The sequence below is a fragment of the Phoca vitulina genome, unplaced genomic scaffold (genome assembly GCF_004348235.1).
Source record: "Phoca vitulina isolate PV1807 unplaced genomic scaffold, GSC_HSeal_1.0 scaffold63, whole genome shotgun sequence".
NCBI classification, from domain to species: Eukaryota; Metazoa; Chordata; class Mammalia; order Carnivora; family Phocidae; genus Phoca; species Phoca vitulina.
In genome coordinates this window covers 5,132,588-5,193,578 of record NW_022589766.1, presented here as the reverse complement: position 1 = coordinate 5,193,578, position 60,991 = coordinate 5,132,588, and the positions used below count along the sequence as shown (strand labels likewise).

Genomic DNA, 60,991 nt, shown 5'->3' with positions numbered 1-60,991 from the left:
AGCCCAGTGAGAAGGTTCTCCCATCCCCACCTGCTGACCCTGTGGCTTAGAGGGAATGAGCAACTTGCCTGGGTCAGAGTCGGGGTTCAAACCTGGGACTGTCCCGTGCCAGGCTTAGGTTCCTTTCTACTGGTTACAGACTACCTCGTATGGAAGATGGAGAACCTGACCGTCACCTCTCAGACCTGTCAGGAGGAACAGGTGCAGATCCCCTCACGTGAAAGCCCTTGGGACATAGAAGGTTCTTTTTGTATGATCTTTCTTGTTACAATCATTTTCTTTTCTTTTTTTTAAATTTCTTTTTAAAAAAGTTTTATTTATTTGAGAGAGAGAGAGAGAGGGAGAGCTCGAGCACAAGCAGGGGGAGGGGCAGAGGCAGAGGGAGAGAGAACCCTAAGCAGATTCCCTGCGAGTGTGGAGCCTGATGCGGGGCTTGATCCCACAACCTCGGGCTCACGGCCTGAGCTGAAACCAAGAGTCACATGCCCAACCGACTGAGCCATCCAGGCGCCCTTTTACAATCATTTTCTTTTTTTTTTTTTTTTAAGATTTTATTTATTTATTTGACAGAGAGAGGCACAGCGAGAGAGGGAACACAAGCAGGGGGAGTGGGAGAGGGAGAAGCAGGCTTCCCGCTGAGCAGGGAGCCCAATGCGGGGCTTGATCCCAGGACCCTGGGATCATGACCTGAGCCGAAGGCAGACGCTTAACAACTGAGCCACCCAGGTGCCCCTAATCTTTTTTAGTTTTAAAAAATACAAAAATGTATTTTTCATAATAAAAGTAATGCATATATAGGAGAAATTTAGAAAACATGGGTAAACCAAAAGAAACCATGGGAATCACCTAAGAGTCCACTTCTTTGAGATACCTCTGTTTACACTTGAATGTCTTTCCTGTCTTTATACATGCATGTTTATTTCTAAATCCTGTGATCATACTACATATACTTCTTCAACATTATTTTTCACTTCACTATAGACTGTATTATGTTTTGCTTAAAAATAACATTTCAGCTCAGGCAATTTTCATTATCTTAGAAGTTCACCTCCAAATTTGTGAAAAAATACTCTTCTTTCTTATCAGTGGTGAGTGTCATGCCATTATTAACAGCAGAGTTGGGTTTTCAGTTCTATGGGTGTCTAAGCGTGATCTGATAAAATGTAGTGTGCACCGTCTGTGTGTACTTGTACACTGGGGAAACTGAGGCAGCTTGAAAGGCTGAAGAGACTTGGAGAGACCCTTCTTACTGGCAGGGATGGTTTTGTATGATGGGGGGCCTGAATTGCGTTCTCTCTCCACAGCCTTGGCGGGCATCTCAGTACATGGCTCATTGCCTTCCACTCTGCTGAGCCCTGCCTCCATGCAGGCTGACGGCAAGACTAGAGAGGGTGTCCACACGGACACCTGGGGCTGGGGTGGCGTGGGGACTGTCCAGAATGTAGTGGATATACAGTGACAGCCACCTTGTGAGTTCTCTTCAGCTCAGCTGGAGACTCTGAAATGAAAGTCTCTTGTTTCTCTGCTGCGTTGAGCTGCATTTGCTTCTCTCTGGATGCCTCTGCAGGCTGGGGATTTGGAATCAGTTGTATATTCTCATCAGTGAGAACAATAGCTATTATCCGCAGGGATTCAAACATATAAATATTGAGGCCTGAGTCTGTTTTTTTTTTTTTTCATGGGAAAGATGTAAAACTACAGAATTTGAAAAACTATTTCATTGAATGTTTATTAAGACAAAACTAACATTCTCTTTGCAAAATATTCAACGATATAGAGGTGCACGAAGGAAATGATCTCTCCTTCCTTTCCCAATCCCACCCGCATATGGACAGCTCGGGTTGGATCTTCCTACACTTCTCTCTATACCCTTGTAAACATGCACAAACACATATTTAAGGTTATTTTAAAAAATAACAGCTTTTTTGAGATATAATTCACATGCCGTGCAATTCACCCTGTTAAAGTGCAGAGAGTTCAGTGGATTTTAGTATATTCACAGAGTTGTGTACCCACATGTGATTGTTTTATTCCTTCTTAAAAAAAATACCATGCTTCACACATCTATCTATGTTACTTCCCAATTTTCCTTTTTAATTAAATTTTTTTAATTTAGAGGGAGAGAGTGCAGAGGAGGGGGAGAGGGAGAGGGAGAGAGAAACCCAAGCAGACTCTGCACTGAGCACGGAGCCTGAGGCAGGGCTCGATCTGATGACCCTAAGATCAGACCTGAGCCAAAACCAAGAGTCAGATGCTCAACTGACTGCATCACTGAGGCGCCCCACAATTTTCCTTTTTCCTTATTATATCATGAAAATCCCTCCAGACCAATAGATATAGATTTTATTTTATTTATTATTATTTTTTTAGATGGGGAGGGGCAGAGGGAGAGGGAGAGAATCTTAAGCAAGCTCCGTACCTAGTGTGAAGCTTGAGGGAGGGGCTCGATCTCAGGACCCTGAGATCACAACTGGAGTCAGATGCTTCACTGAATGAGCCACCCAGGTGCCCAGATATAGGTTTTATTTATTACTTTTAATAGCTATGTAATGTAATATGGATATACTATATTTCATTGTATGGATATACCATAGTCTATTTAACCATTCAGGTAATTTCCCATTTTTTGTTATAACTAACAGAAGAATAGGGAGTGAGCAGAAATAGATACAAGTGTCAATGGGAACTTCATATATAGTAAAGCAGGTCTTTTCATCCTATAGAGGAAAATTCAATAGGCACTTTACTTAATAAATGATGCAGGCATATTTTGCTGGCCATCTGTAAGAAAATAAAATTAGACGCCTCTTACCATATATATGAATACACTCCACCCAGAAGTCAAAAAATATTTGCAATTGGGGCGCCTGGGTGGCTCAGTCGGTTAAGTGGCTGCCTTCGGCTCAGGTCATGATCCTGGGGTCCTGGGATCGAGCCCCGCATCAGGCTCCCCGCTCTGCGGGAAGCCTGCTTCTCCCTCTCCCTCTGCCTGCCACTCTGCCTGCTTGTGCTCTCTCTGTGTCAAATAAATAAATAAAATCTTAAAAAAAAAAAATTTGCAATATATTTGATTTAATAAGGGTTAATATCCCTAATATATAAAAGTTTCTAGGGGCGCCTGGGTGGCTCAGTCAGTTAAATGTCTGACTCCTGGGGCGCCTGGGTGGCTCAGTTGGTTGAGCGACTGCCTTCGGCTCAGGTCATGATCCTGGAGTCCCTGGATCGAGTCCCGCCTTGGGCTCCCTGCTCGGCAGGGAGTCTGCTTCTCCCTCTGACCCTCCCCCCTCTCATGTGCTTGCTCTCTCTCATTCTCTCTCTCAAATAAATAAATAAAAAATCTTTAAAAAAAAAAAAAATGTCTGACTCCTGATTTCAGCTCAGGTCAAGATCTCAGGGTTGTGTGATTGAGCCCCACGTTGAGCTCCTTGTCAGGCTCCGTGCTCAGTGGGGTGTCTGCTTCATTCTGTCCCTCTCCCTCTGCCCCTCCCCCCACTCACGCACTGTCTCTTTCTCTAAAATAAATAAAGAAATCTTTTTAAAAAGTTTCTACAAATTGATAAAGAAAAGTAGGTAAAGAATATGTAGGGCTTAAAAGGAGGGAAGGTAAATGGCTAATAAACACACATTCAGCCTCTCTGCTGGTTAAGGAAAATATGAATAAAAACAACAAGATACCATTTTTTTCATACCCATATCTATGGCTCAGGTGTCTTCCCTTTCCAGTTGGGAGCCTGAGGGTCTACCACCCAGGGCCACAAGCCACAGTCTACAGGGGACTCTCTATGAGCTGGTGTATGGCCCAGCCAGACAGTTACAGCGGCTAACAGTGGAGGCAGGTCTTGAGTGAGGTGGTACATGAGTGAGGGGAGGGTACTAGTCTGATGAAGATGATGAGAGATATCTCTCAAACTGCTCAAAGAACAGTATCAAAGTAGATCTACAAGTATGGGCAAACTCACGGAACTGCACAGGGATGTACCTGGCGGTGGTGTGGAGATGGGTGGGGACAGAGAAACTTCATGGAGGCCGTTAGTGGGAAGTGAGTGGGGAGAGGAAGAACTGGCTGTGGGCTTCCTTTCGGATATCCAGCCTACTTTCACTGTTGATTGTTGCTATTCCCCACAAGGAACACTCAACAGTATTTCTTCCAAGCTATGATCTAGCTCCCTCTGCTTATGGTTTTCTGTAACGGATGACTTACTCGACCATAGAAGCAAGAAGTAAGTATGGTTGTCTACACCCATCTCTTCAGTGCCCTCTTGATTACTTTGGGTTCTAGATACAATTATCATAATTAATTAATTAGCTAATTAATTAATTAATTTAGAGAGGTAAGAGGGGGAGAGGGGCAGAGGGAGAGGGAAAGAGAACATTTTAAGCAGGCTCCATGCCCATCGGGGAGCCCAACGTGGGGCTCAGTCCCACTACCTTGAGATCATGACCTGAGCCAAAATCAAGAGATGGACGCTTAACTGACTGAGCCACCCAGGTACCTCTGTAATTATCATAATTTAGAAACAAAGCTGCCTAGTTTGTTTTTAATTTTTTAAAGATTTTATGTTTTAATGTAATTTCTACGCCCAACATGGGGCTCAAACTCAGAATCCTGAGGTCAAGAGTTGCATGCTCCCCGAACTGAGCCAGCCAGGCACCCAAAAATCTACCTATTATAAACCTCTTGGACTTTGAAGAAGTTTCCAGAGGCTGACAGATGATGCCCACATGTAGTACCTCAAAATCTCTAACATGTGTAGTTTTCTATGGGTTCCAGCCACAACTCATTCCTTCACCCACTCATTCATTTGTTCACTTGAAGAGTAGTTATTCTAAGCTGAGAACTGGGCTCAGAAGTGGAGACATGGAGACAAGGATGACACAGCCTCTGCTCCCCAGGAGCTCAGAGTCTAGCAGGCTGCTCACCAGCCAGCTCTGTGAGTGAAGAAAAGCCCTTTCTTCTTTCTGTGGCTCAGTTTCTGAATTTTAAGAGAGAGGCTGTGCAGGATGGCTTCTCAGGTCCAATTATGAAGATTCTAAAATTTTGCATTTACTGAATTTAGAGTTTCCGGGGCACAGTTGTTACCTAGCTCTTTGGGTGAAGAGAGTGGCAAATGTAGTCTCTGCCCTGTAACTGTGACTGTCTCCAGCTTAGGACCATGAAAATGGGGTGGCGTTCTGCTGACATCCCTGAGCCATGACTCCCATCACTGCAGACAGCTGACAACTGGCATTTGCCCAGTGGAGCCCCAGACACACCCCAATCTGTCAGCAGAAGGTCTCCTCAGGTGCTTGGCACCGTCTGCTGGATGGAGGCTGCAGATTTATGTTTACAATATAAACTGGCTTATGGATATTAAACAAACTTTTTTTTCATTGTGGCAAAATACACAAAACATAAAATTTCCTATTTTAATCATTTTTAAGTGTACAGATCAGTGCTATTAAGTACATTCAGACTATTGTGCAACCCCCGCCATCCATCTCCAGAACTCTTTTCATCTTACAAAACGTAAACTCTGTACCCATTAAATATTAATTCCCTTATCCTTCTCCCTGCCAGCCCTAGCCCCTGCCAAACACCATTGTCCCTGTGATTCTGAGTGTTCTAGGTACCTCATATAAGTGGAATCATATAGCATGTCTCATTGTGACTGGCTTATTTTGTTTAACATGGTATCCTCAAGTTCTATCCATGTTGGAATTTCCTTCCCTTTTAAGGCATATTACACTGTATGTATATGCCACATTTTACTCATCCATTCATCTGTTGATGGACACAAGTTGCTTCACGTTTTAGCTACTGTGAATACCGTCACAATGAGCATGGGTGTACAAATCTCTTTGAGATCTTGCTTTCAAATCTTTTGGGTACTGCTGGATCATATGGTAGATCTATTTTTAATTTTTTTAGGAGCCACTATACTGTTTTCCATGGCAGCTGCACCATTTTGCCTTCCTACCAGCAGTGCACAAGTGTTCCAATTTCTCCACATCCAACCAACGCTTGCTATTTTCTGTTTTTGTTTTGTTTTGTTTTACTAGTAGGCCTCCTAACAGACATGAGGTGGTATCTCATTGTGGTTTTTGTTGGCATTTCCCTAACGATTAGTGATGTAGAACATCTTTTCATGGGCTTATTGGCCATTTGTAATATCCCCTTTGGAGAAATGTTTACCCAAGTCTTTTGCCCATTTTTGAATTAAGTTATTTTTTTGTTTTATTTTTGAGTTTTAGTTCCCTATATGTTCTGATACAAATCCATTATCAAATATGATCTGCAAATATTTTCTCTTTCTGGGGGCTGCCTTCTTACTCTGTTGATAGTGCCCTTTGATGCACAAAAGTTCTGAATTTCCATGAAGTCCAATTTGTCTATATTTTTCTTTTGTTGCCTGTGCCTCTGATGTCATATTCAAGAAATCACTGCCAAATCCAATGTTGTGAAGGTTTTATCCGATGTTTTCTTCTAAGAATTTTATAATTGTTGCTCTTACATTTAGATCTTTGGTCCATTTTGAGTTGATTTTTCTATATGGTGTGAGGTAAGGGTTCAACTTCATTCCTTTGCACAGGGACATCCAGTTTTCCCAGCAACACTTCTTGAAGAGACTGTCTTCCTCCCACTGTCAAAAATCATCTGGCCATAAATGCAAGGGTTTATTTCTGGGCTCCCTATTTTATCCTGTTCCATTGGTCTGCCTGTCTTTATGCCAGTGGTTATTTGGACCACTCTCCTACTGAAGACAACTGAAAAAGCTGGACAAATATATGTTTTTTTCTTAAAAGTATTAAAATGCTAACAACATCATGATTAATTATTAGTAATTACCAATCCAAGATCAAAGAGAGGATGGAAATCCAGAGACGAACGTAACAGCAGATCTGACCTAACACTTCCTCGTGGGAATGTTTGCCAGTCCTAAAAAAGTAGCCAAGAAATGGGCCATATTTTTGGCAGCCTTGTGGGGTTAGGGAGAAAAAGGTTGAAGTACAAGCCCTCCAAGGTAAGCAGGATAAGCAGATTAGCTGTACTTTAGGAATAAGGCGAATGAGAATAAATTCAGACCTGAGACGGGCCTTGGCTTAGAATCATCTGGATGCCTCAGAAAATCTCAAGCTCTGAAATTGCATTAAGGTGTTTCTAAATGTTTAGTGCCTCCAGGACCTGATAGGAAAAAAACAAACAAACAATGCTCTCTAGAGAAAGATATCATTCTAGGTTTCAAATTATTTCCACATATAGATGTGTCAGGCATGATATCAAATGTAATCAAGCACCAAAGAGAAAAGAAATCGAGGAGTGAGAATCAACAGAAAACATGAATAGAAACAGATCCATAGGGACTCTAAATATAAGACTTATCAGAAACAGCCTGCAAAACACTGTGCTTACTATGCTAAACGATATAAAAACCAAGCTCAACATTTTCAGCAGGAAACTGGGAACTATAAAAAGTGACATGACAGGGGTGCCTGGCTGGCTCAGTCAGTAGAGCGTGGGACTCTTGATCTTGGGGTTGTGGGTTCAAGCCCCACATTGGGTGTAGAGAATACTTAAAAAGAAAAAAAGTGACATGACAATTTTGAAAACAGCCAAATAGAAATTCTAGAACAAAAAAATACAATAACTGAAATTAAGATATCATTCAGGTTTTTTTTTTTTAAAGATTTATTTATTTGAGAGGGAGAGCCTTTGCACACATGTGGGGGAGGGGCAGAGAGAGAGGGAGAGAGAGAATCTCAAGCAGACTCTGTGCTGAGCGCCAAGCCTGACTAGGAGCTCGTTTTCATGATCCTGAGATCATGACCAGATTGGAAATCCAGAGTCGGATGCTTAACTGACTGAACCAGCCAGGTGCCCCTCAGTCAGGTTTAAAAGTGGATTAGATGTTGCTGAAAGAAAATCAATGAATTCCAAGGCAAGGCAGAAGAAACAGTTAGGTGGGCAGCAAGGGAGAGACAAAAGGATGGAACACAGAAGAAGGAAAGAAACATCATCGAGGATTCAGTGGTAAGAAAACTGGCGACCCAGAAAGAGGAGGGAGATGGGGAGAGGCATTATTTGAAGAGATAATGATTGAGAATTTTCCAAAATGGATGAAAAGACATCACCCCCTATCCAGGAAGCCCAGTGAATGCTGTTAAGGTAAATAAAAATAAATCCACACACATGACAGGTCATAATGACATTGCAGAATACCAAAAATGAAGAAAAATCTTTTAAGGAGAGATCGCCAGAAAAATGACACTAGCTTCAAAGGGGCAACTGTTGGACTGACGGCTGACTTCTCAGCAGCAAACACAGAACCCAGAAAGTAGTGGAATCACCTTTCTCTTGTGAAGAAAGCTAACAGCTGCCAATCTGCAATTCTCTACAGTCAGAGGCTCAGCATGAATCCGCAGGGATGGGGAGATGGGGAGAGGAGCCAACAGTACCGAAGTCCTAAAAGCTGGCAGGCAGATGGATGATAGGAACTGCCCCCACAGACCCACAAGAGCGGGATCCTCAGCTAGCAGGCGGAAAGGGAGGACCACCACAACCCACACGGCAAAATCTTTACAAGGCTCAGGTACTGGGAGCACTGAGTCCCTCTGCAACTAGGTGTGCACGAGGCGGGCTAATGGAGGGAGGACCGGTTGCACTGTTGAGGAGGCAGCTCCCCCGGTGCTCCTCTCCCAGCCCTCGCTCACCGGGTGACTCTCTTCCCCATCCCAGCACAAGTCTGGACGCTTGGGGTTCGGGGCTCTGGTGTGGGATGGGGGGAAGCCAGGGAGAGTAAGGATGCAGTGGATTTTAAATATGGATTGCCTCAGCTCTCTTTCAGCCAGCAACTAGACCCAGCTAGGCCTCTCTCCTCCCTGCAGGCTGATGACTCTCCCCAGGGCAGCCGGCTAGTGGAGAGAATGGGGCTCCCCAGCAAAGGGCCCAGGAGGCACTCCCCAGCTAGGCTCCCAGGCAAGTCCCGTCATGATGTCTGTACAGGAAAAGTATCAACTTGGAAAACACAGAGACCGTGTGGCAAAAACAAAAACCAGTAACAAAAAAATCCTAATAAATATCCCTGAAATGGCATTACACCCATGAGACTGGGGACGTGTGCAGATGATGTTTCTGTAGGCTCCAAGCTCCTTTCTCACCCTACAAGTTCTCTGTAACACAAGGGGGTTAGAAGGCGGCCAATCGTTTTCCCAGACTCTCCTGCAGCTGCTTCTGGTTAAGTTCTGCCAGTGGAAAATACTGGTGGGGCCTGGAAGGTGGGAAGAAAAAAGGGACATTTTCCTTTTGCGGTCCGGCAGGGCCTGTGGCCGCAGAAGCTGCAGAGGAGGGCCAGGGCATCCTTGGGGGTCAGTGGTGGCGTCAGCAGGACTGGTTGGAGCAGGGCTCCCTGAGTTCCCGCTCAGTAGCAAGTGCGGCTCTAACAGGGTCCTGGCGGGGGTGGGGTGGGGGGGTGGTGTGCTTCCAGCAGAGCGGCCCTGGTGTGGGCTGCAGGCGCCGGAGGCTTCCTGATCTCTGGGTAGCATCCTCTCCTCCCGTTTGCTCTTCCAGCCCTCCTGATATTAATTAAACAATCCCTTCCATTAAATTCTTTGTTTGAAATACCTAGGCTGGTTTCCGGTTTTTTTGAGTAAACACTGACGGACTGGGATACTGTAATAAAGAAACATTCCAAAGCTAAGAGTTCTTAGATATTAAAAAGGTGAAAGCAGAAATAAAAGATCAAATGGAAAGATAATGTGGATGGAATCATCCAGAAAAACAAGTGAGTTACTTATTCTCATGCTACCCTGTAAATTCCACCTGGTGGATCCTGCCTGGCATGTGGTATGTGTTGCATGTGTCCTGGGTAGTACAATTTAATTTACTAAAAAAAATTTTTTAAAAAAAGTAGTCTCCCTGCCTGACCTGGGCCTTGAAGTCACAGCCCCGAGGTCAAGAGCTGCATACTGTAGTGACTGAGCCAGCCAGGAGCCCGTGGTTAGTACAATTTTAAGAGAGCAGAGGTGTCAATTTAAAGAAAACTAAAGGCAGACTATAATTTTTTTTTAAGATTTTATTTATTTGAGAGAGAGAGAGAGAGCACAAGCAGGGGCATGGGGGTGGGGAAAGGGAGAAGCAGGCTCCCTGCTAAGCAGGGAGCCCGATGTGGGGCTCGATCCCAGGAACCTGAGATCATGACCTGAGCTGAAGGCAGACACTTAACCAACTGAAACACCAAGGCACCCCAAGGCAGACTATAATCTTCTAATTAATAATACTCTGACAAGAACTTTAAATATATTCATCAATAGATACACTTTATTTGAATGTCTGTATAAATAGGACTTGATGTTGAACAAGAAGAGGTTTTTCCAAAGGGTTAAAATTTATTCAACAACAGAACTTGGTCCTTCCCTTCATTTGTCTTGGAACTTGGTCACCTGACACATCATTGTCAGAGGTCTACCCTCACTAATCATTTCCATCACACGCAAAGTCTTCCAGTGGCCCTTTCCATTTCTCTGGAAATCTCTTCAACTGCTTTCGGTTGCAACAGAAGGGCAAGGTTTTTATCCGCTCACACTCTCCTCCACTGGAGCCCAAAACATCCCTCCATTCTCTTGTTTAAATGGTGGCTGCTCGCAACACGGCGTACAAATGGAGAACTGAACATGAACACACCAAAAATGTAGCATCTCTACGTGCAGTAACTAACTTTGCTTTACAGTTTTTTCATCAAAGAAATATTCTTTTTTTTTTTTTAAAGATTTTATTTATTTATTTGAGAGAGAGAGAATGAGAGAGAGCGAGTACATGAGAAGGGGGAGGGTCAGAGGGAGAAGCAGACTCCCTGCTGAGCAGGGAGCCCGATGCAGGACTCGATCCAGGGACTCCAGGATCATGACCTGAGCCGAAGGCAGTCGCTTAACCAACTGAGCCACCCAGGCGCCCATCAAAGAAATATTCTTATTTTTATTATCTCTCCACAAAGAAGTTATAAAAACACCTGTAAAAACTTTGAAAAGGCACTTTAAAATCCTGGGATGAAAAATTCTAAAGTATAAATCATGACGTCGTCTATGATTTACAAATTTCTGAATGAGTTTGACAGGAATTTACTCAAAGGAACCAGAACATCAGGACTTAAAGATTTTCTATTTTAACCCCAATTGAGTTTTTCAAAAAGCTACACAGCTGCTGGCAGGCACGGTCCATGCCTCACTTGCTGCTGCCGCTCAGGTGAGCTTAACCGAAGGACAGATTTGTGTGCAGATGTTCCAGGCTCTTCTGTGCAACTGAATGAAGTGGTCGCCTTCTATTTTTTTCCCTTATGTTTCAAAGAAAAGTAAATATACGTATGGCAAAAAATGTAAGTGGTACAGGAAGATCTAAAATAATAAGCAAATATCCATTTTTTCCATAGCCCAGAAAGTCTGATGTCTTCAAAATCATTCAGCAGTCATGTGAATCATTTGCAAACTGAAGCGAACCTTGGAGTCTCATTATCTAAAAAGAATTCTCAGTCCTTTGGAATGCTGTTGATTTTCTCATATATTACCTCTGTTACAGAGGAAAGCCACGCAGTCTTCTCCTTCTTGAAAGAACCAATTACAAAAGCTGCATGCACCCTGCTCAGGGACAGTGAGTCCAGACGCCTCCTTACCCTCCGCGGATCTGTTCCTGGCTCCAGACAGAGGCTCTGGTGTCATCCCTGAAAGTCAGGTATCACATTTACTACCAAGGCATTTTCAAAAGCAAAACTTCTCTTAATCACAATGAGTCATCTGGTCCTTGTAAAACAGAGGCTGAACTCTGACAGACTCATGTCGTCTGGACAGTAGTAGATAGATAAATATTTTTATTTAACATTGTACAAAAGGGCAGGAGCCATATAACCCCAAGCATTCAAGCTAAAACCAAGTCAGACCTTTCCTAGAGAACAAAGGGAAGGTGAGACAGTAAGGGACCACGGATGGAAATTCTCTCAGAGGACCTCCCATCGCAGGGATGAGAGGCTGGGGGCTTCTTCCCCAACGGGCGCTCTCTCTGCGGCGGGCAGGAAAGGCTTACAGAGATGGGGGCAGGGGCTCAGCCAAGCCCTTCCTGAATGCCTCGGATCCTCCTGGCCAGCTGCACGTCCTTCGGGAAGAGAGTAACGCGGCCGGCATGTAAGGACAGAAGATAGGCGTCCTCAAAGAGATGAACTAGAAATGCTTCTGCGGCCTGGGGGCAGAGAGACAAGTCCAAAGACTGACATACGACGGGGCATGGGCTGCTTTGTTCTCAGAGCCCTGCTGCCCTTGGTCTCTGAGGGCTCCCAGGACTGTCTGAAACGTGGCCCACAGAATGAGGGTGGACTGTGCCTGGGAATTCTGCTACCACCACACAAGGATCCGGCCTCCAAACCCCGGGGGTTCCTTGATGCTGTCTTTAAAGAGGCAAGAGTCAGTGTGTGGCACGCCTCAGTCAGCCCTGTGGAATTCCAGAATGCCCTTCCCCTGTCCCCGCCCAACCGTACCTGGGCCCCCTTCTTACCTCTTGTAGGGCCAACAGGGCCTGAGCTTGCCAAGAGAAGTCCACACCGCGAGTGAATGTAACACATATCTCTCTTGCCTGTGAAGGAGGGGGATGGGGAGCAAGGGAGGAGGGGAGTGGGGAGGAGTAGACAGTAAAAGAAGAGAGATTCAGGGGCGCCTGGGTGGCTCAGATGGTTAAGCGTCTGCCTTCGGCTCAGGTCATGATCCCAGGGTCCTGGGATCGAGTCCCGCATCGGGCTCTCTGCTCCTTGGGAGCCTGCTTCTCCCTCTGCATCTCTCTCTCTCTGTCTCTCATGAATAAATAAATAAAATCTTTAAAAAAAAAAAAAAAAAAAAAGAAGAGAGATTCAAGGGGAAGCTTCTCTCCATGAGTTTCTATGAATCTTCATTTCCGTGATACCTTTGTGGCCTTTAATCTTAGGACCTAACTAGTAGCTGGTGTCAACTCCTGGGAGCTGTGGAATTGGCATCAGTCCTATTAGTGGTGGGGAGAGGAGGAAGGGTATCTCCCAGGGTAGGAAGGGAGCTCAAAGCATGGATGCATGAGAGAGTTCCTATTTATATAATCAAAGGGCACAGTTTCAGAGGTGGTGGGGGTTAGAAATTAATTCCATAAAGAACCAGAGGTGCCTTCAGTGGGCTCATGGTTTCCAAAGATGAACAGTCCTCTTCCAGGTTAGAGAAGAGGTTCCCTTAGCCATTCAGGCAAGAGATGAATGGGTCCCCACTACCTGGGAGATTTAAAGAAAGGAGGCAGCATGGGGGTTGGTGGAGCTCACCAGGCGGCTGAAGGGGCTCTTCCTTATCAACAGGGCTGTGCTCTTCTGAAGCGTTCGGATCTCCCTCAGAATCCGGGATCTCCGGGGACCACGCTGACGGGAGGGAGTGCCTGGGCAAAAGAGTTGTGTCAGCAAGGGTCGTGGTCAGTAGTGGTGCCTCTCAGCATGGCTGCGACAGGCAGACTGTCAGATCACTAGTCTACCATTTACTCTGATTATCTTCAGCAACTGGAGAACAGTGGATAGATGCTACATAAATATTTGTTAAATGAATGAGTGATCCTCTGAGGATCTTATCCTCAATAAAAATCCTTTGAGGGTATTATCTTAAATGCCAACTCTTCCATGAAGTCTTTCCTGATTCCCATCCCTCCTCTGAGCCCCGTAGTACTTTGGTCATTTCTTCTATCTTTCCCATCTAGATTGGAAACTCAGTTATTTTATGTTAAGTATTTTTTTTTTTTTAAGAGCTAGAAGGAATCTGAGAGGTTCTCTAGCACAATTCCCTGTCTCAGTTATCCTGAGGCCCAAAGAGGTGAAGACAATTGGCCAGAGCTTATTTGTGGCCAAGAAGGGACCTCAGACGTGGCATAACTCGGTCCCTGTGTTGGGCCATTGGGCTATGGAGCCAGAGCCTTTGGCTCAAAGACCAGTTCCAACAACAACAAAAAAGAAAAAAAAAATCTTAAAAATATTCCCAAAAGTAGAGGTCAAAAAAGCCAAACTCTGATTTGAAATTAAAAACACAAGAATCCAAAAAAAAAAAAAAAAAAAAAAACCCAACCAACCAATCAAACAAAAAACTTCTAACTCTTGTGTTGAAGAGGAAACTTAATTGACATTAGACTATTTAGAAGTGAATCGAAAGTCTACATCTCAAAACTTATGAGCTATAGCTAAATAGTACTAGAAGAAAATGCACAGGCTCAAGATTGAAAAGGCAGCTGAGCTCAGTATTCAACTCAACTGTTAGGAAGAGAATTATTAAAATAAACCAAAAGAAGATAACCAAATGTTCAAGATAGTAAAATAAATTAATGAAAAAGAGAGTAAAACAAAACAAAACAAAAAACAGTACGATTGTTAGATAAATAAAACCAAGGAACAACAAAAATCAGTAAACCGCTCAGCTGAACAAAGAATAAAAAGAGAACAAACCTCCATGAAAACTAACACTTTTTTAAATAGGATTATTTATTTATTTATTTGACAGAGAGAGAGAGAGAAAGAGAGAGCACAAGCAGGGGGAGCAGCAGGCAGAGGGAGAGGGAGAAGCAGGCTCCCCTCTGAGCAGGGAGCCCGACTCGGGGCTCGATCCCAGGACCCTGAGATCATGACCTGAGCTGAAGGCAGACACCTAACCGACTGAGTCACCCAGGTGCCCCAAAAACTAACATTTTGAAGGGGAAAATTAGCTTCAGAAATTTTACTCAAGGTCCAACCGAGGAAAGAGAAGCCACACCAAGTAGTAAATCCACAGGAGGGATTTAATAGTGACCTAATTACAAAGTGTTAGAAGAGCTGCATGAGCAAATGGGGACAGTGAGGCAATCCAGAGATGCCCGTGCCACGCAGCGGGCACTGGAGATGTTATCTCTGGGTGGGGAACGCGGGCCAGAGATCAGGGGACTGGTGACATTTAGGAGGGAAGCCCCACACTCAGGAGTCAGGCTCCTGGCATCTGCCTCCCCTGCCACTGGTCCACAATCCACACTCACTTGGAGGCAGCCTTTAATAGACAGACACAGCAGTCACAGACAATGGAAAGATGAACACAACCAAATCTCACCAATGTGAGAAGGACAACACCATGAAAGGAAGGAACCAAACTCGACAAACAAAATAATCAATACTGGAGGAATCTGAGTTAACAGAGAAAAAAGAGACTTGGAGAGAAATATGCCTAATAGCCTCAGAGGTGTAAGAGAAGACCTGAAATCCGGCCCCGGAACAAGTGGTTATGAAAAGTAACCAGCTAGAGAGATCATGGGAAAGAACTGGGGTTAGATACTCAATTGTTGGGTCTTGCAGCGCCAACATTCGGAGTTGGGATTTAATCCCAAAGTAATGGGAAGCTATGGGAGAGTTTTCTTTTCTTTTCTTTTTTAAAAAGATTTTATTTATTTATTTGACAGAGAGAGACAGCGAGAGAGGGAACACAAGCAGGGGGAGTGGGAGAGGGAGAAGCAGGCTTCCCGCTGAGCAGGGAGCCCGATGCGGGGCTCGATCCCAGGACTCTGGGATCATGACCTGAGCCGAAGGCAGACGCTTAACGACTGAGCCACCCAGGCACCCCTATGGGAGAGTTTTAAGCAAGACAGAGAGGTGATCCACTTACATTTTATTTATTAATTTTTTAAAGATTTACTTATTGGGGCCCCTGGGTGGCTCAGTCGGTTAAGAGTCTGACTTTAGCTCAGGTCATGATCTCAGGGTCCTGAGAATCTGCTTGTTCCTCTCCCTCTCTCTCTGCTCCTCCCCCTGCTCATGCTCTCTCTATTTATTTGAGAGAGAGAGGAGAGCATGAGCAGGGGGAGGGGCAGAGGGAGAGAGAACCTCCAGCCGACTCCATGCTGAGCGCAGAGCCCACCCACCATGGTGCTTGCTCTCACAAGCTTGAGATCAGGACCTGAGCGGAAACCAAGAGTCAGACGCTCAACCAACTGTGCCACCCAGGCACCCCGATCTATTGACATTTTATTTTACTTATTTTATTTTTATTTACTTATTTTTAAAGATTTTATTTATTTACCTGACAGAAACACAAAAAGATTTTATTTATTTATTTGAGAGAGAGAGAATGAGAGAGAGAGAGCAGGAAGGGGGGAGGGTCAGAGGGAGAAGCAGGCTCCCTGCTGAGCACGGAGCCCGATGCGGGACTCGATCCTGCGACTCCAGGATCATGACCTGAGCCGAGGGCAGTCGCTTAACCGACTGCGCCACTCAGGCGCCCTCTATTGACGTTTTAACGATGAGTCCAGCTGCGGCGAGGGACGAGAGTGCAAGAAGAGTAGCAGCCAGGTTAGGGCACTGGTGGCTGGGACTAGCAGGTGGGAGCAGAGATGACAAGTGGTGTGATGAAGGATGTGACTTGGAGGTAGAACGGCCTGAAGGTACTTGTGTTTGGGGATAAGAGAATGTCTCCCAGGCTTCTGGCTTACACAACTAGGGGGTGCCTGTGCCATTTCCTGAAATGGGGAAAACTGCAGATGACAAGACTGGAAGGGAGTAATCAAGAGTTTGGTTTTAGACATGTTCCACTGACAAACCCAGGGCCTGCATGTAGAAAGGCAGCTGGATATGGGGATCTGGAGTCAGAGGAGAGATCTGGGCTAGAGATATAAACGTGAACGTGGTCGATGTAGGAGCGGTATGCAGAGCCCTGGGAATGGATGGGACCACTTGGGGAAGGAAAGAAAGGACAAGGACAGCAAGGAGTCCAACATCAAGTTGTTATGGAGAGGTGGCATGGGCAGTAAAGAACACTAGGCAGGAACGGCAGAGGGTGTGCCAAGGGGATAGAGTGTTTCTAGGAGAAAGTGGCCCCCTGTGTGAAATGCTTCTCAGAGCAAGAGAAGGACACGTGCACCAGAAGGAGGGGAAGCAGTTGTGGGGAGGCAGACTGGAATGGGTTCCAGGGTGCCTGGGAAGAGGGGAAACACACATGTGCGAAGTCTTAAGTCATCTTAAGTCTGGCCGTTTACAAAAAGGTGGCTATGAAAGGCACTAGAGAGAAATGGGGACTAGGAGAGACAGAGGTGTGGGGACAGGAAACACCCCTGCTCTTTTTCTTTAGATCAGAAAGAGCAGAGCACATTTGTGGAATGCCAATGTAAGGAGTATGAATTTAATTCTAAGTGCAGGTGGAAAGGCTAACAGAAAGCCCAGCAAAGGTGAGAGAAAAATATGACCAAGAGCCCATGTAGCAGGAGTGGCTTTTGATACAAAGGGGAGACCGGGGTTCTCTGTTGTGAGAAGATAAGGGGAATGCAGTCTGGAGGCTTGTTTCCTCAGTGAAGCAGACATGCAACAAGGTCATCATCAGCTGAGAGTGAGTTGGGGGGCTGGAGTTGTAGGAATTTGAAGAAAAAGGTATGGAATAGTCAATGGGAAGAATGGAAAAGCAGGACTGCCAGGACCTGTTGAGTGTCCGTTTGAGATAAAACATTTCATTTAACCAGGAGCACAAGCAACAGCAAAGCAACAGCAAACAACATACTTAACAGTATTTGTGTTAAAAATAGAAATGGGGGGGGCACCTGGGTGGCTTAGTCGGTTAAGCGTGGGACTCTTGATTTCAGCTCAAGTCTTGATCTCAGGGTCGTGAGTTCAAGCTCCAGGCTGGGCTCCACCCCGGGAGTGGAGCCCAATTTAAAAAAAAAAAAAAAAAAAGAAAGAAAGAAAAGAAAAGAAAGAAAGAAAGAAAAGAAACAGGACAAGGATGGTCAAAACACTGCTCTTATTTCAATACTAATCTCAGGGCCTCATTAATAAAATACACTAGGAAATAAAATATATAAAAGTGAAAAAGAAGATTCAAAAGTCCTTATTTGCAGGGGCGCCTTGATGGCTCAGTCAGGTAAGCGTCTTGTCTGCCTTTGGCTCAGGTCATGATCTAGGGATCCTCGGATGAAGCCTGCTCAGTGGGGAGTCTGCTCCCTCTCTGCTCCCTCTCCCTCTGCCGCTCTCCCTGCTTGTGCTCTCTCTCTCTGTCAAATAAATAAATCTTAAAAAAAAAAAGAAAAAAAAGTCCTTATTTGCAGACAATAACCTACTCAATCATTTCAATCAAAGCAACTGAACAATAGAATTAACAAGAGAATTCAGCAAGTTGGCTGGATGCAAAGGTTATTAAGGTTCAGGAAAGGGGCGCCTGGGTGGCTCAGTCGGTTGAGCATCTGCCTTCGGCTCAGGTCATGATCCTGGGGTCCTGGGATCGAGCCCCAGGTCGGGCTCCCTGCTCAGCAGGGAGTCTGCTTCTCCCTCTCCCTCTGCTGCTCCCCCTGCTTGTGTTCTCTCTGTGTCTCTCTGTCAAATAAATAAATAAAATCTTAAAAAAAAAAAAATTTAAGGTTCAGGAAAGAAAATAACCCATAATACACTTTCTTCACCCTGCTCTTAACTACGGAGCAGGAGACAAGTAAAGCAGCTGCTGCCCCTAGGAACAGTTCTTGCTCCGTGGGTCTCCCATCCACCAGACCACAGGACCACAGACCTGTCTTCTTTCACGGCCCAAAACCTCAGGAAGGGAACAAAGTGAGAGCACTCTACTTAATGCCCAACAACGCCACTACTGAAGAAACACACACACGCATAAGGACACCTGGAAGGGCACCTTCCAGAAGTAGAATTGTTTGAAATTGTCCCAAAAAGCGGCCGATAATTTTGCAATTTAGAAAAAGCACAAACACTTAAAAATCCTGACTGCTGGAGCAAGCTGTGTGACCTTGTTCAAGTTACCGGGCCTGTCTGTGCATCAGTTTTCTCATCTGTAAAATGGGCACAATGTAAAGTTGGGATAATTCACGCAAGGAGTTGAACACAATGCCTGGTTAGTGGCAATTACTCAAATGCGAGCTGCAGCAAGAATTAGTATTAGGAGCCAGGCCGCCTGGGCCATCCTTTCTCCTCCTCCGAACTGCTTTCCCCAGGCCCTTGCGGGGCCTGGAACTTGGGCCGGGCCCGAGCAGGTGCGACCCGCAGCAGGGCTTTGCCCGCCCGCAGGGGAGTGCCAGCCGGAAGTCGGGAGATTCGGACCCGGGCTCCGCAAGCAAGCTCGGTTTTCGGGTCTGTGAAATGGGCAAGCGGATCACAGCCAGGCTGCAAGGCGGCCGGCTCGAGGGCAAGGGGCCGCGGCCGGTTACCTACGGGGCCCCGCCGGGGGGGGCCGGGGGCCGGGCTCACGGCGCGCCTCCTCGGGACTTCGGGCTTGCGGATCCGGCGGCGCGGGCCCATGCCGGGCGCGGAGGGTGGCGGCCCCGCGGCTTCTTCTCGGCCTTCGGGGTCCGGGGACAGAGGCTGGCGTCCGGGGAGAAGCCCGGGAACGTCCCGGCCGCGTGCCCCGACCAGGTGAGTGCTCCGGCCACCCCCCGCGCCGCCGCGGTTCCAGGGCCCGCGCTGCCACTTCACTGGCGGCGTTTTTTAAACGAATTCAGCAACTCCCAGTGGCTGCCTCTGGAACGCCCCTGGCGCAGAGCGACTGCGGGAAGGGCCAATGAGAGCACAGGCCGGAAGGCTAGCGGCGCGCGGCGATAGGAGGAGAGAGCGGGGACGTGACGAATCGACGGTAGGAATCAGCCAATGGGAACCTGGAGAAGTTAAAGGAGGCGGGAACTTCTGCCCTCTGTTTGCTGGGGCGGGTGCTCAGTTCTAAGAGATCGGACCCTCGTCCTCGGGCGCCCTGTGGCTGGAAATAGAAAGCTCTACTCTGAAGATGTAGTTAGTGCGTTTGCAGAACGCGTTTCTCAAGAGAAATCACTTTATTCAAACATTTTGTGTTTTGGCCTATTAACCCTGAAGTGGTTTTTAAAGATGAGGAGACAGACCCACAGAGAATGGGACAACCCCTTGTCGCCCCTGTGACCCTCCCAGGAACACCCCACGAATATGGCTCAGAAGCCAGTTTACCTGCATGAACGTTATTGATGACTGGGGTCGTGGGACAGCCAGGATATGACCATGTCTTGGATCACACTCTCCAGCACTGCAATAGAATCCTCCTAGGGAAACGACCCCTTCCCTTCATGTTGGAGATAATACGCCTTCCGGCCAAATGCACATCTGGATAGTTAGAATAAAGGAGATTTTATTTTCTACACTTTGTTTTCTTGCATTTTCTAAACGTTCTCCAGTTAACATGTATTGTAATCAGGGAAAATGTCATTATGAAATCAGTGATTTCATGGAACCCTTGTTCACTGGTGCAGCCAGAGTGGAAAATAGTATGTTGATCAGCCAAAAAAATTAAATGTAGAATTACCATATGATCCAGCAATTCCACTTCTGGGTATACACAAAAAGAATTAAAAGCAGGGACTTGAACGGGTATTTGCTCACAGCGATGTTATTCACAATAGCCCAATATGTCCAAATGGATGAATAAACAAAATGTAGTGCATACATACAATGAGATAGTATTCAGCCTTAAAAAGAAAGTAAATTCTGACATATGTTACAACATGAATAAACCTTGAAGGCATTTTGGTAAGCAAAACACAAGAGACACAAAAGAACTATTGCATGATTCCACTTACATTAGGTACCTAGAGTAGTCAAATTCATAGAAAGTAGGATAGTGGTTGTCAGGGGCTCATGGGAAAGGAGGAATGGGGAGTAGTGTTGAATGGGTACAGAGTTGCAGTTTGAGAAGATAAAAAAGTTCTAGGGATGGATGGTGGGGACCGCTGCACGACAACGAGAATTTAATGCCACTGAACACTTCATAATGGTCAAAATGGTGTTTTGTTGTGTGTATTTTACGAGTTTTAAAATGAGGGAAAAAAGGGCAAAGGAAGGCAGGAAAGAAAAGGGAAGCAGCTGTAGTTGGGGACACTCCGTGGGTCCACTGTGATGGAAGGTGGGGTGAGCAGTCTGGTCCAGAAGACCCACTCTTTGGTGATGGCTTATGCAATAGAAGATCCGACAGCCAAGGGCTCTAAAATTAAGTCCACTCCTTGAATGGCTCTTGCATTCATTCACCATTTCTCTAGTTCACACTCTAATTAATTAAACGTTGTTTCACTGGTCTCTGCCTTTAGTGATCTTTCCAAACAGCAATTTGGATCACATCACTCCCTTGCCTAAAACTCCCCCAGGGTACTCTACTGTCTACAGACAGAGTTCTCATGCCTCAGCAAAATCTAAAAGGTACAGCACCACCTGGGCGCCTGTCCACCTCTCTGACCTTGTCTCTGGCCACTTTTAGCATTGCATGCCTATTGGCATACCTGTCTACTTCCCTGCAGTTCTTGAATACATCACTTACATGTTTCCGTGCTTTTTTACAAGCTGCTCCTTCCTCCTGGAGGAAGTCTCCCCGGGGACTCTTGCCCAGTCTTTAACACCCAGCTTGAGTGGAGCTCTCTGGTTCTAGGCTGAGTTAGCTGATCGCCCCCGTACAGCTTCCTTTGTATCTCATACAAAGGCCTCTTGTGCACATCACACTGTGCTGGCATTCTTTCTTTACACATTTGTCTCCTGTTTTTCTTTCACAGATCCACAGCCCTTGGAGCACATCCATTCCCAATACAGTTGGCTAAATTCTGAGATAGTAATCCTTTACTGAAGATTTTTTGACAAGTGTTCCTAATGAAGATGGGTGATTTATAAACTTTTATAGCTAGGGGAAATTCTCTGCTGACCTTAAGTTTAGAAAGGATGTAGTCAACAAAAGGCCAAAGGGGCTTTTAACCAAGGCAAATATGAAAGCATGAGGTTAATCTGTAAGCAGGTCAGGGAGGTATACATATTTAGTAACGCTGAGAACCTCTTAGGTAGCTAAGGTCTTGAGAGGTAACATGACTTGTCCAAGGTCACCCAAAGTCGAAGCGGGGCTGCGAACACAGCTGACTTCTGGTTCTACTTCTTTCCTCTGCACCAGGAGGCCCTTTGCTCCACTCCTCCTACTGTCCTCAGCAGGGGTCAGAGATCTGACCTCTTTGAGTGCTGTTTCTTAAACTAGCAGAGACCTTTGGACAAAGTGAAGGCAAATGGAACCACTTGGTATGGTGCTAAATCTCTGCCTTGCGGGCAGATTCCTGGTGGCGGAGCCCGAGGGCCACCCCAGGTGCTGCATGGCGGTCCTGCAGGTAGCCCCTGCCCTAGGCTTCCCTCCAAGACCACTTTGCAAGGGGCAGGGATTGAGCAGTCTGCTATGATGCACATGGCTTAAATTACAGTCTTTGAACTGATGTTTACAGAAGCCCAGTATCAGTCAGTTCTGATTTTGGTGTTCGGAACCTCCACACCAAACTTCCACCATTCCGAACCCCCTTACTCCACTCAGCGAGAGCGAGTGGTGGTCCTTACCCTCCCGCCCACACGACCAGCAAGGCCTCTCGAACTCACCCTCCAGAGCACCCCTGAGCGACAGGAGAGTGAACGCATCTCCGGGGGCTGGGAGGGTATCTACCGTCGGCATGAAGTGTTCTTGAGGCATCTTGTTTTAAGATAGATTGGAATTTTGTATTCTCCTCAATGATGGTGTACTTTTTTCCATGATGGTGTATTTTAAAACATTTCTTCCCCTCTGAGCAAAAACTGATGCTCTGCGCTGGGCCTCTGCTGGGACTTCGTGCCCCCGGCAGACCACCCTGGTGGACAGCGCGGCCTGACACGACAGTCCACCGTGCGCTGGCATTTACAGGCACCTTCGGTTTATTATCTCATGTGATTTTCGTGTTCATCCGGCAAGATGGAGGGCCGGCTTTCCCGTTTTAGAGATGTGAAGACCCAAAGCTCCAGAGGTAAAGTGATTTGCCCGATTTGGTGGCAGGCCTGATGTTTAACCCTTGTGCTCCTTCCCTCCCATTAAAAAAAAAAAAAAAAAAAAAGCCACACTGCCAATTTCCCTTTTGTTTTTAAAAATAGAGCCTAAAACGACATTGTAAGGCCCCAGTTCTTTTGGACAGGGCGGCTGGAGTCCCCACCACACTCACCCTCCATTTCCTTCTTTTGTGGCACACACTGTGACCCACGGAAGCTCCGGGGCCCCTGGGACTCGGAGCTGGTGGCATGGAGAGGCCCTCCTCTCCCAATAAACTGTAATAACCTGCTGATTTCCACACAGCCTGAGGGCTTTGCTTGTCAAAGATCCCTTCCCCCAGAATCTATTTTAAGGAAGGCATTCGGTGTTTTGTTTTGATTGAGCTGCCCAGAAAAATGGTCTGAGGTTCCAGAAACTGCCACGGAATGAGGAACTCCATAAGGAAGGGCTGCTCCGCTCCTTGGGGTCCCCAATGCCAGTCCCCTCTCTTCAGGGTGGGGAGGACAACAGCACGTGAAGCTTTTATTCCGGCCATGGGAAATTTACCCCAAAGACCCCAGAGACCTGCACGGTGGGTGGAGCTGTAGGTTTGGAATCAGGCGAACCTAGCTTGGACTGCTGGCTCCGTTGAGGAAGCCAGTTAACCACCTCTGGGCCACGCCTTCCTCATCTGCACGCACCTGAGCAGGTTGTTACGCCAGAGGATTACCGCTGAGCATTTAACACATGCCTAGGATACCAGAATTACTCTAAATGGTGCAGTGCTGGTAAATTCATCACCCTGGAGGGATATTTAGGGAGTCAGGTTGCTGGGGGTGGGGTTGAGGTCCAGATGTGCTCTGGATCCCAAGTGCATGGCCAGAGTCCACAGCAGGAGAGCCTTCTCACAAAACCACTTACGTCTTTGGGCCTCAGTCTTTTCATCTTTAAAATGGAAGGTGAAGAGTTCATAAAAGCTGCTATTAAGGGCTGCTTGGAATTCCCCCTGACATCTCCCCCAGGCAGGGAGGCCTTGAGAGCGTGGGAGCAAGGACCAACACTGGCATGGGGAGGAAGCACTGTGGGCAAAGGGGCATTTCCAAAGAATGGGCTCCTCCTTTCCCACAGGATGGGCCCGGCTGAGGCTGGAGGGTACTGAAGCCACAGCATCTGCACCTTCTGCTTTACACACGAGGACCCCAAGGCCCAGGGCCACTAGGTAATGGGCTGGGGGACATATGCTGAGTTTGTGGCAGAGTCCAGCTAAAACTTAGGTCTCCAAGACAGGGTTAGCGAAGAGCCTACAAGTTCTAGAAAATACGGCGCTTAGTTCTGGTTTGAATTTGTTCACTGGCCTCTCTTCTCTGGAGAACCGAATTTAGCTTATGATTTAGGAGGAAATCTCAGGGTTGTTCGTTCCTGCAGTACCACTTCATGATTTAGTGCTAGCCCTGCAGGAGGGGCTTGGGGGGTGTGGGGGGGGAAACTGGCGGGGGGTAGGTCACCGCACTCAGGCCTGTGGGGGCTGTAGGGGGTGGTGACAAAGGAGCACCCGGGTGTCTGGTCATCTCCTGTGGCAGCAGCTGCTCTGGGGGGGGGGGGTGGGGGGTCTGAGAGGAGGGGCAGGGTGAGGCCTTGGGGACAGCACACTGTCCACTGTGTGCCCTCGGCCTCAGGGTGGACAAGGTGCATCCAGGTAGCAGCAGAGAACCCACCAGAGGCTCAGCTGGCATCGTTGATGGGAGTCCGAGCACCAGCGAGCAGTCTCTCATGCTCGCCCTCTTCTGCTGAGGGCCGGCCCCTGGCCAGGCGGGTCAGCAGCGGGCGGTGCAGCCCATTGTAGAGGGCGGTGCCCATCAGGAGGATGAAGAAGCCCAGGATCTGCAGAGGGTGGAAGGCCTCCCAGCCCAGCGCCAGGCTCAGTGCCCAGATGACAATGGTGCGCAGGCTGTCCAGCACCATGCGGGTGGTGGCGCTCAGCTCCTTGGTGACGCTGATGCCCGCGAAGTTGAAGAAGGCGATGCTGCTGATGTTGCCCAGCAGCGCCAGGGCGATGAGCGGCTGTCGGGCCACCTGGCAGAAGGCGTCCAGCGTGTCCTCCAGCGTCCCTCGGGGGTTTCCACTGAAGGAGCCGGCGGGGATGTAGTACATGGGCACCAGCAGCAGGGACAGGATCACGAAGCCAAAGAGGCCTGTGGGGGGGAGGAAGCGCGCTGCCCTCTCTGCTCAGCTCCCGCCCCACCCCTCCCCATCCCCAGCTCAGCCCACCCAGCAGGGGCTGCGCTGGTCTCCCTCCCTCCCGGCCACCCGTCCCGGCGGCCTCACACCAGCTCCTTCCTGTTCATCCAGAGTGCAGAGCGGCCTACTGAGGGGGCTCTAGCTGCCCTTCTCCACTGTAATCACGTTTTCTGACTGGGCCAAGAATAACAAATACATTTTATATCGTGACCGGTATACGTATGCACAGGCGCGTACCCACGCGCGCACTTTCACAAGATAATAGCTACCCTGCCAATGTTCTCTGGCATTCTTAAATTCTGTTGTATGCATTCACAAAAGAATGGCAGCTGCGACCAGGACATTGCTCTCACAAGCGTGGAAAAACAAGAGTTCTCTAATTCAGGGTCACTGGTCTGTGACCAGGAGTGGACCAGAATGTGAATCAACGCACTGCTCCATTCAGAAAGCCTCACTGGGGAAAAAACCGAGTGGATACAACAATGTGCTTGATGATGTGGTGGATCGAGATGATTAACGTTGTGCCAGCAGCCCGTGGTGCACGCACAGCTCCCTGCCGGGTCCACGGGCCACACGTGGCCTGTGCTGCGCTCATCTGCCCTGCTGGCCTCGTATTTTTAAAGCTTAGAGGTTTTGGTAGTTACTTCCCTGCTCAAAAACTTTTGGTGGTTCCACCCTGTCTGTCACTTAAAGTCTGGATTAAATCCACTTGCCTGACATTCAAGGTTCTCCATAATAAGACCCTGACCTATTCAATTCCCGATCAGTGTCCCAACATCAAACCTGTAACTCACCAACCACTCCTTACTTGTTTCGACACTCGTGGCCAGCTCCCCACGTCTTTGCTCTGTCTGGAGCTCTCCCTCCTTCCCACTCTTGTAGCTCGACCACCACCTTCCCCATCCTGAAGACACTCAGATGTGCTTGTCAAGTGAAACAGCACTTGAGCACAAGTGGTCTGAGCTCAAACGCACTGTCTGGTCCTTCCCTGTTGGCCAACTCCTCTAGAGTGGGGCGTGCATCCCCTTCATCCTCAACCTCGTCTCCCCCCCCCCAGCTCTGGGGTCAGTCTCTGTCAGCACACACGTCGGGAAGGGAGGGAGGATTGGGGGTGGGGGCTCATCCCCTCCCCGTGGACCCCGGCACCTTGCCCTGCGCTCCTGCTTGTGCATCCCCTCCACATGCCACCGTGCTGGGTGCCCCCACAGCAACCCCTCTCAGCCCGTGCTCACACACCCTCAGTGCCAACCGCCCGCAGCGGGTGCACATTATGCCTGTAGACGAACTTCTCCTCGAGCACCATCTGGATGGAGACGATGATCTGGGCCATGATGATCAACAGGTCCCCTGTGGGGAAGCGAGCCAGGGTAAGGCTGGGCTGCATGGGGTGGGGGTGGGGGGCGAGGACGGAGCACGGCCATGGGGCCCTCGGCAGGGTGGTGGGCCCAGTGCTGGGGTGGACGGCTCCCACAGGGACACGATAACCCCCGATCTGGCAGGGTAGCATGTAGTTCGTGAGGCAGTCGTGACAGCCCCATGCCTGGTCTCCTGGCCCCTGAGGGGTGGGGCAGGCCAGCAGGGCAGGCACTGTTACCACTCTGGGCCGAGGCTCCAGAAGATCCAGAGGCCCGCCTGGGCCTGTGAGGGGCACAGCGAGGTAATAAGCAGGTCTTCTGAGATGCACAAGGCTTGGTGATAGACGTTTCTGGTTTAGTCCATCCTCTGAGGACCAGAGGGGTCCCGTCATTGTCGAAGAGGCTGCCGGGCTGGGTACTTGGTAAACACTCAATAGACACTCGGTCCCTCCCCGTCCCAGACCCAGCAATTTGTGTGTGTGTGTCACAGCATGAACCTTCTCCCTCCTCTGACCTCCCACTCCTTATCTACCCCGTGTCATGCTGCTTGTGCTTTTCTGCATTCTATCTGTCACCTCGAGAGCAGATGCAGGCCCACGTCCCCCATGCACCCACACCCAGGGCTGGGCATAGAGAAGAGCTTGCAAAAGTCTGTTGACTGACTGTGCTGGGCTCCCAGGGAGGACAGGACAAGATGGGCAGCCCCTGGGTCCCCGACCCTCACCGCACCTGTGATCACTTCGCTGAGCTTGTGCTGATCATCATGCTTGCTCAGGAGGTCGGCCAGACCCACAACCACCAGCCCCACGATGGTGGCAAGGATGCCCAGCCACTGGCTCAGCGACAGCCTCCGCCCCAGGAAGGCCACTGAGAATAGGCCTGTGAATATGATCACTGCGCCCCGGAGCATCTGGAAGCTGGAGGCACTCGTCATGTTCAGGGCTGGGAGAAGAGAGACACACGATGTTAGCTCCTGAGGGCCAAGGCTATCTAGTCCCTGAGGTGCCCTCAGGGCTGAAGACACACCTTGCACATAGTATGTGCTCAGTAAATCTTGCTCGCACGCATGCACACGCGTGTGTAAGTGTGGGAGGAGGCAGGGGTGAGGTGAGCTGGGGTAGGGGTGGCTGTTTCACCAGTGCCCCCTCGGGCCCTTCTCAGCCTGGCCTGGCTACTCACCCACATACATGATGCTGGTCCCCGTCATGTCGCACAGGGCAGGGGGCAGGAAAAGAAGGGGGTTGAAGGGCTGCTGGGGATCCATGCTGGCATCTGGGTGCCTCGCAGCTCTGCAGCGGAGCAGGAAGAAGGCCGCCAGGCAGGACAACTCCCCCAGGAACATGCCCACTGCCTGGAGGGACGGAACCCTACAAGTTCACAGCTGGAAGGAGAATCACCTTTGACAAAATTTTAACACAGCCTGTCTTCACATGAAAGCTTACCTATGACTTGACATATAAACCAGACAAAAGCAGAGCTGCTGTGTGTGGAAGACCAGAGACTACCTCCTAGGCCTAAGCCCTAACCCCTAGAAACATCTCGATGGAAACCCTAAGGCTGCACAGGGCCTGGTCTGAAAACCACTGATCTAGGCCAACCTCTGGTCAAGTTCCAGATGGAGAAACGGAGGCCCAGAGAGGCTCAGGAACTTACTTAGGGTCACAGAGCAAATTGCTGGGAAAGCAGGGGCTGAAATATGAGCCTCTGCTTCCCAGTCTGGCCATACGGTGCCTCCATTTATGTTGTCTGCCCCATCCCAGTGGAGTCTGGGCTTCCCATGAATGACGAGCCGGTTTTGCTACTGGGGTTGATGTGTTCCAAATGGGTCCTGACGTGGACGTGCGAGGGCTGGCCTTGCAGCGTCCAGGGCATGACTGCTTCCCGGGACTCATGCAGCCCTCCCAGAGAGGGCTGTGCCCTCTGCCCCCTTCCGTGGGCACTCACACCCTGGCCTCTGTTCCGGCGAGGGAGGGAGCGAGTGAGGGCTCTTCTGGGAATACAGGCAGGCTCCACCCCAGGTCAGGAAGCAGCAGGGCCTCACGGGGCACACCTGACCTGAGGCCCGGGCGATAGGAGGTGGGGAGGGATGGGGCGGATACCTGGAGAAAGGGATGCTGGAAGCTGTGCTCCTTGCTCCCTCCGCAGCCCTGGGCCACGAAGTTGTCTGCCCACCTGCAGCGGAGAGACAGAGAAGGTGAAACCCTTGGCAGTGCGCCAGCCTGCAACCCTGGCCCCGGTATCTGTGGACAAGCTCGCTCCTCTCAACACCGAGGCCAGACTTCGGGGACCTGGTCCGGCGTGAGACTTCCTCTCCAAGAGGCCAGTTCCCGCAGCAGGAAGTCTTCATCTGGGATCGTGGACAGCAAAAGGGGGGGGGGGCAGAAACCTTTGGCTGAAATGTAGCACTTCCACACATTGTGAATGTAGCCCCGCAGTACCTGTGACTTTGTCACACACACAAGTCACGGCTGCTCTTCTCGGCACGTCAGAGTCCTTGCAGGAACCGGGAAGTGGCATTTACAATCATTGCTACTACAAAATCACAGTAATTAGACCCACTGCTTATAATATTCTGTGTCAAGAAGTGTATACACACACATATTACTATAGCACAAATTGGCTTTTTCAATGTTTTGATAACTTTATTTCAACATAAGTGACTTTTTCTGTAATCCAAACCTTTAATTGCACATTTTTTTTTTTTTAAAGATTTTACCCATTCATTTGAGAGAGAGACAGAGAGACAGAGAGACAGAGAGAGCACAAGCATGGGGGAAGCAGAGAAAGAGGGAGAAGCAGACTCCCCGCTGAGCAGGGAGTCCGATGCGGGGCTCGATCCCAGGACCCTGGGATCATGACCTGAGCTGAAGGCAGACGCTTAACCATCTGAGCCACCCAGGCGCCCCTATATGCACATTTAAAAACAATATTCTAGGCTTTACCAGACTGTCAAATGGACCGATGGCACAAAAAATATCAGGAGCCTGTGGTCTGCAAGGGCATTCAGGCCCTTGGGAAATGACTGCCTGACACACCCGGTCACCTTCCTGTAACCTGCAGCATTTGGAGGGTCTTTCTAGCACTAACTGGGAAGCAGGTGGCAAGTACATGGCACTAGTGGAGCGGCTTCCCGGCCAGCACCGGGCCAGATGGCATCACTGAGTCTGGCACGCTTCCCTAGCGAACCCAGACGCAAGCCCAGAATCCTCTGCGGCAGAGCGCCATGGGCAGCTACCACCAATCATTCTGCACCGTCTGCCGCCCTTGCACTAAAGCTCCTGCCCCCCAATTTCACTCTTGCTGGGCTTCGTTGGGTCCCTGGGGTCTCATCTAATCTCTTTCATTTAAAAGTCCTTTGGGGCGCCTAGGTGACTCAGTCAGTTAAGCGTCTGCCTTTGGCTCAGGTCATGATCCCAGGGTCCTGGGATCAGGCCCCGCGCTTCTCCCTCTCCCCCTGCTTGTGCTCTCTCTCTCTCTGACAAATAAGTAAATAAAACCTTTAAAAAAAAAAATGTCCTTTAGATATTTGGAGACTTTCTTACCTTCTTTTGAATCTTCTCATCTTGTGGCTAAACAGCCCCAGCCCTTCCTAACCTTTAACTCCCGTGGCTGCTGACTTCTGGAAGCACTCAGGTGGGCCCAGGCCCCGAGGTAAGTGCATGGGATCTGGCCAAGACCGAGCCTGGCAAGACAGCTGCCCCTCCTTCATGTTACACATCCTGTCATTCGCTGCCACAGCTCTAACGGAGTCTGTCACATCACACAGCTGACTCGAGTCAATGCGGACCCAGGGCAGTGTCCTGTGGGCCCTGGACCCTTTCTTTCTGCAGCGCCCCACGCCTAGGCGGTGGCTGTCTCTAAACTACAAGACTCAGGACTTCTTTTTCTCAAATGTCTTTCCTTACAATGTCTGTCAAGAGCAGCCACATGGTAGTCCCCAGGCCTACTCCGCTGGCTCATTTTGGCAACCAGCCTAAGTTTCAAAAGGCAGGGGGAAGCCTTTTGTTTCTGTGCCCCCCACAGGGCTGCAAGCCTGGGACACTGGTTAGGGCTGGGTTTGACAAAGATCCGGGCCAGCCATGGCTTCCCTGTGCCCTGAGTTTGGGGAGGGGACAGGGGACGCCTGGAAGCTGGCAGCAGGAAGGGGGGGCTGAATGGTGGTAGAATTCCCCATTGGCCCTGAGGGCGAGACCACATCTACTCATTGATCTGAACACATTCCAGGGCCAGTGAACAAAACAGGGCTAGGGCAAACTTAGCTCATAGTGAGTGAGCTCTCAGCGGGAGACCCCACCCATCCCAGAGATGCCAGGAGGGGCATTTAGGAGGGCTTGTGGTTTTTGGGAATGGTGAGGGTCAAAGGAGAGCTGAAGGGTGGTGAGAAGGCCTCACAGGACCCGTTGGAAACGTGGAGAGAAATCTGGGTCAGGGGACTAGGCTGTAACCAGTCCCAGTACCAATGGGGCAAAGAAAGCTACAACTAAAGAAACCATCCGCTCTGTGGGGTCTCATTTCTGCCCCATCTGCTGCAAGTTCTGGCTCTTGGATCCCCAGGCAGGACAGGACATGGGATGCAGGTGGGGGCCACAGACAATGGCGTGGCCCCCCCCCAAGGCAGGTCTGCTCTCCAACTCAGGCTTGCTTTTGCAGAAAGAGCACTCTGGGAGGGCCTGGGTGAGGCAACTGAGTGTAACAGAGGAGAAGCGAGGAAGAGTAAAGAGGTCCTGCTTTACCAAAGTGCAGAGCCAGCTGCCCCGAAGCACGTCGGAGATGGAAATTCCTGCAGCTGGAGCCAGGGCTCCTCCAGGAGGAACAAGGGGGGTTCTGCCAAGCCCATGAAGGTCAACTACAAGCTTAAGGCGAGGGCACGTGTGGAAGCCCCTTCCTCATCACGCTGGTGTACCCAGAGTCCATGGCAGGCTCCAGAAGAACCCCAGATTTAGTGGTAGAGCCGCCTCCCCCCCGGGCTACTGCCTACGCAGCTTACCCTAACGACCACTCACACATCGATCCCTCTGTGTGTTCGAGTCACTACCACTTGAGAGGGTGGAAGCTCAGCACGCAGCAACTTCTCTATCTCTGGATCCCCAGCTCCTGGCATACAGGAGCTCCATTTTGTTGTTGTTGTTGAATAATGGCATTTTCAGGCTCCACCTGGCGAACGGGCAGGTACTACAGTCCAGAGGGAGTGTATGCTTGCCTCCTAATTTCCCACCGGGGGAGGTGCCGCCTGCTGGTGGGACCCGCTGGGCTTGTCCCCCAGGAGTGGGCACCAAGTGCAAAGAGCTGGCTGTAAGGCCGATGCTGAGCTCCCTCTCCCACCCCTGGGGCCTTCTTTGCTTTCCCCAAGGGGTGGATCTGCCTCAACAAGCTGGGGCTGGCAGTGTTCCCAGCCTGGGAAATGGAGTCTTTTTGTATCTGAATGCCTGGGGCGGGCTTGCAGTCCAAGGGATTGGGTGTCGCAAGGACAGGCGGCCCTGCCCAGCCTTTCTTCAGAGAGAGAGGAGTTCAGGCCTGCAGAGATTTGGGGCTAGGGTCAGGCTTCACATCCTGGTCGTGAGACAGGCTTCAGCTCATTGCATAGGCACAGATGGACCCCAGATAGCACAGAACGAGAGCCAAGATCCAGGCTCTGTTGATCGGGGGGTGACAGCAAGGGCCCCTAAGGTGGGACAGCTGTTTGCAAGACACTTCACTGCATGTTTTTATAAATGTACAATTCACCGGGTACTGACTTCGTGCCAGGCCTGTGCTGGACGCTTCATGTTCTTCATTTTACAGATGGGGACTTCATGGTTTGGGGCGGAGGGGTGGAGAGAGCTGGGTGCAGACCCACACAGTTAACAACAGGCGGGTCTAGGGCCAAATCCATCTGCTTCAATTTGCATTCAGAAAAGGCAGCAGAATATATGGAAAGCTCATGACTTTTGAGTCTCACAGGCTGGACAAGTTAATAGTCTTCTCATCTATAAAATGGGGATAATAAGGCCAGCACTGATGAACTGTCAAAAGTATAAATAAGATATATAAGAGCTGGCACATGGGGCGGCCTGGGTGGCTCAGACCTTAAGTGTCTGCCTTCAGCTCAGGTCATGATTCCAGGGTCCTGGGATCGAGCCCTGCATTGGGCTCCCTGCTCTGTGGGAAGCCTGCTTCTCCCTCTCCCACTGCCCCTGCTCGTGTTCCTTCTCTCACTGTGTCTCTCTCTGTCAAATAAATAAATAAAATCTTAAAAAAACAAAACAAAACAAAAAACAAGAGCTGGCACATGGCAGGGAGTCAGTGAAAGTCCTTTTCTGCCCCTTCTCCCTCTTTCCCCTCTATTAAGCAGGAGTCTGTCCCCTTGTGTTGGGTCAATACGGCCCGCTCTGCTCCAGCCTGAGAGCGCACATCCATTCTCTGGGACCCACCTGGCCAGCTGAAGCAGAGGTGGCCGGAGGGCCACAGAGCCACAAAGTGCCAACAGAAAAGAAACTCAACCATCATCTCAGAAAGCTCCTTATTTGACAGACAAAAAAACCCAGGGATCAGAGAGCGCTTGAGGGACAGAGGGCTCATCCGGCGCCGAGAAAGGCTAGTCCCCAGGGGTCTCCACTTCCAGTTCCATGAATTTCTCCCATCACCTTCTTATTCCAGATTTTTCCCACTCCCCTGGCTGAGGTGGAGAGAGGCCAGCTCTGCAGATGGGCCCTCCCTTCTCTCTAGATAGAAGGCCATGGTCGCGTGGGCAGGAGGGGAAGCCTGTGGGGACCCCCGAGAGGCAGGCTGACGCTACATGAGGAGCTGCCTTCTGCTGGCAGAGACCGGCTTCTTTTATAATTTTTTCTTCAAATTAAAAAAAAATTTTTTAAAGTAATCTCTGCACCCAACATGGGGCTCGAACTCACAATCCTGAGATCAAGAGTCGCACACTCTACCGACTGAGCCAGGAGACCGGCTTCTTTTAGGAGGGGCCTCGGCAGGCCGGGGGTGGGGTCCCCTGGCTGGGGGTGAGTCACTCCGGCCTGGCCAAACTCAGAGCTCAGCATTCTGAGAGGTGTGCGTGGCCACGTGAGGGCAGCGGGTGCCGACAGACTGAGGAAGTGGCCAATGTGGCTAGCTCAGACTGACGGTCGGGTGTCCAGTCCCCCGCAGAATCTCTGCCACTTCCTTTGGTGCCCCCAGCTTGCTAAGCCCAGTGAGTCAGCGCCTTTCTCCTGCCTGGGATCTCCAGCAAGGCCGCAGGGCTGCTCCACTCTTTGGTGTCACAGCAGCTGGTGATAAACGATCACGCGACCTCTCATCTAAGTATTACCCAATCTGCCTCAGTAGAGCCTACCCTGCATCTGGGAAGAAAGGAGGGAAGTCAAGCCCATTTTACAATGAACTTGAGGCTTGGAGAGGCCCAGTGACTCATCTAATCCCATAAACTCCCATGCCTTGCACTCTTTTCACTCTACACACTGCCCTCCTGGTTTAAGGCGTTCTGGGGCTGGTGCAGGAACCCTTTGAAGCAATTATCCCAGGCCAGCTCCTCAGATTTAAGGGTGGGGTCAGCCACCAAGGCAGAAGTTAGAGCTGGCACAGGAAGGACAGAGAGAGTCCTTCCCTATTAGAGACCCAGGGGTTCCAGGCCTCCTGCCACTTTCGTGACAGGGTCCCCACACCAGGGGCCTGACTGTTGGGAGGGGAAGTCACCCCCCGGCCCCTCTCTGGCTGGGTGGGCTTCACAGCCTGCAGCATTTAGGAGGGCACCTGAGCCTTACTTAGTGAGCGTCTGCTTGACCCTGGCTCTTGACATGCAGAACCCCAGCTGGATTCAGGAGAACGGGGCTCCGAAATGGGCAGGACCCCACAGACAGGCACTAGTTCAGGCACAGCCCTGAGCAGTGCTGGGGGGTGGGGACTGTCCGCTGTGCAGGAGATGTATCAGCAGAAGGCCCCGGTGAGCGGGGCGGCAGAAAGCAGCCACAGAAAGCAGAAGCAACCGCTTGACTGGAAGGGCCCTTTGCCGAGGCCCAGGGACAGGGCCAAAGGGCCAGGCCGATGGGTGGCTTTCTGCTGTGGGTATGTGACCCCTGCCCCCATCGCAGCAAGGGCAGGCCTGTCTCCTGCAGCCTACCCAGACCTGCTGAGCAGGCAGAGTGGCCTCCTCCGGGGGACAGCCACCCTGTGGTCCCAGCACAACACATGGCAGGTGTTCACCCATTTCCTCCGCCGCAAGTTTCGTCTTCCCTGGACATTTTACAGGTCAAGGAACTGAAAGAGGCTACTGGAGACACTAAATGAGAACCGTGAGTGGCCCCCTGTCTCCAGGGGGAAACGAAGTAGGATGACGTCAGGATCCCCTGGGCTGGGACAGAGCTTTGCTGCCCAGTCCCAGAGGGAGGGCACTCTGGCGGCAGGGAGGGGAGCTGTCGCTTGCGGGACTACAACTTCCGTGGGCCAGGCTTGGCTGCTCTCCCTGGGGAGATGCGAGAGGTGATCCCCAAGGAAGCGGAACTTTGGGGTACTGCCACTGTAGGAGGACTGGACTAAAATGCTGAGACCTAGCTTCTGGTCCCCACTCTGATGCCAGCCAGCTAGTCACAAAAAGAAACTTCTCATGGGACCAAGACTATAAATTGTGGGGATTAGGATGGGTGATTTCTATGTTTCTAACAGCTTTAAATGCCCTGAAAAATGACTTGAGAAGTCCCTAGCCTCATCCCATAGTGATAGTTAAGAGCCTGGATTCTCAAGCCAGATTACTTTGGCTCAATATAAACTCTGCCACTGACCAGCTGAGTTGAACTCGGGCAAGTGATTCCATCTCTCCATAGCTCAGTTTCCTGATCCCGGGACAGGGAGTTTATCCCCCTCATAGGCCGGTTACGAGAGTTCATTAAACGAACACATGAAAGGCGGCCGCAGCAGGGCCAGGCCCTGGTTAGAGCGGCTGCTTAGCACTCGCTGTGGTCACATTGTAGTCTGTCTGTCCTGCCAGAAACTGCAGGTCAGAGTGTGATTGCAAATCGGTAATTCCCATCAGGATGTACACAGCCGCTCTCTCACATTTTCTCTCTGAGGGCATCCTTCTCAAAGTCTGACCTCAGAACGCTGTTTAGGGCCCAATTCTGGGGCCCATTTGAGGTAGGGAGGTTCCTGAGGTCACATCAGGTGACCTGGCAGGGGACGGGGCCAAAGCCTGGGTCCCCACGTGGGAGTCTCTTTCCTGCCTCTCAGGCAGCCTCCAAGGGCAAGGCCTCCTGAGGCCAAGGATCCCAGGGCCTCCTACCTGGCCGGGAAGGAGCTGAGTCAGTTTACCCCAGTAATAACTGGCCATCTCGACTCTCCGTGGGGACAGAAGCCCTGGCAGACCTATAGCCACTCCCTAAACACTTGACTGAGGCCTTGGAGGGTACGACAGATGGACAGACAGACGACTTGTCCTGCTGCATTCAGATCCCGAGATGGGACCTCTCATGCTGAGTCTCCTTTACAGTTAAGGAGGCCACAGGGCTCAGGAGACCAGCTCAAAACATAGACACAGACAAACCAGAGACGGGGGGGAGGGGGGTCTACCCAGAGCTGCACTTCCTTTGGAGAAGGGAGGACACTGGTCATCAAGTGTGTATGCTCTGTCCCCTTCACCTCTGAGTCTAAGCTTCTCAAACCTTCTGAGTTTGAGTCCAGACAGTGCTTCACACCGTGTAGGTACCTTATACAAGGCTGACGAATTGAACTGGATACCTCCCTCCCAGGTCTCTCCTCTGGAGCACTTGAACGAACACTTCAACACTGAATAAGAGATGCCTAGCCCCCTACCGCCCAGGGGGCCTCGAGCACAGCCCAGAGGGTGACTGGTGTGACTCTGCATTGCTGTGGAGCCTGGCAGGGCCCAGCTGGAAGTGAGGTCTGGCTGGGACAGGGCCACTGTCTACTCTTCTCCAAATGCCTTTTGGAATCGGTTCAGAAAAAGGCCAGGATCCGGGTACTGGGGGTTCTGAAATGGTAAACTGAGGGGGCAGGAGGGCCCTGCCTTGAGGTGGGGACAGAGCAAGCGACAAAGCGCTGCCAGGAGAAGGGGCTGCCTTCTGGGTCTCCTGTACATTACAGAGGAGGCTATGCTCAACCCCTCGGCCTCGTGACAGCCCCGGGTCCTCAATCCCTAACCTCCTGGGGTCCTGTCTTCCCGGTCCCACAAGCACCTCACCCTCATGCATCACAGCTGAACTGTGCACCTGCCCTCCCTGTCGGGGTTCATGACACTTCTGTTCTCCCAGGCAGAAACCCTGGAGGGGTCACTCTCTTTCTCTCTCTCTCGATCCTGTGGGTCAGGCCTTATGGCTTCATTCTGCACCTGGTCTCTCCTACCTGTCCCCTCCTTGCCTGCCTCACTGCCCCCTCTTCCCTCCCTCATCTGCTCTGCAGCAGCCTCCGAGTGGTTTCCCCTGCACCAAACTACTCTTCATCTTGACCACTCGGTTCATCATATCACCTTTAACATGTCACTCCCTGCTCAAAAGCCCTTCTTTGATTGTGGGATAAAATGCGGCCTGGGCATTTGGTGCTAGTTACAATACACTTCGATGTGGCCTTGCTGTTCCCTGCAACCGCGTCTGGCCACATGTAGAAATCCCACCAAAATGTCAAGGCCCAGCTTTGACCTCTCCTCAATGAGAAGCCCATGGGGTACCCCCATCTCTGTCGCGACAGCCTTCCACGCTCACTGGTCACTCGGCCCTCACGGCTTCTATTGTAGCCGGCGTGCACAAGTGCGGGAGCGCCCCTTCACCTCACCCCTGCCCAAAGCTCCTGAAGGGCCCGGCCTCCAGCCAGCGTTGGAAGGGGCCAGAGAGGAACCGGTCCAACTCTTCCGTTTAAAGATGAGGAAACTGAGGCATGGAGTCGGGAGGTGACTCGCCGGGATCAAGCACACAGCGATCAAAGGCGGGGCTCGGATCCTCCAGCCGGCGACAAGGCCTCGGTCCATATTTCCCCGGGGCCTCGCGCCCCTTGGGGGCCCCAAAACCGCGTGAACCGACCGGAGAAACGAGGCGAGCCGGTGAAGCCGGGAAAGGAGAGCCGAGAAGGAGGAGGACGAGGAAGGTGCGCGGGGTCGCCGGCGCCCTCGAGGGCCGCGGCAGGTCCGGCTGAGCCCCCTCCCCTCCCGGCCGGGCCCGGACTCACTTGGCCGAGAGCGTGTTGATGGAGCCGGTGACGAGCATGAGCCCGGCCAGGAACAGCTGGTACTTGGTCCAGGCCATGGCGGCGGATGCGGGGAGCGGGAAACTGCAGAGACCCCCGCGACCTCCCCGCTCGCTCCAGGCGGCAGCTCCCGACCCCGTCACCCGGGGGGCTCGAGAGCGAGCGCTTCCGGGCCGGGCGTCACGTGACCCGAGCCGGCCCCGCCCCGCCCCGCGCCGTGGCCCCGCCCCCCGGGCGGGCGCCGGGCAGCCCTGCGGTGTCAGTGCGGAGCAGATCCCCGGCGCTCTGGTCTCCGCAGGGTGACAGTGGCCAGTTACTGGCCCAGGTCTTCCCGTTTGTAAAAGCGGCTGATGGGACCGTGCAACGGGAATGCATTGTGAATGTCAGAGCGTTCTGTAAACCGTTTAAAGAGATCGTGAGCCGAATGATGTCAGAGACAATCACAAAGTGGACACGTCCTCATGGGCATCTCTCCTGCACAGGGAACCCCCGGGAAGCCTGGAACGTGTCTCTGGATGACTTGTTCACATCTTCCAGAAAAGTGGCTCAGGAATCTAGTTCCAATTCCCCGGGAGACCATTTCATAGCTGAGGAAACTAAATTGAGAGAAGCCAAGCTTATGATCTTGCTAGTGAGTGATGGAATGGGGGTGTGCATGTAGGTTCTTCAATCTCCCCCAGATCCGTACCTTGGGCACAGCCCCTTCACCAGTGCTCCTTCGCGGATTCCCAGGATGCTGCTCTGAGGCATCTGTGGCGGAAAGACCTAGTGGTCTTGTTTGCTGAGGATTCACGGCTTTTAAAATCCTAGTTCTCAGCTCCCCAGCTGTCCTCTGTCCTCATCTCTAGGCCTCTAGTCTGCATCCCATGCCCTGTCACACCACATGCTGGAGTGCAAAGCCTTGGGGCAACTCCTTCCGACCTAGTGGACACATTTTCCCCATTACTGCAGGTCTTGTTACTACTTGAGGTGCAGATATAGGACCTGCCTGCCAACTCCTCGTTCTGGCCCTAAGACTGCTTTGAACTTGTGAAAATGACCAGTGTTGAATCAGAAGAACTCTGAAGGGACTGCACCAGACCCCTCTATTGCAGGAAGACCTGACAGGGAAGGTGCACAAGTGGGGTCCTGGACAAAAGGTTGGGGGTAACTAGGGGAAGGGTGTTCTCGGAGGAGGGAATACCAGTGGGATGGCACAGAGGCACGAGTGAGCATAGAGTGTGTCTGGGACCCTCAGACCTTCTGGGAACTTTTGTGCTTCCTTCCTAGGAGCCTGCTCTCTTCAGTCAGTGAGAGAGATGCAGATACAGAGGAAGTTTCTTCTGAGCTTCTTGTCCTCAACAACACAACTAGTTTCATGTGATTTAAAAGGAATCCATGCAGTTATCAAAAAATATTAACTGAGACCCTGGGCCTGTAGAGACACATGAGGGCAGACAGGGCAGACCACACCAGCTGGATAGCCCTGTCCCTATTGGAGACAGTTCCTACAGGCCACAGTGACACACCTAGTGGGGCTCTGGGCCATTTTCCCCACAAGCCAAGGGTTCTGTCCCGAAGTAAACATTCCTAATGACCAGTGGTGTCCCCAGCCCGACCGGATGTCACTAGCAGAACAGTCTTTGTCTGTGTCCACAGCCACATCATACAATGACTTTTAATTTATCACAGTATTCTGACATTCATCAAGTTGCTGTCCCTGGAGCCCAGGAGACAGGAGGATTTATTGGCAAATATACATGGAATTCCCTAAGTGCCAGGCCCAGAGCCAGGGATGAGGTGCCAAAGACAAGCAAGATAAGATCCTTGCCCTCAAGGAGTTTAGGATTTTATGGAGGAGAGGGGTGAGCCCACCAGTCACTATGCAGCAGTGTGAGTAAGAGGCAGAGGGAATTGGGAAGGGGGTGGATTTCTCAAGAGGGGCAGGAGCAAGGGCAGGACAGTGACAATCAGTGCTGTCCTGGCTCAGTGCCCCTGTCTGTGTCCACCTGTACTTGACCTCAGTTCTCAGAGCAGTCCCATGAAGCTGGAATTCCAGGGAGATTTGAGCAGGGACTTGAAGGAGAAGCCGGATTGCTTCAGGTGGAGAAGAGGGCATTCCAGGCAGAGACAACCATGTGGATGCCATGGGGGTGACCAGCCAGCCTTCGCACTGGGGGGTGACCTAGAGTGAGGCTCCAGGTCTCTGCCAAACTGGCTAGGCTTCACAGGTGAAAACTAGGGTTAACATTAATGTCTACGGGTGGCAGTGAGCCTTGGGTTAAGGCATCAGAGCCTCAGGAGATGGAAATTCTGAGAAAAGTAGAGAGGAATCTGGGTGGGAATGTTTGCAAAATCTTCCAGATTCTTATTTGATGAAATTCAGGGATGGAGCTTAATGCGTATGTTGGATACAGAGTGGACTCATAATTTTGGAAGCCCTGGTTTCCTGGGTTAAGGAACATGCCACAAACCAAACCTCAAAACTTTCTGAGCCTGTACAAAGTCAAAGGTGGGCCAGTCTTCTCTGTGTGGTGCTCTTGGCCATCAGAGGAGAAGTTGTCTTGAATTGCTCAAATTTGATTGTCTTGATTAAAGACAGCAGCTTCCCTGAAGATTGGAGTTACATGAAAGGGAGCAAATTTAGCAAATTTTTAGCAAAGGGAAGAAATTTACTAAGTGTTAGGGGTGCCCCTTCCACAGAATCCTGTGTGTGGGTAGGCCAGTGGAGGGAGATAGGACATTCTTCATGTTCCTCTAAAAGTGCAGAATCTTCAGGAGTGGAATGACATCTGTGCAAGTTGTCCTACACTAGGGAAGAGAGAGAGGGCAGCTTCTGGCTGGCTCTGCCCCTTAGAGCAAAGTGACCATGGCTCAGTCGTCTTCATCGCTCAGAGCCCTACTTTCCTATCTGTAAAATGGGAACAATAACGTTCAGCACTTGTGTGCAAAGGGAAGGAGGACCGATGTGGAAGTGCAGTGGGAGGCCCCATGGGGAGAATCAGTATTGCTGCTCTGAGGTCAGGGCTGGCCCAGCAGAGAGGTACACAGAAGGACCCGAGGCTGTGCCTTAAAAAGCATGTCTCATGATTTGCATAAGTGCATGATCCAGTTTTCTGGCTGGGGACATTTTGAACAAATTTGCATGCTACCTTCAAAGAGCCTCTAATTTCCAGAGTCAGATATAAAATGCGTCACTGCAAACTCCTGCATTTGTATTCAAAGCTTACTGCCTGCCTGTGTCTTGTCTGAAAGATTGAACATTTCCCCAATCAATTTAATCACATTTTGGATTAGGAGAGTCACTCTACTCAGGAAGGGACAGAGATATGTGGACGGACAGTCCAGGTCAGACCTGTTTTGTTCTGAACAAGCTTTTCCTGTATGTCCTTGGGCCATTTCCCTCCCGTGTCCTGTTCCCCTGCTAGAATGTGACCTCCTCATGGACAGGTGACAAAGCTTTTTTGCTTGACCAAACAAATCTTCTTCCACTCTTGTATGGGCACTTCCATATAAAATCCGGTTTTGGTAACAGCCCTGCTAAGTTGGTTTAACCAGAAGCCCCTACCCTCCATATCTGATCTCTTTCCATATCTTACTGGGTTCTTCATCCTCCACTATCTCCCAGGTGATGTTTGATCACCTGGGCCTGTCTTCAGCAAGAATCCTGTTAGGTCGGTTTAGCCAGAATCCCCGTTAGCCCTCTTAGTCATTTTCCATACACCGACCCCCACCCCACTCCTTGGTTATAAATTCCCACTTGCCCAGGCTGTATTTGGAATGGAGCCCTATTGCACACCAAGGTCTCTTTTCCTCTATTGCAATAGTCCTGAATAAAATCTATTTGTATTGCGTTAACCACTATCTGGCTCTGATTTTTCTGCAACACGGGGCTAGGTATCCAGTTGCTATCTCTCACAATAGGATAGCTGCTACAAGGCAGTCATCTGAGTCTGTGGCTGCCAGGAAGAAGAGGCGTGGGAGGAAGAGGGTAGGATCAGGTCCCAGCTGTCTCCTGGGAGAGAAACCGAGACAGTGGAACCATTCCCGACCAGACCTATCCTGGGAGGGGAATGTGAATGATCTACCCTGGCAGAGAGGTGGTAGATGGTGGAGTTCACCAGCTTTTTCCGGCTGACTTTGATGGTTTCTATGGTGACTGGAGATGATTAGATTAGGAGTCACCTGCTCCTTCCAGCTTCAGACTCTCATAAGGTCATTCTCAAACCTTCTCTCTGCTTTTCTTTCTTAACATCTTTTTGGGAGCCCCTCCCACCTTCCTCTGGAGTGTATCACTAGATCCTGGGAACTGGTGTTTGCCTTGGTCCTCTGGGAGCACGATCAAGTCAGATTCAGATAAAGCACAGACTTCCAGTTAAATTTGATTTCAGATGAGCAATGAGTCATTTTTTTAGGATAAGCATATCTCCAATATTGTTTGGGGGGTACACTTATACTAAAAGATGATTCATTATTTTTTTGAAATTCAAATTTAACCGGGCATCCTGTATTTCCTTTGCTCAGACTGGCAACTCTGCTGGTCTGGTTCCCAGCTCAGCTCCCTTGCTCAGGGAGAATAAACCATGATGAGGGCTGAATTGAACTGGTGTGTCATGAAGCAAAAATCTTCCTTTGAATATGCTGTTGAGTAAGCCCAGGATATTTTCTTTTTTTTTTTTTAAGATTTTATTTATTTGACAGAGAGAGCACAAGCAGAGGGAGAGGGAGAAGCAGGCTCCCCACTGAGCAGGGAGCCTGATGCAGGACTCGATCCCAGGACCCTGAGATCATGACCTGAGCCAAAGGCAGACGCTTAACTGACTGAGCCACCCAGGCGTCCCACCCAGGATATTTTCTTTCCCTGACTCTGTTAAGTCTCTAAATTTATACCGGCCTCTGGGATGTGGGCCTCACACAGGAGAACCCCCAAGCTCTTGTATTTAACATCCTTGGGAGGAGGAGTGAGGGAATCTGTACGGGATTTTAAGGCACAGACCAGGTTGAGAACCCTCCCTCCTTTGCATCTGGTTTTGCAGATCCCAGAGGGAATACCTTGTCTAGCCCCACCCCATCGCTTTTCAGATTAGGAAGTCCAGGCCCAGAACGGAGGTGACTTGCCCAGGTCAGTAGTGAGTGACTTGTAAGCTATATTTATTGATTATGTATTTATTTATTTATTTGGATTCAGTTTTTATTAATTTGGTTTAAACCAGATAATAATAAAAAAAATTTACTGGCCCTCTAGATGCTTAGTTACATTTAAAACAATACAACCTGTGAACCAACTAACTGAAAAAAGATATTTTTGAAATATTTGGGAGAAACTGAACATGGTCTGAACAATAATGATTTACTTCTAGTTTTATTAGTTGTATTAGTTTCTCATTGCTACTGTAACAAATTACCATAAACATAGTGGCTTAAAACAACACACATTTATTATCTTACTGTTCTGAAAGTTAGAAGTCTGAAATTTAGTCACTGGACCAAAATCAAGAGCTGTGTTCCTTCTGGAGGCTCTAGCGGAGAATCTGTTTCCTTGCCTTTTCTAGCTCCTAGAGGCTGCCTGCTTTCCTTAGCTCCTGGCCCCACATCCCTCTGACCAATTTCTAGAAGCAAGTCTCCTTCTCTGACTCTGATCCTCTTGCCTGAATAATCCAGGATACCCCCTCCCTGCCACCATCTTTTCAAAAGCCTTAATTTAATTTTAAAAACTTTTATTTATTTATTTTTTAAAGTAAACTCTAGGCCCAACGTGGGGCTTAAATTCATGACCCAGAGATAAAGAGTCACATGTTCCACCAACTGAGCCAGCCAGGTGCCCCTCAAAAGCCTTAATTTAATCACATCCACAAAGTCCTTTTTGTCACGTGAGGTAATGTTCACAGGTTTGGGGAACTAGGACACGAACATCTTTAGGGGCCCATTATTCTTGCCACCACATTTGTGATAGAGGTGTCTTGATTACATTTCTTTTTTTTTTTTTAAGGTTTTATTTATTTATTTATTTATTTAGAGAGCGAGCGAGCACGTGTGAGTAGGGGGGTTGGTGGGGGGGTGGGGAGAAGCAGAGGGAGAGGGAGAGAGAGAACCTCAAGCCGACTCCACATTGAGTTGAGTGAGGAGCCCACCAGGGGCGCTCGATCTTACAACCCTGAGATCACGACCTGAGCCAAAATCAAGAGTCCGATGTTTAACTGACTGAGCGACCTGAGTGCCCCTTGATTACATTTCTTAAAAAAGCTCTTAGTTATTAAAGACTGGGGTAATTACAGCTGAAATGATTTGCTTTAAAATGCTCTTGTTCTGGACAGAGTGTTTATTGCCACCCACCCCCCACCTCCATTCATTTGCTGAAGCCTTTCTGAGTATGATACAAAACCTTGCATGGAGGAAAAAAAGCATAAATAAAATCAAAGATATATGACTGTGAAAAAATATTTGTGACTCGTGTCACAAAGGCTAATTTCCTTGGCATTTAAAGAGGTCTTAAAAATCAATGTGATAGGGGCGCCTGGGTGGCTCAGTCGTTGGGCGGCTGCCTTCGGCTCAGGTCATGATCCCAGGGTCCTGAGATCGAGTCCCGCATTGGGCTCCCTGCTCAGCGGGAAGCCTGCTTCTCCCTCTCCCACTCCCCCTGCTTGTGTTCCCTCTCTCGCTGTGTCTATCTCTGTCAAATAAATAAAATCTTAAAAAAAAAAAACCAATGTGATAGACATTTCTCCAAAGAGGGTATATAAATGGCTAATAAGCACAGGAAAAGGTGCTCAGCTATGCTTAGGCACTAAGGAAATGCAGATTAAACCCACAGTGAGATACCACTGCACACTTACTAGAATGGCTATAAAAAAGCAGGGCGGGGAGGGAAGATAACAAGTATTGGACAGGATATAGAGTAACTGGAACCTTCAAACACTGCTGGTGGGAATGTAAAATGGTGCAGCTATTTTGGAAAAGTTTGGCTGTTCCTCAAAAGGTTAAAACGGAGAGTTACCATAAGACCAAGCAATCCACTCTGAGGTATTTGTCAAAGAGAAATTAAAACATACATCCACCCAAAAACTGATACATGAATGTTTTATAGCAGCATTATTTATGATAGTCAAAAAGTGGGAACAACCCAGAGGTGCCTGGGTGGCTCAGTCAGTGGAGTGTCCGACTCTTGGTTTTGGCTCAGGTCGTGATCTCCCAGTTGTGGGACCGAGCTCTCTCTCTCTCTCTGTCAAATAAATAAATAAAATCTTAAAAAGAGAAGTGGAAACAACCCAAATGTTCATCAAGTGAAGAATGAAGAATACAAAATGAGGGGCGCCTGGGTGGCTCAGTCGGTTAAGCGTCTGCCTTCGGCTCAGGTCATGATCTCGGGGTCCTGGGGTCGAGCCCCAAGTTCGGCTCCCTGCTCAGTGGGAGTCTGCTTCTCCCTCTCCCTCTGCTCCTCCCTCCAGCTTGCCTCCTCTTTCTGTCTCTTAAATAAATAGATAAACTCTAAAAAAAAAAAAAAAGAATGCAAAATGAGGTACAACCACACAATGGAATATTATGCAACAATGAAGGGAATGAAGTGTTGGTGCATGCTACCACACGGATGAGCCTTGAAAATAATATGCTGACAGAAAGAAGTCAGCCACATGCTTCTATTTATGTGAAATGTCCAGAATAGGCAAAACTACGGAGAAAAGAGATTAGTGGTTGCTTTGGCCTGGTGGGGGATGGTGAAGACCGGGGTTGGGGGGCAGTGACTAATAATGGGTACACTGGGTTTCTTTTTGTGAGGGAAACGAAATGTTGTAAAATTCAGTGGTGGTGATGTTTGCACAGCCTGTGAAAATTTGATAGACATCACATTATGTGGGTGAACTCTGTGGGATGTGAATTGTTTCCTAACAACGGTGTTAACAAAAATTCAATACAAACAAGACCAGACACACAAAAGGAAAATGGACAGTAAACATAAGCAGACAATCCATAGAAAAGGAAGTGCCTCTTAGACCCATGAGATAATGTTCAAATTCACTCATAATAAGAGAAATACAAATTAAAAGTACAATGAATACCATTTTTACCTATTCTATTGTGGACTTTTATTTACTTATTTATTTAAAAGATTTTATTTTTAAGTACTCTCTACACCTGATGTGAAGCTCCAACTCACAACCCTGAAATCAAGTCACATGCTGTAATGGCTGAGCCAGCCAGGGACTTGGGAAATTTTATTTCATTTATTTATTATTATTTAATTAGTTTTAAGAGAGAGAGAGCATGAGCGGAGGGAGGGGCAAAGGGAGAGGGAGAAAGAGAATCTTTTTTTTTTTTTTTAAAGACTTTATCTATTTACTTGACAGAGAGAGAGAGCACAAACGGAGGGGAGCGTCAGGCAGAGGGAGAGGGTGAGGGAGATATAGGCTCCCTGCTGAGCAAGGAACCCATTGCGGGGCTTGATCCCAGGACCCTGGGATCATGATCTGAGCGGAAGGCAGACGCTTAACCAACTGAACCACCCAGGTGCCCAAGGAGAGAGAGAATCTTAAGCAGGCTCCAGGCTCAGGGCGGAGCCGGACGCGGGGCTCGATCTCACAACCCTGAGATCATGACCTGAGCCGGAATCAAGAGTGGGATACTTAACCGACTGAGCCACCCAGGCGCCCCTTGATTGGGAAATTTTAAACAAAGCATGACAATGTGATGTTGGCCAGACTGTAGGGAAACACTTCCACACCGATGGTGGAAATAAAGACATAGAGCCTCTGAGGAAGGCAATTTGGTGATGTCTATCAAATTTTCACAGGCACACCTTTTGCCCCTCCATGGGGCTGCCGTGGGCCTCTGGACCATCTGCTTTTAGACTTGTTTTACGTGAGAGGCCTTCAGTATTTAAACTCTTGTTAGGTTGGGTTTTCTGGTGTATGAGACACAAAATGAGTCATAACCAATACTCCCAGCCATGCTACTTCAAGGAATTTAGTCTAAAGGTTGTCCAGTGTGTGTGTTGTAGCAGTGGAGTGGAACCACCGAAATGTCCATCAAAAAGAAAGTAGTTAAATTCATGATGATCCCTTCATACACCCCCCACAGGGAATGCAGCGAAGTTTTCCACAAGATTGAGGATGCTCTCTATGCGCCAATGTTCAATGAACTCCGAGATGCTTTGTTAAGTGCCCTGGGTAGGAAATGCTACCATTTGTGTAAAAAATTAAAAAAAAATACACCCTTGTAAAGATACAGACAATTTCCAGACAGATGTGTAGAAATCGATAACATTGGACGCCTCTGTGGCTGGGAACTGTGTGGTGGGGGGCTGGGGTGAAAGACTCACCCTTCACCACATACCCTTTTGGTACCTTCTGGATTTTATGCCATGTACCTTTATGTATTCAAAAGTGATAAACGGAATACAAGGATGCAGTACTGGGAAGATGGTACACCCTGAGAATGGGACCCTTCCTTCACACTCACGACTACTAGGATTTCGAGCTGCTTCCAGACACTCAGCTTCCCCAGAACACCAGGGAAGTTGGGAAGCACAGTCCTGCTACCCAAGAGCTGGGTTATGGTCCTGGAGAGACTGGATTCTAACTTGCTCTGTACCTTTCGGCCGGTACTTCCCCTCTCTGAACCTCAGCTGGACCACCTGTCAACCTAAGGGCCTCCCAGATCCCACCCAAGCTCTGCTCTCGCAGGTGGGCCAATACGAGGTTCACCGCACAGCCACTAGGTGGCGTGCTGCCCCTGCTGCTGAGAGATGCCGCAGCTGAGGCCCACCCAGCTTTTAAGAACACTCCAGTCACCTGAGGGAATTTTCATGTCAAAAAGCATTCCCCATCTTGAGAATTGAAGGGTGAGTGATTCAGAGAGATGCAGAATGATGAAACAGAGGGGCTGCGGGCTCAGATGGAAGATACAGTCAAGTGGTCCTCAACCAGGATGGTGGCGGGGGGGAGGTTGGCTTAAGAGGGTGGCAAGACCCCAGGCCCCGCTCCAGGTTTCAGACTGTCAGTTCAGGGACATCTTGGTGGGGGCTGGGAGCCTTGAAGGGCATGAGCTGTGGAATCAGGGGTGGGCAAGTCGGTTGACCCATCCAAGCCTCTGTTTCCCATCTGTAAGATGAGTGTAATAATCATGGTTACCCTATACGGTTGATCCGGCAAATCAAATACTAGGTGTAGTTCTTAGTAATCACTGCCCTTGACACATCGGAGGGGGCAGTGAATGTAGCTGTCATGTGGATAAAGCTGCTTCTACAGGGGACACTTTCTCCTAGGGACTGACGTCCATATCCCAGAGCCCAGATGAGAGGCTTGAGGCCTTCTCAGAGGAAGGAGTACCCAGGTTTGAAGCAGCAGTCTTCCAGAACGATTTTGCAGGAGGAACTAATCATTGCTGGGCTCAGCAGGCATTCCCTAGGCATCCAATGTAGATGTTTCCCAGATTTTACTTTTTATGGGGACATGGGAGGAAAGGACTGCATATCTCTGCTTAAAAGCAGTTCTGTTTAAATGTTATAAAATGTAAACGCTATGGAATAAGAAGGGAGGATGGCCTTTTTAAGAAGTTTTTGGCCAAAGCCAGCATTTGAAACTGCTGGACATCAGTAGGGCCGTTCATGTGTAATTTTTAGCGACTCCGGGGAAAATGACCTTTTCTCTGCAGCAGAGATAGGCTTTAGCAGGGAGGGGGCAGGCGGGAAGATGTGTCAGGGGATGACTTCTCCTGACTGAAAAGTAACCATGTGGGAGGGGCATCGGTACCTCATGACTCCCTGTCCCACTCACCCTTCTCCCCACGCTGCGTGCCTGAGGAAGGGGCATCATTTTGGCCACACAAAAGGGACTCTTTGCTTACCCCATGAGGTTGTCCCTCCCAGAAGGGGCTCCTTTTCAATTCCATCAAAAGGGCATCCTTGCTTACTTTAGTCCTCAGAGGGTAGAGTGGAAACTGGTTTTCCTTCTCCAACAGAGAGAGACCCACGGAGCAGAGCGGCAGATCCCAGCCTTTTTTCTCTTTCTTCAGAAGAGTGCTAACACAATGTTCCTGTTAGAATGTAGATTCCCAGGTCGATTACTGGAAGATTCTCAAGGGGTGGGTCTGGTGAGTTGGTCCCGGCAGGCCTGGGGCTGCCTCAGCACAGTCTGATGAGAAGAATCTTGTGTGAGGGGCCCTGGGGCAGGGGCTGGGGGACAGCACGGAATGATCCCAGAAGCACAGGCTGGGGAGAGCCAGCTGAAGGACCACAGAGGCCCAATCTCAGGGATGCTGGCTGAGCAGATGAAGTAGGCCATTCCAGCCCAAAGCAAAGAGCGGCCCAGTAGCCCAGGCTGAGGGGAATGAAGTAGAGGGGGAAGAGCGCTGTATCTTCACTCCAGCTCTGCTCCTTCCCACCTGTGTGACCTCGGGCAAGTCATTCAACCTCCCTGAGTCTTGGCCTCATCTGAAAAATGGGGAGAGTGACTCCTGCCTTGCATGGTGCTGACATCCGGGTCCCTGGGGCAGGCTTCAGAGTGTCTGCCTGTGCTATGGAACAGGGGATGGGGTGCGCTAAGCCCGTGCCCCTCAGAACTCTGCCCATACACACCCTTCCTTTGCCAAGACCCCCCTGGGCCAGACTGGTCGGGCTTCTCCCTGACGCCTAGTCTCTCAGTTCAGAGCGGCTGAAGGTGCAGACTCAATGACCACCTCCTTGGTTGGAGCCTCAGTTTCCTGATGAGTGAAATGAGGCAGGTTGAGATGCCTTTGGGATTCCTTCCAACTCTGGCCAAATCTGTGCAATGATCAGTCCCATGCTATGCTAACGGGGGCAGAGAAAGGCGAGCCCCGGGCAGGAATTCACAGCCCTGCTGGGGACAATGTTCAGTGCAGCCTCAGTGACATGGGGCATTGTCTGGAGGCAAGGGTCAGATTTTTGACCGTGAACTGACAGCAAGGAAGGGGACAAGTGCTCTCCACAACCGGTAAAACCAGAGGCCTTTCGGCTAGAGCCTGGCTCTGCCATTTCCTTTGTATGACTCTGGACACATTATTTCAGCTTTCTACGTGGAGTCTCCTGATTCATAAATGGAGGGGCAGAACCAGGCGGCCCCCGTGAGGGCTTGTTCCGAACCGGAGCTGTCTGTAAGTTTCCCCGTGAAGGTCCATCCGGGCCTCACTGTTTCTGGGCTTGGAAGTGAAAGCTCCCACTTCCCAGGTGTTTTAGCTCTGGGATTTTGGACAAGCCCCCTGGTCTAGGTGAAGTGTGGAGCCTTCATCTGCAGGGTGGGCACGATTTTAATTGCTTCACACATTCAGGGAGCAGATGAAGGGGTTAACTGTAATGTGGAGGGCCGGGTTTCGTGGATTACAGTGTCCATTTTAACACCTCAGAGCAGGATGGAGTGAAGGCAGCTGCTGTTCATTTTTTTTTTTTTAAGATTTATTTATTTATTTTAGAGAGAGAGAGAGCACAAGCGTGCGGGGGCGGGGAGGGGCAGAGGGAGAGAGAGAATCCTGAAGCAGGCTCCCTGATGAGTGCAGAGCCTGATGCGGGGCTTGATCCCAGGTCCTGAGATCATGACTCCAGCCAAAATCGGGAGTAGGCTGCTCAACTGACTGAGCCACCTAGGCGCCCCGATGTTCATTTTTGATGCTCCGACTGGGAGTACTATGACAGCAGTATGGATGGTCCAGGCAGAGCACTGGCCCCAGCACCTGGAGAACCTATTCAATTGCTCATCCCCACTCCCAGCCCAAAGCTGGTCCTGAGGGAGGTGGTGTCCAGGGGGAGGGACTTGGCTTTCCTCAGTTTCCTCAGCTGCTGGTGGTGGAGGAGCCAGGTGGATGTGTGGCACCTGCCACTCCTACCCTCAGCTTACTCCTGGAGGCTTCTGGTCCTCCTCCCTGTCCTCAAGGCAGGGCTCTGGGGCTGCTGCTGTCTCCAGGGGTCTGATTTGTGGCCTGGAAGCTCCTGCGAAGCATGAGGCCAGGGAGAGCCAGGGAGAGCCCATCACAGGGTTTTAAAAATCTTCTCCCCTCTGGGCTATGCTGCAGGCCCTCCTTGGCTTCCCTGGCAGATGGGGGTGGGGGCTGTTGGGGGGGAGAGTAGCTTGTTCTTGGCCCTGGAAGCAGCAGCTGGGCATCCCAGACCCTCCCAGCTCTTGGAGAGGGGGACTGCTATGTGCTCCCCGCTGTTCCTCTGTCTAGGTTGTATGGAGAGGGAGCCCCCACCCTTCCAGGGAGAAGGTGCATCCATCAGCCTGCACTTTGCTGCCAGGTTTATTTTCTGGAAACTCTAAATGACATGCATTGTTCCCCTGTTCTGAAACTTCCCCTGGTTCCCTGTTGCCTATGGGCTAATATAGCCACCCCTCCTAGCTTGGTGGAAGCCTCCAAGGTCTTCCATTCTCCTCCTCCCTTTCTTCCTTCCCTCCCTTCCACACTTGCACACCATCTTCTGATGCCTGTGAGGCTTTAGAGAGGTAACCATGAAGGAGATGGATACAGAGCTACTCTCCTCAGCACCACTCCCTTCCCTTCCCAAGGCAGCCCTGGGCTCTTCCCCTTGTTCTGGATCCTTCTGAGAGCATTCCTTGTCTGAGCCCAGATTAAGCTCCTATCTCTGAAGTGCTGTTGCCACTTGCTACATCCCAGCCTTCCTTCAAGGCTCAGTCAGGACCAGCTCTACCCCTCACCCACTTCCTCCCCAGCCTTGGGGCCCCCTCTGTTTCAGCTGGTCCTCAGCCTGCAACCCTTCACCCTGACCTTCAGCTCTTTCTGCAAAGCTTGGTTGGCCATGGGACCACTTCTCGTTGGGGGGTGGGGGTGGGAATGGGCCTTGTCCAGGTTTGTCCCTGGGGCCCAGGTCCTAGCATTGGAGCAAAGCATGGGGGTTCACATAGGGCCAAAGTTGGACTCATCTAGGAGTGCAGATTGCTGCAATGAGGAGCCTGAGGGGTCACTTGGCATTAGGATTCGAGGTGCTTCTTGGCCATCTTCATTTGGAGGGAAGCAGTTAACCTATAAGGGAAATACTAAGGGAGTGTGGCATTAAAGTTCTCATGTGTTCAGCCCAGGCCTCGTGACCTCAGGAGAAGGGGCTGAGTCATAGGAGGGGGCTAGGAGTAAAAACCTGAAGGGATGGTCACTAGGCCCACCACGAAATGTCAGAGCATCAGACAACATGCTCTGAAGCTTCTTCTAGAACACGGTGTGGCACCACATGGGGGGTGCGTGTGGGGACTCTCCTTATTGGGGTGGACCCTGTGGCCTGAGCAGCAGGATGGCCTGCCTCTGAGGCCACTGTTGTAGAAACAGAACAGCCACCCCTGGTCCCCACCTTGAGTGGCTTCAGTCCCAAATGGCAGGTGGCAGGATGACTGGGCCTCATGATGCTTTGTCTGTCGCCCTGGTGTGGGGGTTGGCCCAGGAGCTGAGGAGGTAGATGGTGACCACTCTGCAGTGGCTTAGGTGGCCTGAGACCCCTCAGGACTCCTGGAAGGAGCCAAGAGGGTGATTAAAAAGCTAAGTAACTGCCAAAGGAATGCTGTTTCATGGATTTGGGGGACTTTCCATTTACCCCCAGGCTGCTGGGGCCTGGGAGACCCCGTTTCATTAGTCAGAGGCACAAAGTTTTAGGTTATCCCCTGATTCTATCCACTCCTGGGGAGAGGGTGGACAGGGTGGGGTGGAGCTGGGTCTGTCTCTGTTCTCTCTCCCCGGCTGACTGGCCTCCCTCCCTGCTCCCAGCAGCCTCAGCAGTGCCCTACTTAGACCCCAGGGAGGGGTCTGCCCATCTGTTCACATGATGGGCTGGAGGGGGTGGGGTGGCAGCAGATTCATGTCGAGTGTGTGGTGCCAAATCTGGAAGATTAATCCCAAACCGCTCAGGTCTTGGGAACAATGGAGTGGATTCCCTGCAGCCTGATGTCACCCCCACAACCAGCTGCTTCCTCCCGGGGCCAGGAAGCGCTGTGCTCAGGCTTACCCTGCCTCCCAGGGGCTGCTGAAGCAGCAACTGGGTGCCCAGTCGCCTGGGAGGGGAACAGTGAGAAGGTGACAAAACAAAGCGGCACAACTAGCCAGGGGGTGTGGTGGCTGGGCGTGGAAGGTGGAGACACAGTCCTGGGGTTAAACCCTGGTTCTGCAACTTCCTGCTTGGTTGAGTGATCTTAGGCAAGTGATGTGACCGCCCTTCCCTCCTCTCCTCACCCCCGTGATGGAGAAGGTTATGTCTCCTTCCCCCCGGGTTGTGATGCAGCGCTGGTAACGCACCTAGCCCAACTCCTGACACACGCTTAGTAAATAGTCTTTGCTCCACCCACCTCAGCCCCAACTGACCTAAGGGCCCTGGAAATCTGGCAGTTTCCTGTGGCGGATCTCAACTCTCAGGGAGCCTGATGGCTCCAGTGACTGGCTTCCCCTCAGGGTCAGACCAATCGCCTGAGAGAGGGGCTGAGTCTGAGCTGGGAAGCGGGCAGGAAGGGCAATGCTCAGCTCAGGAGCTGGGGCTGGGGGTAGACTTGGTTGAGTGGAGCGGAAGGAAGAAGCCCCAGAAAAGGTGGTGGGGGGAAGGGGGTGAAGGCTGAGCCAGGTGAGGAGGCACCCACTATTTCCAGCAAGTTCAAATCCCCAGCCCAGGTCAATGACATGTGGGGACTCAAGAACTGTGCTAATGTGACTGGAGCCCAGCACCTGTGAGCTTTGATTAAACAGACAATCTTGGAGCACAGATAAAAGGAAGGGGTAAGTGGCTGGAGCCAGTAACAGTTCCCCAAGAACATGCCATAATAAATGTCACCCTGAATTAAGGTCCTCTATTTTGTCCTGTCCTCTTTGATATTTTCATCAGAGGCTTGAATAATGGCACCGGAGGCTGGATTATCAAATCTGTGGGTGACATGGAGCTGGCAGAGAGTGGGTATAGATTTTATAGTGGAGCCTGGCTTCAACACCTGGAATGCCATCAAAAGCCTGGGACAAACCAGATAAGATCTAGTAGTGCTAAGTCAGTGAGATCGTGCACTGATGTTAAAAAGAGCAACCGCTCAGCTTTGTGCAGGAGAGGACTGGCTCGCAAGGTATGTCACAGGCACTGACTTTTTCTCTTACCTGGAATTTGCTACCAGAATGCCCGGTCAAGCTTGGGGGAAGAACCCTGTGTCCCGTCCCTCAACCTGGCCAAGTGGGGCAGTGGGCTCCCGGGAATCCTTCCTACAAATTACACGACACGGGAAGATGGCATCTGCTTCCCAGGTTGGGTGTCTACTTCAGAAACGAGGGTGCTGCTCCACCCTCTACCTGTTTGAACAAGGGTAACGAATACTGGGGGGCAGTGGCGGGGCTCGCTGGCGGCTGTCTGCGCTCTCGCCACCTGGCATGGTCAGGATGTGTGAGTGTCCTGTGGGTCAAGTAGACACTGGAAGATGGTGGGGCCACCTTTGCATTTTTACAGCTTTCCAAGAACACTAGCTGTGGGGCCAGAGGAAGCTGTGAGTGGACCTTCCCCACCAAGGGCTGGAGCTGTGGGGGCACTGGGTTGCCCCTCTGGGGTTCAGGGCAGTGAAGAGTCTCCTGTACGGCTTCCAAAAACCCCACACAGGGCCCTGGAGAGCCGGCACTTGGAGCCAAGGCACAGAGAGGTCTTTGCTCCTCTTTTCAGCCCTCTTCGGCAGCCCGACTGTGGAATAGCTAGAAATAGGGGGTGGGGGAGAAGAGCAGGACTACCCCCCTCTCGAAGTCCCTCTGGAGCAGGGAGAATATTAGCATTAAAATGGACTTGAGGGACGCCTGGGTGGCTCAGTTGGTTAAGCGACGGCCTTCGGCTCAGGTCATGATCCTGGAGTCCCGGGCTCGAGTTCCGCATCGGGCTCCCTGCTCAGCGGGGAGTCTGCTTCTCCCTCTGACCCTCCCCCTCTCATGTGCTCTCTCTCTCTCATTCTCTCTCTCTCAAATAAATAAATGAAATCTTTAAAAAAATAAAAAATAAAAAATAAAATGGACTTGAGATTAAAAGTTTTCAACCGAACTAGACAGACTGGACTTCCTTAGACCAAGAGGGACCACGAAGCTTTGGGACTGGCCCCAGCTGTTATTTAAGAGACAGGAATGGGGGCCTCAACCTAGTGTTGCTAAGGGCCATGAAGGGAGGGAAAACAAAGCCATTTCTTCCTTGTGGCGTACCAGGTTCACACTGTGCAATAATCCTGTCAGAGGAGCCTGGGAGCCATGGGGCTCTCGGCTGCCAAGAAGGGGAACAGCTCACTCCAGCGGCACCACCTCCCACCTTCTGTGACAAGGGGTACTCATGTCAGGGGCCCCAGGGATTGTTTGATGTCACGGTGACAAGTAAGCTCTTCCTCTCTTCCTTCTGCCATCTTCACTGTGTCCACGATGTCTTTTCTCGTGGTCACAAGACGGCTGCCACTGTTCCAGGCATCACTCATAGACCTGACAATGTCCAGTCAAAGTAGACTGGCATCTGCTCCACAGTGATTTCTTTTAGGAGGAGGAAAGCCTTTCTACCCCAGCAGACTTCCCTGAAGAGCCCATTAACCAAATTGAACACACTCATACCTAATCCGATCTTTGGAAAGATGTGGAGGTCACCATGACTGGCTTAGTCTCTAGAAATGAAGTTGGGAGAGAGTGAGCACCTGAGGAATGTCAGTCCTCTGCCACCAAGGCAGAAGGGCTCAGGGATGATTTTTGATTTCGGTAACCAATCGTGTCTGCCACAGTGGTTCACACAACAAACTCCAGGGCAGGTTTGGTGGGCTGCAAGCTCTGCGTGAGCCTGTAAGCCAGACACACTCTCAGGCTGCATTAATAAGAGAATAGCATCCAGAGCAAGGGAGGGAATGGTCGCTGTGTCTCTGTGCTGGCTGGACCACGTATAGTACGCCAAGCCCTAGGGGAAGAAGTAAGCTGAAGCTCTTACAGAGCAGGGAGTTGGATGGGTGAGTGGGTGGGGTCTAGTTGCACTGTCTTGGGAAGTAGGGTTGAAAGAATAGGGCGTTTAACCTGGAGAAGGGAGGGGCACCTTTCCATGTGGGGAGCCATCCTGAATCCTTTAGCAAGATGCGCACAACAGAGAGAATTACTTCATGTGGTTCCGGAGGGCACAGCCAGACCCAGAAGCAGTTCTTGTCTCAATAGAAGGAAGACATTTATGGTCATTAGAGCCGCTGTTCAATGAATGACGGGGCTGCCTCAGAGGGTGAGGGTCCTGTAAATGGAGGCTGTATGACCTGCTGGGAAGCCATTGAGGTGATTCTTGCTTTGGGAGGGAGGCTGGATTATATGCCATCTAGGCACGGAGGTGCAGGAGAAAGGGCCTGAGTTTAAGAGTCAGAAGGTCCTGGATGGGCTTTGCTGTTACTAGCTGTGTGACCTTGGCTAAATCACTTAACCTCTCCGAGTCTCGCCTTTCTCATCTACCAAACTGAGGGTAGCAGTACCTGCCTCACAGGGTGGTTGTAAGGTCTGTAAAGCTGTGGCACATAGGAAATGCTCGAGAATGAATGGACCCTCAATTCTCTGGTGTCTCCTTTACCTTTGGAGAGAAGCTGGCAGGGATACCAGCTGTAAATACCCCCGCTAGCCAAAAGCGTCCTTTTTCTGCCCTGGATGAGGCAGAAAGAGAGTTTTTACCACAAAGGCAAGGACAGAGCACACGAAAGCCCAGGCCAGGCCTTCTGCCCCAGCAGGGCCTGTGGTCTCCCCAGGCGGACCTGTGCACTCTGGAAGGATAGCGCCTCTCCAACCCCGACGATGGCTCCAAAGCAAGCCCAGGGATGCGGGCCTTCTTCTTGCCACTCTGAGCAGATAGTCAGACCGGAATATTCTGTAGCTGGGGTTGACCCGGTCCCGTGCTCCCTCTTTAGGGAACAAGAGCTGTGGAAGAGTGTTGTTTGGGGGATTTGGCCTGGGTCGAAGGCACCACTTTTCCCCAGGAACCTTTGGACCTTCCATCTGAAGGGCAGGGGTTGTTGGCTGGACATTCTGCTTCCCTTCGTCCCAAGTCTAGGGCTCTGGGCAGAGTTTGCCCAGGACACATGGTGAAGTGGGGAAAGTGTTCATGACCCCTTGTCTCCTTCTGCTAGTGGGTTCTGTGAGCCATGTCCATCTGGGGGCTCCCTGACCCATGGGAACAGCATGGCAAGTGGTGTGGGACGCGCAGCTGGGACTGAGCACCAGCCCTGGCCCAGCACGTCTGTGGCCAAGGAAATGCCCCAGTGGTTGGCGTGGCTCTCAGATATGGAGGTCACCGTGAAGCAGTCCCAGCTTTCAGGACCTCTTTCTGAGCTTCAGTTCTGACAGCTGTAAAATGGGGATGTTAACCCTCACCTAAATCACAGAGTTTTCCAATGATCAGATGAAAGAACCAAGTGAGAGAGCTTTGTCAATGGAAAATGCTGTCACGTGGGTTCTTGGGGGTTCATGGCCAGAGAAAATCATTAAGGTCAATTCCGTCACAGCCCCTGGCCTAAGGGGGTGGCACCACACACAGAAAGCCCTCCCCTGCCACTGGGAGACTGAGGGATAGGGGTCTCCTGATGTTTGTCCAGATGTACAAGTGGGAAATTTCCAGCATCAGAATGACTCAACCTCAGAGATTAGCAGCTTTCATCTGGGCCCCTACTGTGTGTGCGTGTATGTGTGTGTGTGTGTGTGTGTGTGTGTGTGTAGGGGAGTGGAAAGTGAGCCTCCTTGGATACTAATCCTGGCTACGTTGTTATCTTGCCTCACGACCTTGAGCATCTCACTTCCTCTCTGTGAGCCAAAATCTCTTCCTCTGAAAAAGAGGAGCTGGGCCAAGGATCTCGGGGAGTGTGTGTGTGTGTGTGTGTGTCTTTGCAATCTTCCAAAGGTGGTGGCAGTGCCCAAGGCTGTGTTCCAGCATCACTGTCACCTGGGCAAGGGGAGGGGACTGCGTCCTCTGTAGACTGCTTCTTCCGGGGCTCCCGGGGAAATGGCGTCTCTCAGCCTTCAAACCAGAACCCAGCTCTGGGAGTCAGAGGGGGCCCCCACTTTATGCTTCTCAGTGGAGATGGCCAGAGGTGCCCTGGGTGGGGAGGCTGGTATGGCCAACATGGGCGGTTGTCTGTCCTACAGAATTCGTCCCCGGGCACTGGCTTCCTGAGATCAGTTGTGGGGATGCTGGGGGGCTTGGCGGGGGTTAATGCTGAGCCTGTGGAAAGAGCGAAATGGTCTTCGGTGGGAGTTGGGAGAACCTCAGGTGGGACAGGATTTCTTAGCTCCATTGGCATCTGCCATCTTTGGAGGGTGACATTTTTAGATTCATAGTATCCCCTCGCACCAAGGTTCTGAATGAGAAACGACGTGTCCTGAACAGCTCTGTGAAAGCACACAGTGAGGTAGGTGAGAGCACATTGCTTGGGGGCCATCGGTTCTGGGCTCAGATCCCAGCTCTGCCATGGATCCACGGCTTGATCTTGGCAAGTGAGCTGCTCCGAGCCTTGGTTTGAGCGGACACATGATTGAGAATAACATATGTATTTTGCAAAGGTCATGGTCCTCAGTTATAGAAGGACTTATAAGCTAAACTCCTTTTAGAATTTACTGTGGGGGAAGGACCAGCCTCTCGATTGGCATGTCCCAAAGCATGCTCTATGGAACACGGGCTGTGCGGAGATGTCATGCAGAGGGTCTGGTGCTGCAAACGAGTTGGGGCAAGGCTAGGTTAAGCACAGGTAAACAGCTGTGTTTGCTGCAGGGCTTATCCTAACCTTTACTAAGCCGAGATGGCTCAGGAAGCTCCACGAGTGAGTGATATGTGCCGCGTTTCCCCAGATTTGTTTGCCCGTGGAACTCTTTCCCACAAGGCATACCACAGGACACATTTGGGAAGAGCTGTCATCGCACGCCTCTTTCTCTCTGGGCTCCCAGGAAGATTCTGTCTCTATGTGAAGCTTACACAGAGTAACCACATCAGCGGGGTTCTGATATATTTATACCCCACATCCACTCTGCGGTGCTGGTTTTCTATTTTTGTTTTGCTGTACATATATTTTTTAGTGCAGGATGCCTCCAATGCTGTGTGAAAGTGAGGAGGGGGGGATGGCATCCTGCGGAGATAAAGAGCCCACGGTAGTTCTCCAGACAGTTCTGAGTCCTTAGGAGCTGGGGGCGGGGGGCTGCGGTGCATTTCATCACTGCCATCATTCTGATCACGATCCTCAGAAGACTGGGGTGAATGTAGCCCCTTGGGGATTCCTTCAAGTTCTGATCATTTTGCCCCCCGTGAGGAAGAAAGGAGGGCAGTTGTCAGCATATTTATGTCCTGCAAGAGCTGCTTAAGAAAGTAAAAGCAACCTTGCGCTGGTCCCGGCTGACCTCAGAAATGACATCATTTCTACTGTTGCATTTAGCTTTGTTAAGAAAGACAGAGACAGCTGGGTCACGGGCAGGAAGCCTGGCTTTGGATGAGGTGGTCTTAGGTGTGGGTGAGCCAACAGGAACTAACATCCAGTTCTGCCATAGCCACCCTCCGAGCCGTGGGCCAACGAGGAGCTCATCCCAGGAACCGCCTGCAGGTGCGAGGAGCGCTGTCCCATGAAGACTGGCTGCGTCCTGCCTCCTGGGAGAGGGCTGCAGGCGCCACCACCTCTTTCTTTGAACTCTGAACCCCCAATAAATAGGTCTCTCCCTGTATGTTTCAAGTGATCCAAGTGGGTAGACGGGGGGACTTGGAGAAGTTGCCCCTATCCAACCCTCCCCCTTTATTTCCCTGGAGCATTTCGACCTGTAGGGAGCAAACCATTAGTGGACAGAGAAATCAGTTTAGTGGGTTGTGACCAGCATTTTATAACATGAACTAGAAAAGAAAGTATTAGAATGTGTTGGCTATAGTAGGGGTTAAGTATTATTTCATGAAAGATAGATAGGTGGGCAGAAAGGCAGGCAGATAGATAGAAATGGGGTTGCAGTGGACAAGGTGTTACTGTGCGCTGTCCTCAGTGACATCTGGAAGCCTCTGGCACCAGCTGGGAGGGTGCATCTGCTCCCCGGGTCTGTTCTGGGATCTGGGGTCCAGTCCCAACTGACTTATCCCTCCACACCCAGAGAGAAATATACCTGGAAGACAGGAGCTTGTGATGTGTCTTCCTTTGAAAAAGACATTTTTGTGTCCATCAGACCATTGAGCCCGGGGGGGACGGGTGGATCCCCACTCTGGCGGACAGGGAGGGGTCACTGTCAGCTGGGGTGCGTCCAGCCAGACTCTAGGCCACGTGAGGAGGGGGAACACTGGATTTGGAATTCTCAGTTCTGGTTCTAATCCTGGGTCTGCCATTCACTCCTGTGTGACTCACAGCAAGTGACTTGCCCTCTCTGGGCTTCAGTGTACTCATGTACAAGGGGAGGACTGGACCAGGTGATTTCTCTTCTAAGGTCTTATGTTGCTCTCATAGTCGTTCCAGCATGACACTGAGAAAATCTGGATCTTGGAGGAAATTACAAAAGGGATGCCAGTGTTGCCCCGGGGTTTCTTCCTAAGGTCCCTGAAGCAAAGGGTTTGGTCAGCCTGAGGCGCGTCAGCTCGGTGTGTCTGTGGACCTCGCTCCTTGGCAGCACCAAGGGTATACGATACAGAGGCAGCTGAGCCTGAGCCTGGTCTCCATGGACAGCATTTATTAGACGCCATTCTCAGTGTGAAGACAGATAGGCAGGAGGGGCGGAAGGGAGGCCGTGGCAGCCGTAGCCTTTGGGGTCTAGGGGCTGCCCGGGGTGGGTGTGGGCGTGGGGGCATGTCACCCACATGTATTGCATATTCTGTGGCAGTGTGCCCAGGCATAAGGCATTGGGGAAGCAGAAAGGCTGCCTGCAGCGGGAGGGCGGGAGGAAACGCCGGCCTTCCAGTTCCCGGAAAGACCCAGCTGGAGACGGAGCCGTCTGCCATGCTCTGCTGAGGACCGTCTGGCCTCCTTCCTCACCATCTCCCTGCGACTTTGGTTGTGGCTCCCTCGGGACTGACAGGACAGGACCCCTCGAGGGCAGGGTCACACACAGGACAGAGGCAGCCAGCACCCCACACATAACACAGAGGGCGCCCCTGGGTCCCGGGCCCTCTTCTCCTCCACACTGAGACAGGACTCACACACCGGCCAGACTTCTTCTCTCTCAGCGGTTCCCAGAGGCTGGAGCACGTGGCTGGGGTGTGGCCGAGGCCGAGCCCCCTGGGGCTCCCCCACTCCAGCTTCCCCGAATACCAGGGCTGACCTTGCTCAGCAGTGGTAGAGAGCTGACAGGGGCACAAGGCGGGAGGGCAGTTTTGAGTGGGGAGGGGCCCCCCGCCCACCCCTCGAGGCTGCCCTGAGACACGGGATCAGCTCCAGCTGTGGGCCCAACCGTGGAGTCGAGGGCCTCACCTCCCTCTGCTGTTCCGCACCTGGGTTTCTGGTTGCAGGTGGGGTGGGCAGTGGGCCCACCGGGTCCAAACTCTCTGCCTGGGAGGGGCGTTCCTTGCTGCAGCGTTAATTTACCTCTAGCTACCTGGGACACAGGCACCA

The 60,991-nt window shown here is 50.6% G+C and overlaps 2 protein-coding genes across 2 annotated transcripts; both read right to left on the bottom strand.

Moving 5' to 3' along the window:
* Positions 1-10,963: 10,963 nt before the first annotated feature.
* On the bottom strand, positions 10,964-19,247 carry CENPA (centromere protein A). The gene is made up of 6 exons (XM_032391642.1): positions 19,161-19,247; positions 16,562-16,568; positions 13,293-13,402; positions 12,512-12,589; positions 12,047-12,199; positions 10,964-11,687 (listed from the first exon to the last, which is right to left on the bottom strand). Exons 1-5 carry the CDS (start codon positions 19,245-19,247, stop codon positions 12,065-12,067), a joined length of 417 nt encoding a protein of 138 aa, XP_032247533.1. The 3' UTR covers positions 10,964-11,687; positions 12,047-12,064.
* A 486-nt stretch (positions 19,248-19,733) lies between these two features.
* Positions 19,734-37,695, bottom strand: SLC35F6 (solute carrier family 35 member F6). Its single transcript, XM_032391603.1, has 6 exons — positions 37,500-37,695; positions 28,448-28,520; positions 27,528-27,699; positions 27,078-27,290; positions 26,230-26,340; positions 19,734-24,947 (listed from the first exon to the last, which is right to left on the bottom strand). Exons 1-6 carry the CDS (start codon positions 37,574-37,576, stop codon positions 24,478-24,480), a joined length of 1,116 nt encoding a protein of 371 aa, XP_032247494.1. The 5' UTR covers positions 37,577-37,695; the 3' UTR covers positions 19,734-24,477.
* Positions 37,696-60,991: the final 23,296 nt, after the last annotated feature.

Excerpts from the sequence above, each read along its gene's own strand:
- CENPA (XM_032391642.1), bottom strand. The coding sequence starts at position 19,247 with ATGGGCCCGCGCCGCCGGATCCGCAAGCCCGAAGTCCCGAGGAGGCGC. Across the intron at positions 12,590-13,292 it reads AGAGCCCCTTCAGCCGCCTG|GCAAGAGAGATATGTGTTAC; the intron begins GTGAGCTCCACC and ends CCTCCTTCACAG. Across the intron at positions 12,200-12,511 it reads CCCTGTTGGCCCTACAAGAG|GCCGCAGAAGCATTTCTAGT; the intron begins GTAAGAAGGGGG and ends CTCTGCCCCCAG.
- SLC35F6 (XM_032391603.1), bottom strand. The coding sequence starts at position 37,576 with ATGGCCTGGACCAAGTACCAGCTGTTCCTGGCCGGGCTCATGCTCGTC. Across the intron at positions 28,521-37,499 it reads ATCAACACGCTCTCGGCCAA|GTGGGCAGACAACTTCGTGG; the intron begins GTGAGTCCGGGC and ends TCTCCGCTGCAG. Across the intron at positions 27,700-28,447 it reads TCCAGCATCCCTTTCTCCAG|GCAGTGGGCATGTTCCTGGG; the intron begins GTATCCGCCCCA and ends CCGTCCCTCCAG.